At 40.7% G+C, this 59,607-nt stretch overlaps 2 protein-coding genes across 4 annotated transcripts; both read left to right on the forward strand.

The window, feature by feature from the left end:
• The first annotated feature begins 10,108 nt into the window (after nt 1–10,108).
• tasor2 (transcription activation suppressor family member 2) lies at nt 10,109–41,693 on the forward strand. 3 transcript variants are annotated; one of them, XM_026175456.1, is made up of 22 exons: nt 10,109–10,777; nt 11,079–11,227; nt 11,518–11,613; nt 11,704–11,776; nt 13,042–13,133; nt 13,220–13,357; nt 17,673–17,806; nt 17,927–17,943; nt 19,278–19,377; nt 19,486–19,580; nt 19,668–19,774; nt 20,014–20,086; nt 20,193–20,264; nt 20,415–22,511; nt 23,223–23,949; nt 24,097–24,571; nt 30,738–35,816; nt 37,750–37,872; nt 37,951–38,104; nt 38,201–38,306; nt 40,539–40,720; nt 40,924–41,693. In XM_026175456.1, the coding sequence occupies exons 1-22, from the start codon at nt 10,744–10,746 to the stop codon at nt 41,019–41,021; spliced, it is 10,221 nt and encodes a 3,406-aa protein (XP_026031241.1). In that variant the 5' UTR covers nt 10,109–10,743; the 3' UTR covers nt 41,022–41,693. The 3 variants fall into 3 exon arrangements, with proteins under 3 accessions (XP_026031241.1, XP_026031242.1, XP_026031243.1); XM_026175457.1 differs by having other exon boundaries at nt 24,097–24,556; XM_026175458.1 differs by having other exon boundaries at nt 23,655–23,949.
• A 5,714-nt stretch (nt 41,694–47,407) lies between these two features.
• taf3 (TAF3 RNA polymerase II, TATA box binding protein (TBP)-associated facto) lies at nt 47,408–56,578 on the forward strand. Its single transcript, XM_026175459.1, has 7 exons — nt 47,408–47,856; nt 48,212–48,454; nt 48,876–50,710; nt 50,813–50,895; nt 51,727–52,000; nt 54,114–54,220; nt 55,677–56,578. The coding sequence occupies exons 1-7, from the start codon at nt 47,691–47,693 to the stop codon at nt 55,789–55,791; spliced, it is 2,823 nt and encodes a 940-aa protein (XP_026031244.1). The 5' UTR covers nt 47,408–47,690; the 3' UTR covers nt 55,792–56,578.
• The last annotated feature ends 3,029 nt before the right edge of the window (nt 56,579–59,607 follow it).

Raw genomic sequence — 59,607 nt, forward strand, 5'->3', positions numbered from 1 at the left:
ACACTCTTGACCTACTGATCTCCAAAGGCCTGAGCATTTCAAAGGTTACTGTGTCTGATGTGGGCCTGTCTGATCATTACTGTGTTTTCTTTGAAAGTAAAATCTCAGCCCACACAAATATATCAACAACAGTGATCACAAAACGGTGTATAACTGAACACAGTAGTGCAATTTTTAACCAGGTCTTCCCATTAACACCTGACCTGTCCAGAGGGTCAGTCAATGAGCTCGTCAATAGCTTCAATGCTAACATGTTAAATGTAATGGACACTATTGCTCCCATTAAGGTGAAGGTTATCTCTGGAAGGAAAAAGTCTCCATGGAGAAACTCCACACTGGTGAAAAATGAAAAAAGAGAGTGTAGGAAAGCTGAGCGCAGATGGAGAAAAACAAACCTCCAGGTTCATTATGACATTTATAAAGAGAAACTTCACAATTATAATTTACAACTGAGGAATGCAAGGAGGTCCTACTTCTCTGACATCATCACTAAAAACAGCCATAATGCTCGGGTCTTATTTTCTACAGTTGACAGGCTAACAAACCCCCCTGTGTCAGTGGCAGCTGAACTTCATTCGACCATGGCCTGCAATGACTTTGCCAAATTCTTCACTGAAAAAATCCAAAAAATTAGACAAGCAATTGGTACATCAACAGCAGATCCAGGATGTCCACCAAAAAACTGTTTAAACACCATGAAACAGTTTCAACCTATTAACAGCAAAGACCTGGAGGACATCTTAGGTCAACTGAACTCCTCCTCCTGCTGTTTAGATGTCCTGCCAACAAGTTTTTTCAAAAAGGTCTCAAAGACTTTAGAGTCAGACCTGTTACAGATCGTCAACTTTTCTTTATTATCAGGTGTGTTTCCAGAACCACTAAAAACTGCTGTAATCAAACCTATACTGAAAAAGGACAATCTTGACAAGACACAAATGAACAACTACAGGCCGATCTCAAATCTCCCGTTTTTAAGTAAGATCATTGAAAAAGCAGTTTCTCAACAGCTCAGTTACTTCTTAAAACAGAATAATTGCTACGATGCCTTCCAGTCAGGTTTTAGACAGAACCACAGCACTGAAACCGCTCTGACCAAAGTGTTTAATGACATATGTCTGAATACAGACAGTGGAAAAATGTCAGTCTTAGTTTTACTGGATCTCAGTGCAGCATTTGATACAGTTGACCACAACATATTACTCAAACGACTGGAGAACTGGACAGGTCTTTCAGGAACTGTACTAAACTGGTTCAAAACATACGTAGAAAACAGGAAATACTTTGTATCAATAGGTAACTTCACATCTGAGCAGACAAGTATCACATGTGGAGTTCCCCAAGGTTCCATCTTGGGACCCCTTCTGTTTAACATCTACATGCTCCCACTGGCACAGATTATAAACAACAACAAAATAAACTATCACAGCTATGCAGATGACACACAAATATATATCACAATGTCACCAGGAGACCGAGGCCCTGTACAGGCTCTTGGTAAATGCATTGAGGAAATCAATGACTGGTTGTGCCACAATTTTCTCCAGCTAAACAAAAACAAAACTGAGGTAATAGTCTTTGGCGCCAAAGAAAAACGATTACAGGTCACCGGAGAACTTCAATCTATACATCTAAAAACCACAAACCAGGCGAGAAATTTGGGTGTAGTGATGGATGCAGACCTAAACTTAGAAAAACACATTAAGACAATAACAAAGTCAGCTTACTATCACCTCAAGAATATATCAAGGATAAAAGATCTGATGTCTCAACAGGACCTGGAAAAACTAGTCCATGCATTCATCTTTAGTAGGCTTGATTACTGTAACAGCATCTTTACAGGTCTACCTAAAAAATCAGTCAGACAACTACAGCTCATTCAGAACTCTGCTGCTCGAGTCCTCACTAAGACCAAAAAAGTGGACCACATCAGTCCAGCTCTGAGGTCCTTACACTGGCTGCCTGTCCGTCAGAGGATAGACTTTAAAGTTCTGATGCTGGCCTATAAAGCTCTGAATGGTTTAGGACCAAAATACATCAGTGACCTCCTGACCCAGTATGAACCTTCCAGATCCCTCAGGTCATCTGGATCCGGTCTTTTATCAGTTCCCAGAGTCAGAACCAGACACGGAGAAGCTGCATTCAGCTTTTATGCTCCTTATATCTGGAACAAACTCCCAGAAAGCCTCAGATCAGCTGAAACACTCAGTTTATTTAAATCCAGGTTGAAGACTCACCTGTTCTCAGCTGCATTTGAATAAAGCACCAAATCCACACTTTAAGCTTAAATTTCAAAACTTACATTTAACTACTGATTTTATCTCTGATTTTATCTGTTTTGATTTTATATACTGTTGTTTGTTTGTTTGTTTGTTTATTAATTAGTTAGTTAGTTTATTTGCTTGTTTTAATCAATTTTAAATCATGCTTTTTATTTGTTCTTGTTTCTAATGTCTCTGTAAAGCACTTTGAATCACCTTGTTGTTGAATTGTGCTATACAAATAAACTTGCCTTGCCTTGCCTTGCCTTTGTATATTTTATTTATATTTGTCTCTGTATTTACATATGTGTGTGTGTGTGTGTGTGTGTGTGTGTGTGTGTGTGTGTGTGTGTGTGTGTGTGTGTGTGTGTGTGTGTGTGTGTGTGTGTGTGTGTGTGTATATATAACAATTCTGTAACTGTAACTTTGGTCGTTGCTGTGCTTTTTGGAAGTCGAATTTCCCAGAGGAACCCACCCGAGGGATTAATAAAGTTCTATCTTATCTTATCTTATCTTATCTATAAAAGACAGCTACTTCTGCAGCTGCAAACTGGTTAGTGAAGTCTTGTTTTGAAGCCTTTTGATGAGCATTTTTGCCATTTTGTTGTTTTGAAACCCTATGTTATGAAGAAGGGCACATCAGACTGAAATTGCATTGGCTAATGACTTGTCAATCACAAATCATTAGCTCATGACAATATTTTGGACAATATACTTTCTAGCACTTCAAATGGCAAAATTATTCATGTTTTCCCAAAATGAGAGAGTAACATAACCGTGGTTGCCATTAGTTTTTCATGTACTACAAATATTTGGAAGAAAAAAAAACCCCGAAAACTACTAGTCCAGTAATAGTAAAACGTGGAAAAGTTTAACGCAAACCAGAAATGTAAAAGGTTCACCTTCAGAGTAAAAGCTGTTCCTCAGTGTTGCCACCAGTTTGTTTCAAAAGGCACAACTGGTTTGCAACGTGTCCGTAGACACGTCTGTTACTCCCATGCAAACTGGGACAACAGCAATATGCTAACAAGGAGGATTTCTTCCAGCCAGTTGGGAAATACTCATTCTTCCCTCATGAGTGGGTGCTGCCAGAAAGTCACAGATAGAGTGGGTGAAATGTTGTCGCAAGAGCGGAGGTGAGATTGATTTTGAAAGCTTGTGATACTGTGAGGGCTGGAGGGTGTTTTGTTGGTAGGGGAGGTGGATCAAGGAGAGAGGACGGATGGCAGTGGCGTCTGCTGGCAAAATTGGTTGGAGCAATGCCTAAAACCTCTGAGGTGCTTTAACTGTCAAAGGTTTGGAGACCTAGCGAAAAACTGTAAGGAAAAGAGGAGATGTGCTCAGTGTGGTGGAGATCACAAATATGGGAAATGTGGAGATGGAGTTCAACCAAAGTGTTGTAGTTGTGGTGGGAGTCACAGTGTTGCGTATGCTGGATGTGAGAGAATGAAACAAGAAAATCATATTCAAAAAGTGAGGGTGGAGAAGAAGATCTCCTATCCTGAAGCAGTGAGGGTGATGAGAGTGAGTGAACAGGTCAACGTCAACCCAGGACAGGGTGCATCTCGGGATCAAAGAGTTACCCGGATCAACACAAATAGTGTGGTTATTGATAAGATGGCATTGGTTACATTCATTGCAGGAGTGATAAACACCACAGCTGATGTGAGATCTAAGCAGGAGAAAATTCAGCTCATTGTTAAGGCGGCAATTAACCACTTGGGGTTAGTAGGACTGACATGGGAAGAAGTGAGGAACAACCTCAATTATCAGTCAAGTCAGGAAACATGATGTTCTTTTACGTAATCGTGGTACTTATTCTTCAATGGAATGCAAGGAGTCTGTAGGTCAATGGCCAAGAGTTGAAGCATTTCATCAAACTACTTGATGTTAAACCAGATGTCATTTGTGTACAGGAATCTTGGCTTAAATCTTCTTTGGATTTTGTGTTGTATGGTTACAAGATAATAAGAAATGACAGGGACTGTGGTGGAGGGAGAGGGTGTGCAACGTTTGTCAAACAAGACATTCCATATAGACTCCTGGGTAAAGGCAATGATTTGGAGTATGTTGCTATTGACGTTTGGTACAGGAATGAACCAAATCTTATTGTGAATTTCTACAATCCTTGCGCCAGATTGGAGCTGCTGTGTCTTCGTTCAATTGAAGGAAGTGACTGTCGTAGAGTTATTTGGTGTGGGGATTTTAATGCCCATAGCAGAGTATGGGAAGGCACACACACAGATAAAAATGGTAAGGTAATTGAGGAATTGATGGATACATGCAATTTGGTGTGCCTGAATGATGGTAGGGGGACCAGATGTAATGTTGTTAATGGAACAGAGTCAGTTTTGGATTTAACTCTAGTCTCAACTGTCCTTGCAGGAATAAGTCAGTGGACCATCAGAACAGAAACTACCATAGGCAGTGACCATTATCCTGCTTTCTGTGATGTTGGAGGGAAGATACAGGTATCTCTAAGAGAGGTGCATAAGAAGTGGAGTTTTCATAGGGCTGACTGGACAAAATTTCAAAAATTATGTGAGGAAACGATTGACAAGGTTGATGAGTCTGGTAGCGTTGATCAAATGAATGATCAGTTTATTGAAGTACTTATGGTAGCCGCCAAGGCCTCAATCCCAACCAGTAAAGGTAAGGAAAGTAGGACTTAGGTGCCATGGTGGACAGAGGAATGTCGAATTGCTGTAAAGGAAAGAAACAAGGCGTTTAAATTTCTCCAAAGAAACCTTAACAAGCTCTGATTGCATACAGAAAAGCAGTGGCAGTGGTCAGAAGAACAGTGAGACAAGCAAAGCGGAGCAGTTGGAGGTTGTTCTGTTCTAAAATAGGAAGAACCACTCCAGTGGGGGAGGTCTGGGGCATGGTCAGAAGAATGGGAATGGGATTACCCAGTTCTATCTTCAGGCCAACAGAACTTTGTAACAGCTCAGGAAAAAGTGGAGGTTATGGTGAAAACTTTTGCTAAGATTCATAGCTCTGATAACATATCAGTGTTGGGAAAAGACAGAATGTGCCAAACTAAAACACGGTATTTGGAGGATTTAGTAAGAAAGGCACACATAGACAGTAGTTTGGATGCAGTGTTTTCTCGGGAGGAAATGGTGAGAGCACTTCAAAAAACGAAGCCCACAGCCCCGGGAAAGGATCAAAATTGTTATTTAATTTTGAAGAACCTTGGTACGAAAGCGCTTAATAAACTGCTGTGTTTGGTTAACACAGTTTGGATTAAGGGTGAGCTCCCAAGTACTTGGAAGGAGGCTGTTATTGTGCCAATAAGAAAACCTGGGAAGGATCCATCTAAACCAGATAGCTACAGACCAATCGCTCTTACATCAAATGTGTGCAAGTTAATGGAACGTATGATAATGCAAGACTGTCCTTTGAGCTGGAAAGAAAAGGGGCTTTAGCCAATTACCAAAGTGGTTTCAGGACAGCTCGGAACACAACTGATGCTATTATTAGACTTGGGAATGTTGTTAGGAAAGCGCAGGCCAATAAAGAGTCTGTTTTGGCAGTGTTTTTGACATAGAAAAGGCATATGATATGTTGTGGAGGGATGGGCTTTTAATCAAGTTGCATAAGTTGGGTATTGGTGGCAGGACATTCAATTGGATCCAAGACTTTTTATCTGGTACGAAGATCCAAGTGCGAATTGGGTCTACAATTTCTAGTCAGTGCACGGTTGAGAATGGAACGCCACAGGGCAGTGCGATTAGTCCCCTGCTTTTTGTTATAATGATCAATGATGTTTTTTCTGATGTTCCTGAGGGAATTAGGAGGTCTTTGTTTGCTAATGATGGTATGTTATGGAAAAAAAGGAAGAAATATTGAGCACCTAGTGGGCAAGGTTCAGGAGGCTGTTGGTGGTTGAGTGGGGATTTGACTGGGGATTCAGGTTTTCAGTGGAAAAAACAAAAATGATGTTCTTTACCAAAAGAAAAGTGAGTGAGACTTTGACATTGAAACTGTATGACAAGGTAATTGGGAAAGTGAGCTCTTTTAAGTACTTAGGTGTTGTGTTTGATTCAAGACTGATATGAAGGGAGGGAGCATATTAACCAGATTGAAACCAAATGCAAAAAAGTTATTAATGTTATGAGGTGTGTAGCTGGGAGGGGTTGGGGAGCGAGCTCTTCTGCTTTGAAAAGACTTTACCAGGCATTAATTAGATCGGTCTTCGATTATGGGTGTTCAGCAGCTCCTTCTGTGTTGAGATGTTTGGATGTTCTGCAATCGGAAGCCCTTGGAGTGTGCTGTGGAGCTTTTAAAACGTCTCCAGTCAGTGCCCTACAGGTGGAGATGGGAGAAATGCCCCTAGATCTTTAAATTAGATTAGATTAGATAGAACTTTATTAATCCCTCGGGTGGGTTCCTCTGGGAAATTCGATTTCCAAAAAAGCACAGCACCGACAGAAGTTACAGAGTTACAGAATATTATATATATATATATATATATACACACACACACATATATATAAATACAGAGACAATATAAATAAAATATACGAAGGGGATAAATAGAATAAATAGGAATAAAAATAAAAATACAAGTGAATTGCACATTTCAAGTATTGAGTCTATTGCACCGTTGACTATTTACAAAGGTATTGCACAGTGAGGTGAAGAGGCACTACAACTTAGTTGTTCCCCCCTCCTTTGTCCTCCTGTTTCCCCTCCCTCTCCCCTCCAGAGAGGAGTTAAACAGTTTGATGGCGTGTGGGACAAAGGAGTTTTTAAGTCTGTTAGTTCTTGTCTTTGGGAGAAGCAACCTGTCACTGAACAGACTCTTCTGGTTGTTAATGGCCGTGTGCAGAGGATGCCCAGCATTGTTCATAATGTCCAGCATCTTAGGAGGACGCAAATGTCTGTGAATTACTGGGTTCATCTTGGTGGTCATGGTGACGCACATCCCACAAAGGAGGTACTTTTGGAATTCTGGGAGTATGGAAGAAGTCAGAAGGATCATTTTGGAAAGGTGGGGAATCAGTGGGCTAAGGAGTGTCAAGTGTATGAACTTAAAATATGTCCTGCAGGAGTGTTCCCTGTGGTTCCTTCATGGTTACTGGAGACCCCTCCTGTGCACTGGTACTTGCTGGATCTGAAGAGAAAATTGAAAGGAAGAGTCGATCTTGTTTCAGCATTTCATTTTCACAGCTTGAATGAATACCCTGAGTGTATTCATGTGTTCACGGATGATGCTAAAAGTCCAGATACAGGAATTACAGGGTTTGGAATAGCAGTTCCGTCAAAAAATATTGAAATAAACAGACGCACTCCGGATGGACTGGCAGTGTACACGGTTGAAATGGTAGCAATTTTGGTAGCATTGAAATGGGTAGAGTGTTCAAAAATCAGGCAGGTGGTAGTGTGTTCTGACTCGGCAGCTGTTCTTTCAAGTCTACAATCATTTTGTTCGAAGACAAGGCAGGGTATGCTGTATATTATTCTGGAGACTATAAGCAGAATAAGGTGTTGTGGTGGCAATATTCAGTTTCTTTGGGTGCCAGCTCATGTAGGAATCAGTGGAAATGAAAAGGTGGATAGGTTGGCAAAAGGAGCGTTGACTAACTAGGACTGAGATGGAAATTAAAAGCAGCGGATCTGAAGCAAAAGGTATTGTTTGGAGATGATGGGAGAACATCAGACAGGGCTTTGTGGAGTGTGCCAGGAGGAGGAGGAGATGGTAGAGCATGTAATACTGCGGTGCAAGGGTTATGATGTGGAGAGGAAAGTTCTGCAGAATAGATTGAAGGAGCGGGGAATTGAGGAATTTAATCTGTGTGTTGGAGGGTAGTAGGGCACAGGTGAGGGAACTGGTGGGGTTTCTGAAGGATATAGGTGTTTATGAAAGAGTGTAGGGTCTTTTTTTTTTTGGTTTTGTATTGTTTTTTTGGATACAGATTGTAAGTCACTGCTGTCAGACTCCATAATAAAGACTTTAACTGATCAAGCACACACATCCATACATATGCAATAATACTAAGTGCAATAATCCTTTCTGTCATCGTTGTATTTTTACTCAGTTGTATATAGTATTTGTATTTGTATTCTATTTTTATCTTATTGTATATTTATTTTATTTTATTCTACTGTATATAGTATTTTATTTTATTCTATTCTGTACAGTTGTGTACTGTATTTATTCTTATTGTATTCTAATTTTTGCCTCATAACTTTTGCACTGTCCACTTCCTGCTGTGACAAAACAAATTTCCCACGTGTGGGACTAATAAAGGTTATCTTAAGCTGTAAGTCTGACCCATACTCCGGAACAGTAGGAGGCGGTAATGCTCCTTTACGTTGGTTGCCAACCGCCGTTAAACACAAAGAGGAAGAAGTCACAGATAGGCCTCTAGGCCTGTGTGCATACTTGATTGGCGTCGCATCCACTGTCACAAGCCACAACTTCTGCCAGTGTTGCATATCTCAATTTTTGCAACCTGGCATGTTGTGTTGCTGCAACCAAAGGTTGGCTGAAGACACAGCTGTAAAGCCGTATCAGTGTTTAACACTGTTTTTTAATTCTATATCAGAACAGAAGCTCAGAGATTTACAGATTATACAGAGGGAGATGTTGCAATGGTCAGATGTGAGAAGTCAGAATTTCTGAGTTCCCAACCAAAATTTGAACCTGACGTTAACAATCCAACATGGTAGCATGGGCCATAAACAGTAGCAAAACTGTAAAACCAGGCTCTATCCATGCATCAGTGTTTTTAAGTAAAAAGTAATAATATAATGGATTTATATAGCGCTTTTCAAGGCACCCAAAGCACTTTACAATGCCACTATTCATTCACACACTGGTGGAGTCTGCCCCAGGGTAGCCACAGCTGCCCTGGGGCAGACTGACAGAAGCGAGGCTGCCATATCGCGCCATCGGCCCCTCTGGCCAACACCAGTAGGCGGTAGGGTAAAGTGTCTTGCCCAAGGACACAACGACCAGGACAGAGAGCCCGGGGATCAAACCGGCGACCTTCCGGTTACAGATACGCTTCCCAACCCCCTGAGCCACGGTCGCCCATAAGTAAGTATTATGCCATATTTATTGTGATATCTGGAAAAATAAATACTGTTTTTTTCTCTCACTTTTTCTGGAATACGCTAACTCAGGATTGATGCCATTCCCGAGTTCTGACATCTAAGATCCAAGTTATTTGGAATAGTCTAAGTCTTTTTGGAACCACAGCTATCACCCCAGGTGGCCATTAAAAAGAATGCAGGTTCGAAGCACGTCTGCACTGGCTTGACTCTTCAAACTAGGAAGCTGTGTCTTTGTCCAGTATGCAGAAAGGCTATTTCGAGATAAAGGAACATATCAAATATTTGTTTTTGTTCAGCTCACAGTGTTAACTTGCACTGCACATGCTCTTAGCATAATGAGAGGAACAAACAGATGTGCAGAGGAACTAGGCTGTCATGTGTCTCAAAGGGTGAACTATGGACTTAGAGCAATGTCCCACTCCATGTAAAAAAAAAAAAAAAAAAAAAAAAATCACAATGAAGTAGGTACTCAAACCAGGTTATTAGTTAGGTGCTGTAACCTTTGATAGCGATATAGGCGAAGCTGCCCACCATAACATAGCAGTCTATACAGAGAAAACATTTTAAATAGACTCATGCAGAACACGACCCCCCCCCCCTTTATTTTATTTATTTTTACTAAACAGGCAGCTGCACATTTCCACTAGTTTTTATAGCGATTAGTTAAGTTACCGTGAGTTTGCCTGTGCATTTGGTAAACAGGATTTTCCAGGAAACCAAATTTCATGGGAACGTGCTAAAGACGTGTTAGCACTAATCTCCATAACTCCCCCCCGCACCTCCCGTAGTTTATCTAAACCGTGTTACGGTGTTCAATCAGCCATATAACCCATCAAACCAGTTGATAACGAGTTAGCGTTCAAATATAACCCCACGGTGTTAGCTTGTTTGTTGTTATAAATCAGTATTTCTTCGCGAGGAGGAGGGAAAGGGACAGGAAAAAACGGACACGCACACACACAGGAGAAGTGAGCCGCAGGCGCAAACTAGCTTCAGCATTGCTTCAGCAGCTGCCTTGCGAACACAGTTCGGTGTAGACTTTCAAGATGGATGCTTCGCCTCGATAGGTTTCTGTTTCCTTTTTGAAACCGACGACAGTAACGCCGAGTCCCCACGCGAGGAGGCATGTGGAGGACTGAGGGGCTTTCATGAGTAAACAGACGCGTTGTTTATGAAACGATAAACGTGAAGCTACGTGGATATTTTTGCTTCTACGTGCTGTGGACAAACAGCTATTTTCTAACTTCCTGGTTTTCGTGTTAATATGTCTATTGAAACGGCGGCGACAGGAGCTCGAGTGACTTTGAAAGGTTTATCTGACGTGGGATACATGGGATCTAATTACCGAGTTGTGATGTTTGAATCCGGGGAGAGCAGTTTTCAGCGAAAGGAAAAGGGAGGCCGACAGATTTCATAAGCAATGGAAAGTGGGAATGGTGGTGCCTCGAGTAAAGGTGATGAGCCCTTTCCCCCCACCAGCACCACTTATACGACTTTCACTTCAAGATTTAAAAAAAAAAGTCGTGTGGTGGGAGATTTTTCTCCTGCTTTACTCGACACCTGCTAATGTTATGTGTTAAAACTGAAAATAAATGCGTAGATAAGGATATCCAATGGGGACAGCCTGTTCCAGGATTGAGAAACAGCTCGGAGAGTTTTTTTCCCCTTGGTTGAAATCCAATCCGCAGTTGCCTGTAATTTTCCAGTCTCTCGTGGATTTTGCGCTCATGTTTGCATTCTGTCCACTTTCTTTAGGTGTCTTGATACCTGTGCCAGACTCTTCTGACATCTTTAAAAACAGTATCTTGGCTCCACTTCAACGTGCATACTTGTATGATGAGTCGAAGCAGTGTTTCAGATACAAGTCTGCTGTTTTGGTAAAGAATCCAACTTTGGAAGAAAAGGTTAGTCTAAGTCTTTCCCCAGCATTTAAGTAGATTTTTATATAGCCCCAGTATAACCACATTTAAATAACACGTGGTCGTTAAACCCCACCAGATGGTATCTTATACACATGCGGTGGGTTTTGTTTCTCTTTTATACATATAATATTGAAGATTTCCCCTCTTTTGAGCTCATAAGAAATCCCACAAGGGTAAAATTTCTCATGCCTGAAACAGGAACTGCTCTTACATGAAGCACAGCCTTTATTCTGATTTCCTTATTTCTTTTTTTAAAATTTGTTTTGTATCAGTACAATGCCTTCCGAGCAAAAAGGAGAGACGCTGGGTATTCAGACGAGGATCTAGAGGAGTCCTATGGCTTTTTGCTCTTTGACGATGTCAACAAGGTACAGACTGGAGGTCACAGACACAGCTGAGAAAACGCACACAATCAACCGAATCCTCATACCGTGCTCCTTTTTTTTTTTGTTTTAAAGGCTAACGCACTCCGAGAAACCGGTGTGCTCACTGGAAATAGCACATGTACAACTCTGGGAGATCCTTCTAAAGGTATATATATATATATATACATGTATTTTTTATCCTCCACCGTGTCCTTCCCTCCCTCAGTCTGAGCCTGATATCATATGATATCTATGTGTTAAAACTCAACGTTAAAATCTTATTCTAATAAATTCCTTAGCTGTAAACCTATAACAATACTAATAAGCAGGATTTTACCTAGGCCAGATATAAGTTGTCCTTCATGTTTGCAGATCAAGCTAAAGAATAGTCCATGTTGTTTGTCCAGTGCTGCCTTGTTTTGAAAGTGAAAGCAAATTAAAGCCCCGAATGTATACAAATGAAAGTGAAAGAATGTGTGAAACAGAAACTATACATTACATGAGGTTTTCGGGATATTGGTGTTTAAGGAAGACTGGCATTTCTTTCTGTTTTGCACTGCGAGTTGTATTCTTGTTAGCTCTGTTTAGCCTTAAAACTCCCAGTTTAAAATGCTGCTGGGACACCCACGGGGCCCAGTACGGACTGTGATAAAGAGTAGCCGTTATCAAGAGCAAACTTTGGTCAAAGTCAGTTTTTATGGAGCTGTTTTGCAGTGAACTGTAGGAGAAAATGGCACCGGCTTGACACTTTAAAACAACAGCTTCAGTGTGTCACATGTTATCGACTCAGCCAGTGGTTTTTTTTGTTTGTTTTTTTTGCTGCACATCCTGTGCAGACTTGCAGTTGTGCAATAGGTTTTTTTTCATGACCTTTCTCTCATAAATGTTGTAATTCTCGACATGTTTGTTACTTGACATTCCTAATTAAAAAAGTCTAAAAAGTACAAGACGGAACAGACTTCTTAGACTAGTTTGTGGCTGTCTACCTCGCCTTATAACTTGCTCTTGAGTATGTCACTATTTTTCAAGCATTTTCTATGAAGTTTTCTTTTCTTTTCTTTTTCAAAACTGACTCAGTTACTTGTACCATAAGCAGGAAAACGCATGTTATTGCATTTTAACTATGTAACTAGATTTTATTTTATTCTAAACTGATAAATGTTACCGTTATGGTCTGTTGAAATTTAGTGTTTACTGCAGTACCTAAGGTAATTCAGTCAGACTGTTGCTCAATGAGGTGTGTTCTTGGAAGTGTGAGACATTCATTTTCCTAGGTGTGGTTGTATTACTCTGGGAGTGACAGACAGCGACTTCAGAGTTATGACTTCACCATGATAGTTGTCTATGAAGTCCTATTACAAATAATTGAACCTTACTGTGTTTATTTTTGACTGAAAACATATTAAGTTTAAATTTTCTGTGTATTTAAAGGTGTTTACATATCAATGTACTCTGATTGTTTGGATCTGAATCGTTGGTATCATGGGAAATCTGGTTACATCGCCATCATCAGGCTGACAAAGGTACTGAAAAAAGAAATGGATGTTTCTAGAAGGATTGTTCCTGCTGTTATAAACACAAAAATGTTGTTATTCTCTGTTATTAACAGGGTAAAGTTAAAAGGGTTTCAGAAAACTATACCCAGAATTTCACAGCACCCACTGTGGGGTTGGACTGCCATGTGTCCGAACAGTTCCCTTCAGTATCTGCACAAACCAGCTCCTTCCTTGCATTTGAGAGAACCCAGGTAAACAAGTTTCTGTGTATGTGTGTGTGTGTATGTGTGTGTGTGTATGTATATATATATATATATATATATATATATATATATATATATATATATATATATATATATATATATATATATATATATATATACCGTATTTTCACAACCATAAGGCGCACTTAAAAGTCTTAGATTTTCTTCAAAAAGTACGGCGCGCCCTATAGCGCAGTGCGCCCTGTGTGTTGTAAGGAGGACGTAGTAGAGAACACCATGAGAACGCTAAAGGGTGAAGTGTGTGCGTTGACTTTATCGCACATACCTGTATAAAAGAACAGGTATGTGCGTTATGCAGGACATCGTTGTTTTAACAACCCTGAAAGTGGCAAAGAGACACGCTTACGAAGCACAGTTTAAACTGAAGGCCATCAGCTACGCGGAGGAACATGGAAATCGAGCAGCGGCGAGAGAATTTAAGATTAACGAATCGATGGTTCGCAAATGGAGGAAACTAGAAAACAAGCTCCGGCAGGTCAAGAAAACGCAGTTGAGTTTCCGCGGACATAAGGCGAGGTGGCCCGAGTTGGAGGAAAGACTCGAGCGGTGGATCATCGAGCAAAGAACGAGCGGGAGAAGCGTTTCGACGGTCACCATTCGGCTAAAAGCAGTTTCACTTTCACTTTTTATGAAACGGTGCCATTTTTCCATCCGGACCAGGACTACGGTAGCGCAGCAACTTCCAGCGGATTATAAGGAAAAGCTGGCCATCTTCCGCTCCTACTGCAGCAAACACATCGGCGACAAACACATCCAGCGATGGATGACGGATGGAGACCACAGTTTCACCAAGAGTGGAAGGCAGCGCCCGGCGAGTTACGCCACAATTTGCCAATGGATTGTAGATGCTTGGGCTAACATGTCTGCTGGCACTGTTGTTCGAGCTTTCGCAAAAGCCGGCATCATTTCCGAGGAGCCGCACGGCACGGAAAGTGACTCTGACAGTGAAGAAAGTGAACTTGGCATGTTTGATGGAGATTTAGCGCAGCTGTTCAATTCAGACCCAGAGGATGAGGACTTCGATGGGTTTGATTGATGATAAAAATGTGAGTACCAAACTTTGTTTTGCTCCTGCTTTATTTTTAAATACACACACTTGTATGCTTGTGTGTTGTTGATGATGACGATTACTGGTAATAAAAATGTGAGTAAGGTACCGAACTCAGGTTTGCTCCCGCTTTATTTTTAAATACGCATACGGTACTTGTATGCGCCCTATGATCCAGTGCGCCTTATGTGTGTGTTAAATACAGTAATGGCACACATAACTGAGACTGCGCCTTTTAGCACAGTGCGTCTTATGGTCGTGAAAATACTGTGTATATATATATATATATATATATATATATATATATATATATATATATATATATATATATATATATATGAATGAATGAATGAATGAATGAATGAGCAGGGCGATATGGCCAAAAATATTTATCACGATATATATTTGAAAATTTGCGATAACGATATAACTGACGATATAGTTGATGCGAGACAAAATACAACTCCACAACATTACTAGCGCAAAAAGACAACCTTCCATTTATTTTCACTTAAACAAGAAGCTGGTTTTTATGTACATTAAAGCTTTATAAAAATGTAACAGTGCAAATGCAAATTCCTTGCTGAAAGTTTAACCAAAAGGCATTTCCAGTAGAAATGGGCTGACATATCCTGAGCATAACCATGTATAATATCCACTGAAGTTAAAAAGAGGTGCTTTGTAACATTAAACTGCAGTGTGCAGTACGTATTTTTCGGACCATAAGGTGCACGGGATTATAAGGCACATTAAGCGAAACAAAGCAGTCAGATAAATCAAACTTTATTAAACTCATTCTTCTTGCTTCCTCCACTTCTGTACCATTGATTCATTAATGTTGAATTCTCTGGCAGCTGCTCTATTCCCATGTTGTTGCAGTATATGAATGACTAACCTTCTATTGTGGATGGATTATCTCAGTTGTTCTCCTGACTGAAGTTTGGTCCGTTTACAGCATCCTGCCATGCGCTTGCATTTGTCTCTAACTATGAGGAACCTTCACGTTAACTTTTATAAGTGGAAAAGTGTTAGCGTTCGTCCTCCAGCTTCACTGTTTATATTATGCTAACATAGCTGTGTCGCTAGCGATCACGTAGCACATCATTATATACCAGCTAGCCCAACTACAGTAACCCTACAAACGTCACTGCTGTTTAGTTTCCTGTCTTCATTTATGTTGGAAGTGATAGCAGAGCTGTACGTTTGAATTTTTTCAGAAATCTCTCAGTCAGAACATGCTATATCATGCTTAGGTAACTAGCGAAACTAGCGAGCTAACTTCCGCTAGCTTCCTGCTAACTTCTAACTCCGTTAAATGTAATAAATTTTGTTTTCATGGTAAAGCCGCAATGCTGATCGTTTTATTAAAGATGAAAGAATTTAGACAGTTTTTAACTCTCAGTGATGCTGCGGTGTTCGTTTGACCTGAAGCGTACGGAGTTTAGGACCCAGATTACTCCCAGATTTAAGAGCATCTTAGTCCGACAAATACAACAATAACGACGGCCGCTTGCATGTTCTGCAAAAAAATGTGCTTTGTCGTGTATCTGACGGACAAACACCAAACCAGTTCCACATCACTGAAGTTGCACCATTTTTACAAACCAGTTCTGGTTCATCTGTTTCACTCAACAATCGGCCATGTGCGTATGAAAACAAAGGCACTGCGCATGCGCGTTGTACTCATATTCTATCGCGATATTTCATTTTCCTATCGTTGCCTAACATTATACCGGTATTACCGTGAACGGTATAATATGCCCTGATCAATGTAAATAGCTGACCTGACTGGATACCTCCCTGGACTTTTTAGGGGGAGGTAACAATGTTTAAAACGATAACAATAATATTTATATTTATAACAAGGTGCAATAATAATTAATGTGCAATAATAACAGTGTGCAATACACATACACTTATTCTTCTTTTTTATACTAAGTTAATATACTGTGTTGTGTTGTTTGTTACGTTGTGATGTGTCATATCGTGTCGTGTTGTGTTATATGTAGTGCCGACGTAGGACAGTTTTTCCAATTTCATTGTACTACTGTACTATGTATGACTGTGCAATGACAATAAAGAGTTATCTTATCTAATATGGCCCAGATCTATCTATCTATCTATCTATCTATCACACACTGAAGGATATATATTATATTTTAATCAGAATATAGCATCAAGTCAATTAAACTATTGATCTGGGTTGTTAATCAGTTTCAGCTGCTTAGGCGTTAATGAAATCAACCACAGGTGCACTAGAGGGGCAACTACGAGACAATCCGCAAAGAGGAATGGTTTTACACATGAAGGCCACTGATGTTTTTCCCCTCCTCATCTTTTCTGACTTTTTTTTTTTTTGGGTTAGGATAGGTCAATGGCACTACTGGCAGCATGAGGTGATACTTGGATCCCACAGTAGTTGCACAAGTAGTCCAGCTCTTTCAGGATGGCACATCAATACATGCCATTACCATTTGCTTTTTCCTCCAGCACAATCCCAAGAAGGCCCGAATTTTCTCTAGTGGGCCTTGTGCTCACAGTGTTGGTATTCTATGCCAATTGGGCTCACCAATTGGCATTTTCCATAGTGCAGGACAATGCCTGGCCTCGTGCCAAAAGTATGTGGACAGTTTTTGGAGATGAAGGAATTGATACCATTAGGTGGCCCACAGGGTCGCCTGACCTAAGTCTAATAGAACAACATTTCGGAGCATTTTGTTTGGGAGGACATCCTCCAAGATACCACCCATCTTCTCATTAGTAGCATGCCCCAACATTGTCAGGCATGCAAGGGTGTGGGGGTCATACAATGTATAGAGTGTGTTGCATCAGTTTTTCACTTTTGGGGGTGTCTTTGAATTTAGCAGTCTGTTGGTTGATAATTTTCATTTCCATCAAAGGATGTGGCATCCCTTTGTTCCTTACACATTACCCTATCTATATAGATATTCATTTAATGAGTTTGTTTTTTGGGGGGGGGGGTTATGGAGCACATTCAAAAAAAACTTTTCATTTGCTAATTGATTTGCCTGAGGTATATCATTGATAAATGTCAACTTAACAAGTCCTCTGTTATTAGTATTGTAGCATTCCGGTGGTGGGGTGGTTTTGTTGTTGTTGTTTTCTTTTTTTTAACCTTGCTTAGTTACTTCCTTTTATGAATAAGTGCATGTTCAAAAAGAAAAATGAAAGCATACCAGGCTGTTCAAGTACCTTTTTTGTTCTGTCTTGCAGTGTTACATGTATGAGTTGCTAGATGGTGGAAGCAATGCTACAGCACAATCTCCCAGTGCTGCTTGTCCGTTTGCTATTGTATTGTTTTCATATACGGATACCAAAGCAACAATAGCATCACCTCAGGAGAAATGGTATTTTATTATCACATATACATGTTTGTTTTTTAAATCTTCATGTTCTAGTCCGATACCATTCCATGCAATGTGAGATTATTAAAATCATACTGACTTTTTTCTTTTTCTTCTTTTCAGCAAGGAGAAAAAATTATGTAAGTAAAGGCTGGGATTATGATTACACGTAATTTAGATTCTCAAGGAGCTGGAGGGTCACTTTTATGAGGGTTCTGTTTAGTTTTTGTAGAATATGTTTTGTTACATATATTTTACATTTATGTAGTTCACCTACCCCATTTATATCCCCATATAAATCACCTATGAAAACCAACCTTATTTAAGAGCACATTTAAAACAACAGAGTTGACCAAAGTGCTGTACATAAAATAGGAGGGTCACAGAATAAGAACATTAAAAAACTGTAAGATCCAGTGTATACAGACACACTCACAAAAGACCATAAATTAGAGCATAAATGCAATCTCCAAAAGTTGATTCTGTTCATCTGGACGTAGCTTAAATGCAATCGCATCATAAGTTTTGACATTAGGACAAGAAAGGGTACTAGTCTTTAGACCTTGTGATGTTAAAGGGACAAAAGGTGTTAACGCCTTAAAAACATTTAAATGTGTTTTAACATAATGCAGAGAAGATATCAGCAATGATGATTATTTGCTTCCCATCTTTCTGGGAAGGGATTTAAGGTGATTTCCAATTGTACATTAAGAAAGATTATTCAAAAGTGGGAAGCATTCAAGACAATGAGCAGTCATTCCAGTGGTGGACTCTTTCCAGCAAATTCACATCAAGGTCAGGCAATGCAATGGTCAGAGAGACTGCAAAAAAAAGCTAGAGTTACATCGCAGACCCTACAGGCCTCATAGCAAGTTAAATGTTATTAAGGTTGTGACTGTGTAATTAGAAAAAAACAAGTAGAGACTTGTTTGGAAGAGTTACCAGTATAACCTCTTCTCTTTCAAAAGAGCGTGGTAGCATAACAAACTACGAGACTTCTGCAACATTGTCCATGGGACATGGATAAAAATGGAGATGTTTAGCCATAATCAAATGAAAAAACAAACACAGCGTCTCAGTACAAATACCTTATTAGCAATTATCAGGGATGGTGATGGCAGGATTATAATTTTTGAGTCAGCTGTGAGGCCAATTTTCGGACAGCTAAAGCTTAGGTCAATCAACAGGACAATGACTACAAGTACAACAGTAAATCTACAACAAAATGGCGGAAAAACACCTCAACCTAATTACTTAACCTAGATAATATTTCTATTATGAAAACCTTATAATTGACGGAGGGTGTATCTTTTTTGTTATTTTTTATATTTTTTTCATACATGACTAAATACATAATAGATATTTATTGCAATTTTCAAGTGAACGTGCTTTTGTTGTTGTTTTGTTATCATTACTGAAAATTGCATTTTTTTTTCATGCATAACATTTTTGCTGTTGTATTAAATCATTTCAGTTTTTCATTACTTGCCTTGGAGAGGTGAGCTTCAGATCGGCAGGCAGTTATGCAATGTTGGGCTGAGGTCTAAAGCAGGGGCCTTACTACCTGCCAAGCTGTAAGTTCAATGTGCACATAGAAAAGGGAGATTTAATTCTTATTTGGCTTTGAACATTTAGATTTCATTAAGCTATTTTATGTGCTTTCACTTTTTTTTCTGTTGAAGACCACCAGTGGTGAACGTTGACTGGGTGATTTCGATGTTAGATCTACGACAGCTGTTACCAAGGGCTATTTTTGAAACCTGCTTCACTGGTGAAGGTGTGCTGTTGTTATTTTTTTATTTTTAAAGGTAAAATCTTGGGGAAGTAAACATATTAATAAATGTGGCATTTTGCTGTCTTTCAGTCTTTCTGGATGGCTTGTACTGCAGTCTGTATGAGTTGGTTTCTACTGAGGCAGAAGAAACCAACTCACTTGTTCAGCTTCTGTGGGACATCAAAGAGAAAGATCTTGTGAGTTTTTGTTTACTATCAATCTAATATGAAACACTCTTTATGAAACAACTAAAGCAATTAATTGAGCGCTAAACTGTTCACAAACTATTTTATTGTTGATAGACTAAACTGTGAATGATTTCATCGGTGGAAATTTCCAGTGCAATAAAATATTAGGCTCTCTTATATGCAGCTGACAGTATGTGGTTGAGTGTGACTTACCTAACACCCAAAAACCATTACTTATTTACACATAGGCTCTCGTTGTTTTGCTGCGAGATGGTGGATTTTTTATCCTGTTGCACTCGTCCCATTTTCTCTCATATGATGGTAAGACTTAAAATGGTTTAAGTATACTGTTTTGTCAGTTGCATAACAAAATTTTGTCTTTGTTTAGAAAGCTACATATCATGCACAAATTTCTTTTCTTCCCTAGATGCTTGGTCCTGCGCAAGTGAAGTCCTGCAGGGCTTGTTTGTGTTTCCAGATCCTCGAGTTGTAATGAGAGGTCATTGTAACATTTATTAAACACTGAATATAAATGTATTAAATCATTCTAAATTTTGTAACTAGCATTTATTAGAGCTTAATTTGCCATTAAGGCAGTTTAATTACAAGAGCAGATACTAAACAAATATTCTGGCTTGATTTCTCACAGATACCAAATTTGGACAGAAGAACCCTTCTATGACATCAGAAATCCTCCGGATTCTGCCTGTACTAAGCTATGCTGAGGGTGAAGCTGAGAAAACGCCCATCGACCCAAGTGAAGAACTGTGTGAAGTCTTGGCTCAGCATATGCAGAGTTACACTGCACTGATAAATCCTGGTCTGACGTCAAGTCCTTCTCGGGAAGTCAGCATGTTTCCATTTCAGTATGATGTGCCGGATACCCACCTGTATTCGTCCCCTGAATGGACTGATGGGGCAATGCAGAGCTTCAGGTCATATCTGAGCAGACCAACCTCCTTCCAACTGCCAGTATCTAGAGCTTCAGAAATTCTTGCAGCTGGACAAGAGGAGCGGAGGAGAGAAGATCTTGATGATGATGTCTATATCTGTATATCGTCTCCTGAGGAGGCACCTCAGGAGTTGACAGACCCTGTTAATACAGTGTTCGAAGACACATTATCAGACCTGAAATCTTCTGAAAATGTTGAGACATCTGTAGACAATGTTACAACAAGTACCGGAGCACAAGATGATTTAGCATTTGTGCCTCATAATGTGGTTCCAAATGATTTGCAACTGGGAGCTTCTTCCAAAGACAATGAAAAATCCAGTGACCTCAGTGAACTGAACAAAACTGATGATGTGGTGGCAAATAATCTCACTCCTCCTACATCAGATGACCTTCCTGCAGAGCTGATTGTCAGCATCACTTCTGCAGAACAAAGTGTCAGCAATGAGACTCTAAATCTAAGAGCAAAATTACAAGCAGCAGAAGTAAACTCTCTCTGTGATGAGACTGGCTATACTCAAAAGCTTTTGAATATACCTCAGGTCACTAGTTTCACAGAAACAAAACTTAAACTACACACAGGAGGTTCTGGGGGATTGAAAAAAGCATCTAAAGCTTCTGTTGTGCCGTCTACTTTACAGACAGTCAAAACACCAGTGGAGAATGACAATGTAAACAGTCTGAAGGATGAACACACCAAGGAAATACCAGATCACCCACAGCTGAGTAATCCTTCAAATTGGAGGAAATTACAACGGCGTAAGCGCAAATGTGGAAAACTATCTCCAAAAAATAGAAAACTAAGATCAGCTATGGTTGCTTTACCCATAGCAGAAGAGAAAAAAACAGATCCTGAGCATTGCCCTTTAAGAAGGAAAACCGAGCGCTGGGACCTTAAACCAATCATCAGTGAATGTGGAAAGATTTTGGTGCCTCACGGCTCTACAGACTTTGTTGATCAAATTAAATCTTTGAAGGATAAGCTCCAGTCTAACAAAAATGAAGAGTGCTCTGAAAAAATGTTGCTTGATGCCCCAGTGAATGCTGATGACGTGGTCAAATCGGATCCAGAGTCTTGCACTGCTCCAGAGACAGCAGTGGAAGACATGCAGGCTGCTAACATAGTGGAGGGTGGGAATGATCTTCAGAACGTCACTGTTAGTGATGTTAATCCTGAGAAGAAAATTTCAAGGGAGTCAAATTATGGTAATAGTTCATTGCCTTTGAATCCAGAAAGTAATTCCTCAAATAATGAACCCACAGACAGTGTTTCGTCACAAGCAGTTCAGGAAAAACACTCTGAGAACCTCTCCCCTGAAAAGTGCCCAACTAAGAGTGAATTTCTGTTGAGGAAACTAAAATCAGTACTTTTAAGAGGAAAGAGGAAAACGGATCTTGTGACAGAGGACACAGCTCCAAATACTCCTCGGGACACTGAGCCTTGTCTCAAGAAGAGCAAAGGAGCGGACACTGAGTCTGAGGCGCTGACATGTAATGATAAAAATACCCCAACCACCAATGCTGTGGTCACGGAAGTTCAAAAGGTGCAGCCAGTTGACCCTTTGTTTGCGTTTGCCCTTGGCCTGACCCCTAAAGTGATACCGGAGAACTTGAAAAAAACAGAGGATCAGGACTCCAAGCAAAAGACGGACACAGCAAAGACACAAGAACAAATGATTCAGGACAAGCAACCTCAAATCTTGCATAGGGCTTCATCAATTTTTACAAGACGGGGCAGGATAAAAACACTCAAAAAGCACCAAAGCATCTCTGCAGAATGTATCAAAAAGAAATGTAAGTTATGTTTTTGTAATTATAAAGTGTGGAACGCTTGTTTTTTGTCTGATATGTGCAATCTCTTCTGTCATGTACAGGACAAACTAACCCCTTTCCTGACTCTGTCATTCCCATAACTGTCCTCTGCATGCTACTTCTGCACTTTGCAAAGCCTTTGCTAACTTGTGAGCTGTTTTCACACATACACAGCAACCTTGAACTTTTGTCACAATTACCTAGTTTAAATGTATGTGAGAACACAAATGCTTAATGTAACGAAACATGAAACAATCTTTAACCTGCCAGGTGCCTAATGCGATATCTGTATATAATAATACGGGGAATTTAAAGCTAGGAAGTGGTCACCCTGTGTTTTATCTCTTATACATTGTACTTGGGCACCTCAGTGTATAAACCACAGTAGTGAGAATGCAGTTGATGCGAATGTTTCCTCCTTTGTGCTTCGTTTAATTGAGGAATTGTGTGAAAACAGCTAGTTTGCTTTTGCTCCTTTTTGCTTGTGCTGCATTTTTGCTAGCCCTATCAATCTCCAGAGGGTTGACATTATTGGCTAAATAAACCAACACCTTTGTTCTAAACAATGGCATACTTAATATGTTGGTGACAAATTCGTAATGATAATAGACTGGTATATTTCAAATGCTTTCAATGTGCTACATTTTATTTTCATGCTGTTTCTCTTGTTTCTTCTCTGTTTTGTCTTCACAGGGTGGTTGCACTTTCAAACTCCAGCTTGTTTTGCCAGTGAAAAACTCAAAAACAAAGACTGTACTAGCGATAATTCTGTCAGGAAGACTGAAAAAATGAACAGGGCTTACTCACCTGCAGATGCTTTGAACTTACTTGCTGACTTGGCACTCAGTGCCAATAATGACCAGGCCCCTCCACAACCAAACCCATCATTTGAGAGAAAACCTGAGACAAGTTTGAAGAAGTCTGACCTTAAAAAAGACCTTACCAGTGCTGAACAAGAGTCAGTTCTTCATGCTCTGCTTAGACAGCCTGCTGATAGATCCACTCAGCCACATGAGTCTCCTGCACCAAGCCACCTTGTAGTAAACGGTGAACTCGTTGGTTTGGTATCTAAAGAACATGCTTACTCATTGCCCCCATCTTCCTCTCTACTATTGGGTTTGCCAGGTACATCCCTTGTAAGTGATTCTTCAAGACTTCTGCACCATGACCAGACAATGTATGGATTTCAAACACTACAGCCCTCTGTTGGTCAAGAAGACAGAAGTGAATACGACAGGACACCAGAATATCTGAAAAAGCGCATGGCTTGCAGACAAAAGTTCAGATACTCCCGTACTTTTGTTAATATGGAAGGATGTATAAAGATCACAAGACACTGGCAAGAAAACTATGACTTTAATCTGGACAGCAAGTTTACAAGCGATCCAAAAGACAAAACTATTGTTCGAGCTTTGCATGGGTATGTACACAGTTATTTATCCAGTAATATGTCAGCATAAAGTTAAACATGTTGACAAAAGTTATTCTTGTTTATTTTGATAGCGCTGACATTTACTTCAGATGTCGTTATGTAGCTAACCTTTGTACAATTTGATATCTTCAACAGGCCATGGGATTTCTCCATTCAAGACACTAATGAAGAGGTGCGGCTAATTGTCCACATGTGGATAGGCTTGTTTTACAGTCGGTCAACACCACGCCTTTTTCACGTTGAGTCAAATTTTGCGTACTCCTGCTCAGAAGAGAATGATTCATTGGGAATGACGAGTGCAGTTGTATCTGGCTTAACTATATTTGAGCATAAAGACACTGCTGCTTCTTGCCCAAGTGTACCAGACACTTCAGACCCTTTGTTGTCAAATGCTTTGGACCTCAGCCAAAAGGATGACACCATATTGAATCAAGATTCTGTGGTTTTGGATTTGTCACTGAAAAATTCCAGCACCTGTCTACAGTCAGTCACTTCACATCCACAAATCCACAAAAAAGGGTCGCTTGATTCCAGTGAACAGAAAGAACCCAGTGAAACACTGAATTCTTTAAAGCCACTGGGAGAGCTTCATGAGGCAAGTACATTTCAGGTTTGGTTCTAACATTACTATTACTTCAAACATACAATATGAATAATATATGAATTAATTTCTTTTAAAATTAAATGGTTTTCCAGTTTCAGCTACACCTCAGAAATTTTAGGTCTAGACAGCTAGGATGTTTGGATTAGGGATCTGTGTGACTAGTCAACTAGCTGATTAATTGTCACTATTGTCACTAATCAGTATCAGGCTTACTAGTCATTTAGTCTAATTGTTAGAATTTTAATTAATGCCCAGTGCCAGTAAATTGTGTCCTAAATGTTATGAGGCTATTTGTCATCAAATGGCGCATTGTTGTTGAGAAAAGCCATAAATCTGTCTACGTCTTTTGGATGGCCTGGGAAAGACTCTAATCATTTAGTCTAAATTTGTCCTCCTATGTTGCTGAATTCAAAATACAACCAAATGTATAGATCATGAAGTGGTATTTGTGTTCAGTCTCTTGGGAAGCTTCCACATATCTTTACACTCATAAAGCTCAAATACCTGGATGATGCGAAACAAGGACATTTCAGCTCTTACCTTGGAGCAACAAAGAAAAAGGCTAACAGTATCTGCTGTTAGAGCAGGGCGATATGGCCAAAAATATTTATCACGATATATATTTGAAAATTTGCGATAACGATATAACTGACGATATAATTGATGCGAGACAAAATACAACTCCACAACATTACTAGCGCAAAAAGACAACCTTTTATTTATTTTCACTTAAACAAGAAGCTGGTTTTTATGTACATTAAAGCTTTATAAAAATGTAACAGTGCAAATGCAAATTCCTTGCTGAAAGTTTAACCAAAAGGCATTTCCAGTAGAAATGGGCTGACATATCCTGAGCATAACCATGTATAATATCCACTGAAGTTAAAAAGAGGTGCTTTGCAACATTAAACTGCAGTGTGCAGTACGTATTTTTCGGACCATAAGGTGCACGGGATTATAAGGCACATTAAGCGAAACAAAGCAGTCAGATAAATCAAACTTTATTACCGTATTTTCACGACCATAAGACGCACTGTACTAAAAGGCGCAGTCTGTTATGTGTGCCATTACTGTATTTAACACACACATAAGGCCCACTGGATTATAGGGCGCATACAAGTACCGTATGCGTATTTAAAAATAAAGCGGGAGCAAACCTGAGTTCGGTACCTTACTCACATTTCTATTACCGGTAATCGTCATCATCAACAACACACAAGCATACAAGTGTGCATATTTAAAAATAAAGCAGGAGCAAAACAAAGTTTGGTACTCACATTTTTATCATCAATCAAACCCATCGAAGTCCTCATCCTCTGTGTCTGAATTGAACAGCTGCGCTAAATCTCCATCAAACATGCCAAGTTCACTTTCTTCACTGTCAGAGTCACTTTCCGTGCCGTGCGGCTCCTCGGAAATGATGCCGGCTTTTGCGAAAGCTCGAACAACAGTGCCAGCAGACATGTTAGCCCAAGCATCTACAATCCATTGGCAAATTGTGGCGTAACTCGCCCGGCGCTGCCTTCCACTCTTGGTGAAACTGTGGTCTCCATCGGTCATCCATCGCTCCCAGGCCGCTCGCAGCCTTACTTTGAACGGGCGGTTCACACCGATGTCCAGCGGTTGGAGTTCCTTTGTCAGGCCTCCCGGAATGACAGCAAGCTCACAGTTAATTTGTTTCACTAGTTTTTTCACATCGGCTGTGAGATGGGCACGCATAGAGCCACAGATTAAGAGCGATGGTGATGCGTGGAAAAAACCACCTGGTCTCCTTACATACACCTCCCTCAGCCACTCTTTCATCATTTCCTCATCCATCCAGCCCTTTTCATTTGCCTTAATGATGATTCCTGCTGGAAACTTCTCTTTAGGCAAAGTCTTTCGCTTAAAAATCACCATAGGCGGCAGGTTCTGTCCATTAGCATGGCAGCCAAGCACAACAGTAAAAGAAGACTTTTCATACCCCGTTGTGCGTATCGCTACCGTGCTGGTCCCCTTCTTCTCCACAGTGTGACTCACCGGGATGTCAAAAGTGAGCGGGACCTCGTCCATGTTTGTGATGTGGCTGGGCTGGATGTTTTTGTCGCCGATGTGTTTGCTGCAGTAGGAGCGGAAGATGGCCAGCTTTTCCTTATAATCTGCTGGAAGTTGCTGCGCTACCGTAGTCCTGGTCCGGATGGAAAAATGGCACCGTTTCATAAAACGAAAGCACCAAGACGGACCTCCTTGGAAATGTTCAATGTTCATCTCTTCAGCTAGTGAAACTGCTTTTAGCCGAATGGTGACCGTCGAAACGCTTCTCCCGCTCGTTCTTTGCTCGATGATCCACCGCTCGAGTCTTTCCTCCAACTCGGGCCACCTCGCCTTATGTCCGCGGAAACTCAGCTGCGTTTTCTTGACCTGCCGGAGCTTGTTTTCTAGCTTCCTCCATTTGCAAACCATCTATTCGTTAATCTTAAATTCTCTCGCCGCTGCTCGATTTCCATGTTCCTCCGCATAGCTGATGGCCTTCAGTTTAAACTGTGCTTCATAAGCGTGTCTCTTTGCCATTTTCAGGGTTGTTAAAACAACGATGTTCCACATAATGCACATACCTGTCCTTTTATACAGGTATGTGCGATTGTCCGGTATATACGATCAACGCCCACACTTCACCCTTTAGCGTTCTCATGGTGTTCTCTACTACGTCCTCCTTACAACACACAGGGCGCACTGCGCTATAGGGCACGCCGTACTTTTTGAAGAAAATCTAAGACTTTTAAGTGCGCCTTATGGTCGTGAAAATACGGTAAACTCATTCTTCTTGCTTCCTCCACTTCTGTACCATTGATTCATTAATGTTGAATTCTCTGGCAGCTGCTCTATTCCTGGGTGTGGGTCCCAATCAGCCAGAGTTTCGGGTGTGTTCATTGTGAAACCTGGCCCCACCTTATCATGAGAATTCCTGAGGTCAGATGGCCCAGGATGTGAGTGGGCGTTAAGGCGTCTGGGAAGGGATCTCAAAACTGGATTATAGATGGCAGAGAGTTGGTGTCGTAAACCCCCGCCTCTGTTCAAAGATGGTCGCTCACAGTGGACATAGATGGCTTCTTTCACTCCTCTTTCAAACCATCTGTCCTCTCTGTCCAAAATGTGAACATTGGCATCCTCGAAAGAGTGTCCTTTATCCTTAAGATGCAGATGGACTGCTGAGTCTTGTCCTGTGGAGGTGGCTCTTCTGTGTTGTGCCATGCCACCTCCACAGGACAAGAGATGGAACAAGAGCAGGTGAGACAGACATGTTAGTCAAATGGTCGTTTACCAAAAGTATCACCGTATCATAGGTACTCATGTATCTCGTACCTAGTGTTTCTTTTTAGGTTTGTTATTTTTCAAATTCTATATTTATTAAGTTATGCAGGCTTGTTTGCACAACAAGGCTAAATAATTATATAAACTTTTCTCAATCTAAATAGTGTACTTTGGTAGAATTAAAAAAAACAAGTGTAGTGCAGGTACAGTGGGGCAAAAAAGTATTTAGTCAGCCACCGATTGTGCAAGTTCCCCCACCTAAAATGATGACAGAGGTCAGTAATTTGCACCAGAGGTACACTTCAACTGTGAGAGACAGAATGTGAATAAAAAATCCATGAATTCACATGGTAGGATTTGTAAAGAATTTATTCGTAAATCAGGGTGGAAAATAAGTATTTGGTCAATGACAAAAATACAACTCAATACTTTGTAACATAACCTTTGTTGGCAATAACAGAGGTCAAACGTTTACTATAGGTCTTTACCAGGTTTGCACACACAGTAGCTGGTATTTTGGCCCATTCCTCCATGCAGATCTTCTCGAGAGCAGTGATGTTTTGGGGCTGTCGCCGAGCAACACGGACTTTCAACTCCCGCCACAGATTTTCTATGGGGTTGAGGTCTGGAGACTGGCTAGGCCACTCCAGGACTTTCAAATGCTTCTTACAGAGCCACTCCTTTGTTGCCCGGGCGGTGTGTTTTGGATCATTGTCATGTTGGAAGACCCAGCCTCGTTTCATCTTCAAAGTTCTCACTGATGGAAGGAGGTTTTGGCTCAAAATCTCACGATACATGGCCCCATTCATTCTGTCCTTAACACGGGTCAGTCGTCCTGTCCCCTTGGCAGAAAAACAGCCCCATAGCATGATGTTTCCACCCCCATGCTTCACAGTAGGTATGGTGTTCTTGGGATGCAACTCAGTATTCTTCTTCCTCCAAACACGACGAGTTGAGTTTATACCAAAAAGTTCTACTTTGGTTTCATCTGACCACATGACATTCTCCCAATCCTCTGCTGTATCATCCATGTGCTCTCTGGCAAACTTCAGACGGGCCTGGACATGCACTGGCTTCAGCAGCGGAACACGTCTGGCACTGCGGGATTTGATTCCCTGCCGTTGTAGTGTGTTACTGATGGTGACCTTTGTTACTTTGGTCCTAGCTCTCTGCAGGTCATTCACCAGGTCCCCCCGTGTGGTTCTGGGATCTTTGCTCACCGTTCTCATGATCATTTTGACCCCACGGGATGAGATCTTGCGTGGAGCCCCAGATCGAGGGAGATTATCAGTGGTCTTGTATGTCTTCCATTTTCTGATGATTGCTCCCACAGTTGATTTTTTCACACCAAGCTGCTTGCCTATTGTAGATTCACTCTTCCCAGTCTGGTGCAGGTCTACAATACTTTTCCTGGTGTCCTTCGAAAGCTCTTTGGTCTTGGCCATGGCGGAGTTTGGAGTCTGACTGTTTGAGGCTGTGGACAGGTGTCTTTTATACAGATGATGAGTTCAAACAGGTGCCATTCATACAGGTAACGAGTGGGGGACAGAAAAGCTTCTTACAGAAGACGTTACAGGTCTGTGAGAGCCAGAGATTTTCCTTGTTTGAGGTGACCAAATACTTATTTTCCACCCTGATTTACGAATAAATTCTTTACAAATCCTACCATGTGAATTCATGGATTCTTTTTTCATATTCTGTCTCTCACAGTTGAAGTGTACCTCTGGTGCAAATTACTGACCTCTGTCATCATTTTAAGTGGGGGAACTTGCACAATCGGTGGCTGACTAAATACTTTTTTGCCCCACTGTATATGATGATTTTTAGTGCTACTTTCATCTAGTTCTGATTGTGGTTCTGTCTTGGTTAAATCCCAAGTAGTCCTGATTTTGAACTGTTGTAGTCCTGTTTTAATTCTGGATCAGTTCTGGGTCTGGTTGAATTGGGGTTTAGTCCTCGTGTCTTGATACAGCCCTGACCTTGTTCTGCCTTGCTGCTTAATTAAAAAACTAGTTTAAGGTGTCCTGCACATGTGATATATATTTTTCCCTATATGAAGTCATTCTTTCTTTGAACAAAACTCAAAACAGAGCCTATTAATCTTTCAGTCATTTCTACCCCCCCCCCCCCCCCCCCCCCCCCCCCCCCCCCCCCCCCCCCCCCCAAAAAAAAAAGTAAAAAAAATCCCACATGCATACTACCCTTTTGGGCTAAGCCCCAGGTGTTTCAAATGTCTGGCTCCGCCTCTGGTTAAATGTAATAAATTTTGTTTTCATGGATGCCTGGAAGTTAAACTTCATAGTTACACCTGGTATAGCAGCAATGCTGATCGTTTTATTAAAGATGAAAGAATTTAGACAGTTTTTAACTCTCAGTGATGCTGCAGTGTTTGTTTGACCTGAAGCATACGGAGTTTAGGACCCAGATTACTCCCAGATTTAAGAGCATCTTAGTCCGACAAATACGACAATAACGACGGCCGCTTGCATGTTCTGCAAAAAAATGTGCTTTGTCGTGTATCTGACGGACAAACATCAAACCAGTTCCACATCGCTGAAGTTGCACCATTTTTACAAACCAATTCTGGTTCATCTGTTTCACTCAACAATCGGCCATGTGCGTATGAAAACAAAGGCACTGCCTATGCGCGTTGTACTCATATTCTATCGCGATATTTCATTTTCCTATCGTTGCCTAACATTATACTGGTATTACCGTGAACGGTATAATATGGCCCAGCCCTATCTGCTGTTTTGTATAAAATGTTTTGACATTAAATACAAACCACTCAGTCTGAAATGTTCAATTAACATATTGCATGAATTAAATTGATATTTTAGTGTGATTTGTTTATATTTTCTGTTAACTCTTTCTTTTTCAGCCTTCTGAAAACATGGTTCATTCCAAAACGATTGTGACTGACGTGAAAAATTTCATAAAGCCTCATGAAGCTAAGCAGACCAGTCCTCACAGTAAAACTATCTGCCTGGAGAAGATTGATTTTCCATCTATTAGAGGTGATGGAATAGCCATTCCTCTTCAAAAAGTGGCACAAAGTGCATCTGTCAAGGTCACCACTGCTGTGGCACAATTTGGAATTGGTCAAGTGTTACTTGGATGTGGTGAAGAGGGGAAAAATATGCAAGAGAGCACTAAAAATCTAGGAGCTAAAGAGATGGACTTGGTGAAACAAGGTGCAATGGATTCCTTTTCATTTGTGAAACCTGAAAAAGGAGACCTCAATATGGAAGTAGAAGGTGTGGTTCAGACAGATGAGCATGAAAAAAACAAATTGAAAAAACTGGCAATGTGTGAAAGGAAGGAACACCCAAGCCAAGAAGGTAATGCAGAGCCATCTCAAAAGGTTAGTCATGCAGGTGATGATTCTGGAAAGAAATCAGATATTATTGCCTGCAATGGAAATTGTGTAGAAAGTGAGAAGCTATTATCAAAGGAGGAGCATAAAGGAGTCTCACAAGAACATCGCGGACATTTTAAAGGGTTTCTGGCCTGTGACCTAAAGCATAAGGCTAAAGTGATGAAAGAATATGGTCACTCTAAAGAAAATGGACTATATGAGAAAGAAAACTGCATGTCTGCTGGAAAGGATTTGACTGATCAGCCATTACCTGTAATGTGTAATGGTCCAGACTTGGTAAACAACAACTACATTACACGCAGTAATCATCAAGCAGAAATGAACGAGCAACCACCAGTAGTAAGCAACACCAACAATGTCTGCCATGGCTTACCTCCGATGCTTTGTGCAGATGGTATTGCACTGGCAGATGGCTATTTCATTTCAGAAAATAATTCTCACACTCCTTTGGGAATTAAATCCAAATACAGGAAGCCTGCAACTAAGAAAATCTCCCCCCAAAAAAATTATTTGAGAGATGAGGCATTTCAATCAGCAGTATTACTTGTATCTGATGGAAGCTCGCCTATGCCTCTGGTAAAAGACAGTTTTGAAATGGAGAGCCAAAACAAAGAAATAACAGACTGCAACAATGTTCAAAGTAATAATGATCAAGAAGATCAGAAAATTAAGTCAACAGAGGAAGAGGTAAAGGATGACAAAGAGCAATTTCAGTGCCAGGTTCATTCACCGCTGTGTGAGGCTCCAAAAGCATCTGATGGACAAGTGGCATTTACTGAAGAAGCAGATTTCAGGACTAATAAAACAAATGAGGGTCTGAACAAAGGTTGCATTGCATTTGAAAGTCCTTTTACTGGAATGAACCCTTCAGAAAAGGTTATAGTACTGGTAAAGGATGACAGTGCAAGTCACAAAAACACATTTGGTCAAAGTAACAATGATCATGAAGATCAGAAAACTAAGTCAACAGAGGAAGAGGTAAAGGATGAGGAAGAGCAATTTCAACACCAGGTTCATTCACCTCTGTGTGAGGTTCCAAACGCAAGTGAGGTAAAAGTGGCATTTACTGAAGAAACAGATTTCAGGACAGATGAAACAAATGAGGGATGGAACAAAAGCTGCATCTCAGATGAAAGTCCTTTTACTGAAATAGATCATTTAGAAAAGGTAGGGCCAGTGGATGAAAACTTACAAAAAACATTTGAACCTCAGCCTCATTCACCCCAGTGTAAGTTTCCAAAACGATGTGAGACAGAAGTGGCATTTACTAAGGAAGAAAGCCTCACAGAAGAAGAATTCATAACAAACAAAGAAAATGAGGGATTGGGTAAAGGTTGCACTGGAATTAAAAATTATTTTATTGGAATACATGCGTCAGAAAAGGTTGGAGTACAGGTTAATGATGACAGTGCAATAAGCAAAATAACATTTGGTCAAAGTAACAGGGATTGTGAAGACCAGGAAACGATGTCAACAGAGGACGTAGTAAAGAATGACAAAGAGCAGTTTCAGCACCAGCCTCATTTACCCAAATGTGAGTCTCCAAAATTATGTGAGGCACAAGTGGCATTTACTGAAGAAGCAGATTTTAGGACTAATGAAACAAATGAGGAACTAGACAAAAGTTCCATTGCTATTGATATTCCTTTTACTGGAAGAGACCCTTCAGAAAGGGTAACAGTACAAGTAAAGGATGACAGTGCAATTCACAAAAACACATTTGGTCAAAGTAACAATGATCATGAAGATCAGGAAACTGTGTCAACAGAGGAAGTTAAGGATCTCAAACAACAATTTCAACACGAGGTTCATTCACCTCCTTGTGAGGTTCGAAAAATATGTGAGGCACAAGTGGCATCTACTAAGGAAACAGACCTCAGAACAAATGAGGGATTGACCAAAAGTTGCACTGGGGTTGAAATTCCTTTTATTGGACTAGATAGATCAGAAGAACTTATAGTACAGGTAAAGGATAACACAGCAACATTTCAACGCCAACTCCGGTGGAAGATTCCAAAAATGTGTGAGGCAAACATGGCATTTGCAGAAAAAACAGATGTTGGAAGAGACAAAAAAAATGATAGACTGGACAAACGTTGCACTGAGGATGAAATTCCTTGTATTGGAATGGATGCCTCAGGAAAGGATGCAGTACTGGCAAAAGTTGATAATGCAACTGGCAAAGAACAATTTCAATGCCAGCCTCAGTCACTTCTGTCTGAAGTTCCAAAAATATTTGAGGCACAAGTTACATTCACTAAAGAAATGGATCTCAGAGCAGAGTGCAAAACAAATGAGAGATTGGATAAAAATTGCAGTGGTGTTGAAATTCCTCTTATTGGAATAGATTCCTCAGAAAAGATTAGTGTACATCTACATGGCTCACACCCCCAAGGCAAGTCTGGAGAAGTGGTACAAGGCCAGGAAGAAATTCCATTCATCAGTGACTCTAGCTACTCTAAAGCTGCACTGACCAGTGAGATATGTAGTACATCTCAAGCATGTAGTCAAAAAGAAGAACCTTGCAAAATGTTACTTCTTGATATAAATGAAAGTTACGGGCCAGTAGACTTTGGTATGGAGTCAGATGACCGATGCCCTACTCCAACTATAGATGAAAAACCATATGAGTACCCATCTTGTTCTAGCCCAGGCAAAAGCAATTCTGCATTAAGTAGTAGTATAACTGGCAAAAACTTGAATCGTGAATGCCTCAACACAAGCTCAGCACCTGTAAATGGTGAGCTGCCTTGTGAGAAAAAACTTTGTCACAGTTCCATTGTTAAGACTGATTCCAGCCTTCACCAGATTCTCCATCCTGATCTTGAAGCAAGGACTCTAAGAGTTCTGCAAAGTATAGACAAATTCCTGTCCAAATCAAACCACATTGACAAGTCCTGTCAGATCGAAACACCTAAAATGAAAGAATCTGTTGCTCAATCCCCTGAACCTAGTAGCAAATGTACCCCAAGTTCTTTAGCCTTTGACCAACCTACAGTTGACTTTAAGGATAAGAAAATAGGCAATGAAAAGTCAGCTCTTGTGTCATCTTCTACCTCACAGGATCTGCACATAGAATCATCAGATAACTTACTTGTATCACCTTTTAAAAGTAAATTGGAAGAAGTGCTTGGTGTCAAGTTGAATATAAAGAAAACTGACTCGGTTCCTCAGGAATATTTTGAAAGAGTCGGTATACAAGAAACCTTGATAGGGCAGGATGGCCAGTTCCCCAGAAATTGTCCATCCGAGTTGTTCCAAGTCATTAAACCAAGTTTAGACCAAGAGAGACCTAAACCAACACTGCAGTCGAATGTAAATCAGGAATCCCGTGCATACAATCATTGTCCTGTCTTGGCTGTCAAACCATCGAAGAATGATGAATGTCAAGCAGATTACTTCTTAGTAGATACACAAATTGAAAATTCTCTCAAAAACAACCCACCTAAAACCCCTAGACTGGAATATAGCAAGCCAACATCTGTGCTCTCAGAAAAGAGGACAAATGCAAAATCTAAAGGATGTTCTGAAAGACTAAATGATAACCAGGATGCCAGTCAACTTTCCTTCAAAACTACTTGGCTTCCAGTTGTTGGTAATAGTAGATCAAATTCATTTCCCTCATATCAGTACCAGAGAAAGGATATTTCAAAATTCGACATGAATCTGTCATTGCCACCACCTATGGAGTCTTTTGAATCTGCAAAAAGTTCCTCAAAACGTGTTGATGAAATTCAAGGTTTCTTAACAAATGGTTTAGCTCAGAAAGTTGAGCAAACTGTTAGAAAAAATATTGAGATGGATCTCAAAGACCCCTCCAGTGCAGCAGCTTCATTTATAGATCAAATAAATAGCGACAACATAGATAAAAGTCTGGTCTTGGGGCCTCAAAGCTCACTTGTATGCACAGTCTATAACAATAGTCAGAAGAGATCTTATTCGTTTCTGGAACAAGTTTCTCGGAGGTGCATTCAAGATGATCTCACTCAGGCGTCAGTTGAACAAGAATCCCTCATTTTCTCAGAACAAATGAAACAGGCTTTGAAAAAGAGTGAGAGGAGACCCACCCACCAAGAAGACAGTCATGACAAAATAAGGCTGTCTTGCACTAGTCCTTTGACTATCAACTTCTCTAATCTAGACGAGCAAGAGGATTCACTGGATCACTTGGGAACCTCTCTTATTGGACAAAAAATTAAGGTAGACCTGTCCAACAGGAAGGATGCAACTGACAAAAATGAAGAAAAGATGATTTGTCCTGGAGAACTTTCTGAAGGCAAAGATAACACTGTGGAACATGACTGGGTTTCTGATGTGACTGTGGAATGTGCCAGACTATATGAAGCAAAAATGCAAGATGTTTGTGCTTTCAAAAAAGTCTCAGCTAAAGCCAAACACTTCCGAAGGAGTTGCACTAAGACTGAACCAAGTAACCATTTTGACTTCTGTGAACAAATGAAGAAAGAAATGGATAAAACGTTCCGGACTAATCTAAATTCAGTTGTGAAGAAGTCCTGTAGAACAAAGTATAGGTTCTACATGCTAGCAACGTCAGAAGATGTCTTCTTTGAACAAACCAAGGTAAAACACTTTTTTTAAAATAGTGTTCTCAGCCATATAATGTTTATAAGCTATATCTCAGACATGTCTGATCAAATTCAATTACACAAGATGCTTGTATATGAAAGGTACAAGAAAAAAGTTAGTCATTGGTCAGAAATAGATATTGAATACAATAGTCAAGACAGATGTTGGTGTAAAGTACTGGGCCTACTCCCTCAGTATAATCAGTTTATATGATTTCCATTAGTATGTTCAGTGTTTTTCACATATTTCCTTCAGACTATGGCTGAATACCACCCTAACCCATTTAAACTAAACAGAACCACCAAAAGGATTGTTTTGAACCTGGCTTGGAACAGTAGCAGCAATGGCAAAGAAATCCTCTCTTACAGAACTTTTTTTGTAAATATATTTTATTAGTATTGGAAATAATTTGGAGTCATTCATTACAGATTATAATGGTCAAACATATTTTAGAACCCATTAAGACGTCGGTCACAGAGGCTTACAGACCACTTGGGGGATGACTTATAAAGCCCTGTCACGGGGGGGTGACTATTCCCTGACTGGTTTTAAGTGGTTGCTGGCTGTTGCTCTGAAATTGATTGCTAAACCCCAGTGGGATTTACTTACCTGGATGATTGAGCATGCATCAAGACATCTGAACCAAAACCACTTGCAAATGCTTCTGGTGTAGCAGGTTGCCTGTGGTATGTGTGGAACTTGCTAAACGGTTGTGAAACTGTGAAGTGTGAAGCAAACAGACAACAGAAACAGGTTGCCTTCAAAGTAAAAGTTGGGCCTTTTGAAATGTCTTGGGTTTTAGCATTAAGGTTTCCTGTTTGTGTCAGACTTTTTCAAGTTTTAGTACTTCTCAGTGGTTAGTTAGCAAATGTTTGCTGACAAGTCAACATCTTCCGTGAAGACTTCAGGCAACTTTGGCATTCTGCTAACAGCCAAATCAGTCACAAGAGTTTGAGAGTTTCTGGTGTAGCACTGTATGTCTTTTGCAAGAAATTTAGCCTAGCAACAGCTGTAACCACTCACCAACCTATCAGGGAATAAACATAGTGACCGGAGGCAGATATCTTCTCTTCACCGTATCTTCCTCTCTCTCATTCAGCATCTACACTGATCCACCCCAGTATATAGCCCCTTACCTATTCTGGACTGAAACCCATCCAATTTGGATTTTGCTCTTTATTTGCTAGGATTTGTTTTCACAGACTCTGGACTCAGTTCAGCTAAGGTTTTCCCCATTGCACCAACATCAAACTGCCGGCCTCTCAAACATTCATTATGCATGCACTCTGCTCCACTCTGCCTAATATCTCATCACTGTTTTACCCTACCTTGTCTTTAATCTAACTATAGTCCCCATAGTACTCCCCATAGTACTCATATAGTACTCATCTAGCCATCTCATGTAGCTGTCTCTGATTTATGAAACGCATGCCTTCATATCAAAAAGTATGTACCCTCCATACAGTGATTGTTGACTGCAGCATATTACATTGTTTTCTTTGAACATCAACATTGTGTTGATTGGGTAAATAACTATTGATGGTTCCAGGTATGAATGGTGGTAATTTTTTTTCTTTAAATCCCCAAATTTATTATATGAGGAATAAGTCAATTTAGAAAAAGTAATGAAATAAGAGATTGTGGGGTTTGTAACTGAGTTACATGATTTTAAAATGCCAAATGGTTCAAAATGAACCCTCTGGTGGTTCTAGTGCATAAGGTAAGGGTCAGATTCAAATGTAACAAAATATCTATACAACTTAAAATGAATTGTTGTTTATTTCTCACAAGCTTGTGCTTATAGTAGCCATTATTGAGGTGTGACAGTAAAGGATCTAAGCTGTTTTTCATAACCCTTGTACATATAAAATATAAACTTGCCATATATTTTATAACTTCTCACTGAGTAATAATTTTATTTCAATAGGCACAGTTAGAGGCAGAGGGCCACACTCCTGTACAGCCATCTGAATTCTTCCCTGGTGATGATTGTTCTTCATCTTTGATCATCATCCTCAAGAATGAAGACATTGCTGAGCATATTTGTGAGGTAATGGTTCTATTGGTGTAAAAAATCACAACAAAACTTAAATAAAAGTTATTAAAGACTCAACTTTCTGCTTTTCAGGTCCCACACTTGCTTGAGCTGAAGAAGTCACGGCATGTGCAGTTTGCTGGAATTGATGAACCAGATGATGTTTTGAATCTCACACATCAGGAACTCTTCATGCAGGGTGGTTTTATAATGTTTGACAGAACAGCGCTGGATGCTCTCAGCCTTTGTATGTGCACTTTTATTGGGCACTAGTTTTCTGTGTTTGGAGTATTTTCATTATTATTAATTTAACTAATTGCTTGAACCTTGAATGAATTTGTAGGTAACATGAAAAAGGTGTCTGAAATCTTGCTAGAGCTAAGCAAAATGGGAAAATGGAAATGGATGTTGCATTACAGAGACAGCCGTCGATTAAAGGAAAATGCAAGGTAAGGACCAGCCCACAAAGAATAACTAAATAAAACTTTCCAGTTTGGTATATCTCAGTTGCACAAGATGAATTTCTTTCTTTTTCACTCTTTGTTTAAAATTTAAGATATTATTTATTTATATAGTCCTTCTAAAAAAAGATAAAATGCAATAATGCACCACAAAATGGCATAAAACATGAAATTAATGAAGAAACATGAGAACAAACAAAAATGGGCACATAGAAGTAGTACTAGTAATATAACACAAACCAGTGAACTAATAGAATTACGGACTCTACCAGAGACCTGGGTGCTTGAGGGTTCTGCACAGTATCTTTGCTATTCCTAGGACTGTACTCTTCTGGACAGAGATCCTGGGTGTTGTTCCTGGAATCTGCTGGAGCAACTTCCCCAGCTTGGGGGTCAATGGACTGAGTTCTCGAATTATTACTGGGACCACTGTTGTGTTCACCTTCTACATCAGGGGTCCGCAACTAAAATAGCAGGAGGTCTACTACAATGGTCTTTGATCATTGGTCAATGGGCTTTGATCATCCAGCAGGGCAAAATGATCAATAAACTGACCTCACAACCCATTTTTCAGTCAGTGGGCTAGTTTCAGTCATTATGCAAAGTACTGTTCATAAGGTTGGGAAAACCTGCAATCACCTGAGACAGAAGAAGTCACTTGGATAAATAAAAACACTGTGTCCAGATAAACAGAATCAACTTTTTGGTACAACATTAAGGTGTAACCACCAAAAAAAAAACCCTCAATATTCAGGAAAATTAAGAACTGCTTTAAACTGTGCAGTAAATATGTTTCACAAACTCAACACAATGCAACTTTAAAAAGACTGGAAGTCAAACAGGCTCTTAACTAGGTCAATCTCAACCACCCTAGGGGGCATGTTCCACTTTGACCTTTTTGATACTTGGCACAGATATTCCTGTATACTATGCCGACCACTTGGTCCCATGTATGCCCTACCTGCTAGCATCTTGCACCTTGCTGTTATGTGCTGGATTTTCTGAAGGGAGTCTTTATACAGCTTGCACATGGGGTTTTACCTGGTGTGGTAGACACCAACCTCTATGGATCTCTATGAGCTTGTTCCAGTGCTGCCACGATTAGTTACTCTGTGCTGTTACTTCTATCTGCTGTTAATACATACATGCAGGGGCCTGTCCTTCCATTATGGTTCTTCTCCTGGCTCCTCTTCTTTCTCAGGTTTGTGCTGCCTGAGGTATTCAACAAGCACACGATTACTTGTGGCTATCTTCCTGATGTACTCATGGATGTTTGTCGTCTCATCCTGGACAGTGGTTCTGACACTCTCTAGCCCTTGGCCTCCTTCCTTTCACTTAGTGTATAGTCTCATTGTGCAACTCTCAATTCATGGTAAGGAGCTTTCTTGTATTGATTCCAGTGACTTCTATTGCCTCCTTTTGCCAGCTTATTATCCCCGCAGGGTATTTGATCACCGGCAGGGCATAGGTGTTAATTGCCTGGCTCTTGTTCATCCCATTCAGCTGACTCCTCAGGACTTGCCTTACTCTCTGCAGTATTTGGTGGTTTGAGCCTTCCTAGCGGCCTCTTTGTGGTTCCCATTAGCCTCGATGATCTCTGTCTGGTCAATGTTTTGTCTCATCTAGATGTTCAATACGCTGGTGTTGATTGTCACTTGATCTGTGAAATTCTAATGTTACCTTGGCCAGTAGTCCATTTCTCGCCAGCATCCTGGGTCCCCAATGCTGGTGCATCGGCTCCCCTGGATGCAGTAGCTTCAACGTGTGACATTGATCGGTTTGGATCCATATGGTTTCATGCCTCATTTCTCCAGTCACCTGGTTGTGGTCGCTTCAGCAGGCGACTACCCTCCTTTTTTTGCACCCAGGCTTGGGACCGTCCTTGGTGGACTTAGATGCACTAGTTTGCCACAGCCAGTAACAGTTCAAGTTTATGAGTTACTGAGCTTACTATATTCCACAGAGCGCTACAGTCGTGAGCCATGCCAGTTGTTTTGATGGCATGCAAAGGGCCAACAACATATTTGGTTGGGATGCAGAATGAAACTGTGCTTTTCAATTTATTTATTTATTTATTTTTAAATACAAGGAAACTGAGACCATATTTCATCAGACAGAATTTGCTCATTTGTATTTTTTTTTTCCTCAGCCATTTGCAACATCTGTTTTCATTTGGAGTCTTAACTTCCTGAACATCAAATTTGTTCCTCTCAAATCCAGGTTGAGTGCAGAGTCAAAGGAAAAGAAACACTTTCTGTACTGGGGCCAGGAGGCTGGAATCCTGGAGGTTTTGCCTTACCATGACTGTGACCAGATGTCAAAAGATCAGCCTGATTATCTCACATGTTTGGTCCGCCAGCAGGTTCAGAAAATATCATCTCGCTTCCTTGTTTTTATAACTGGTGAGACATGAATATACTAATACTTATGTTCACTGTGACATTCACCGAGTGCTGTTGCATTATATGCTTGTTTTGAAGTTGTATTCCGGAGGATTTTATAAATATAGTATTCATTAAGATGCTAAAATGGCCTCAAAAAATGTCCAGGTTAAATGGACAGAAGTCCATTTGTAAAGGAATAACGTAGTGTTCTCTTTTTACAGATACAGCAACAGACGGCGCCTTTGAGAGTAATGGGATCTTGGCAATGACTACGGAGTCTTTCTTAACAAAGCCTTTAAGTGAAATGTTTACAGTGTGACCTAAAAAAAAGTTAGCTGGACGAACTGATGTTTTGCCCATTAAAGGATGTACTCATAAACTCACTCAATGTGAAGAGAACCCAGTAATACACCAGTAATTGCTATTTTACGTGTATTACATTGTTATTCTTCAGTCCCACCAGTTTTTTTCTTCTTTGTTTTTGTATGCAACAATAATTATTGATTATTTTTTTCCCACATTGTTCAAATGTAAACCTAGTTCTCATTCAGTTTATGGATAGAGGTGGCAGTAGTGCCAGTATACCAGCAGCTGTGCTGTGTGTTGATTTTGTATCATATTTTTATTGTAAAGTGTATTGTAAACCTGGTTAACAAGTGAGTTTTACATTGTGACTATTTTATCTTTTTCCTCACACTTCTGGCCTTATACATTTGCAGCACAATCAGCATAGTGTTTGTTTGTTGGGAGTATAACAGTTTGTTGATGGCTTCAGGCAAAAAAGTTGACCAGCTGTTGTTATGCTCTGGGGCTTCAGATGAAGCTAAATTAGGATGTTTTCAAGTGCTATGTTACATATTTATAGTATACACATGTACAGCAGTTTAATGTTATTAGTTAATGCTAAGTAAATTATCTTTAGTTTTGGTTGTATTCTGTACAGCAAACTGACTGAAAATAAAGAGATTTCATCCACAAATCAACTAACATAGTTGATGGTCCTGAGTACCGTATTTTCACGACCATAAGACGCACTGTGCTAAAAGGCGCAGTCTCAGTTATGTGTGCCATTACTGTATTTAACACACACATAAGGCGCACTGGATCATAGGGCGCATACAAGTACCGTATGCGTATTTAAAAATAAAGCGGGAGCAAACCTGAGTTCGGTACCTTACTCACATTTTTATTACCAGTAATCGTCATCATCAACAACACACAAGCATACAAGTGTGCGTATTTAAAAATAAAGCAGGAGCAAAACAAAGTTTGGTACTCACATTTTTATCATCAATCAAACCCATCGAAGTCCTCATCCTCTGTGTCTGAATTGAACAGCTGCGCTAAATCTTCATCAAACATGCCAGGTTCACTTTCTTCACTGTCAGAGTCACTTTCCGTGCCGTGCGGCTCCTCGGAAATGATGCCGGCTTTTGCGAAAGCTCGAACAACAGTGCCAGCAGACATGTTAGCCCAAGCATCTACAATCCATTGGCAAATTGTGGCGTAACTCGCCCGGCGCTGGTTTCCACTCTTGGTTAAATTGTGGTCTCCATCGGTCATCCATCGCTGGATGTGTTTGTCGCCGATGTGTTTGCTGCAGTAGGAGCGGAAGATGGCCAGCTTTTCCTTATAATCCGCTGGAAGTTGCTGCGCTACCGTAGTCCTGGTCCGGATGGAAAAATGGCACCGTTTCATAAAAAGTGAAAGTGAAACTGCTTTTAGCCGAATGGTGACCGTCAAAACGCTTCTCCCGCTCGTTCTTTGCTCGATGATCGCCTTATGTCCGCGGAAACTCAGCTGCGTCTTCTTGACCTGCCGGAGCTTGTTTTCCAGCTTCCTCCACTTGCGAACCATCGATTCATTAATCTTAAATTCTCTCGCCGCTGCTCGATTTCCATGTTCCCCCCGCGTAGCTGATGGCCTTCAGTTTAAACTGTGCTTCGTAAGCGTGTCTCTTTGCCATTTTCAGGGTTGTTAAAACAACGATGTCCTGCATAACGCACATACCTGTTCTTTTATACAGGTATGTGCAATAAAGTCAACGCACACACTTCACCCTTTAGCGTTCTCATGGTGTTCTCTACTACGTCCTCCTTACAACACACAGGGCGCACTGCGCTATAGGGCGCGCCGCACTTTTTGAAGAAAATCTAAGACTTTTAAGTGCGCCTTATGGTCGTGAAAATACGGTACCTACGCTACATTGTGTTTCCCACAGCAATAAGACCCTCGGCACTGTGCTCATGTTGAGGAAGAGTTTGGCCTCTATTTTCCTGTAAACAGAGTCATCTCAAATGAGCAAATGCACTGTCTGTACTAAACATGAATAAAAAATATTTAGTTTTCTAATGAAAATCAACCATTGAACGAATTGCTTTAAAATGTTGGTTTCCCATCTCCACCTTATCATTTCAAACTGTTCCATACATAGTGCAATTTCTTCTATTGTGGATTTTCTACTGCCTTGTTTTCTGTTCAGCCTTGTTCCCAAAAATTAAAACTGACATGAGAGAAAACTGGAAGGTTTGGGTTTATTAATATGTTCTTGATTTGGAAATGTAAGAGTACATGGATGGAGGTATGACTGTTAAACTGAGAGAGGGCCAAACCTAAGGGAAGGGTCTTAAAACAGACAGTAGTGACGGTTGAGGTTGAGTGGTTTCAACAATTTGAAACCTGAGGTTTCAAATTGTTGAATTAAGCGGATGTTGAACAGATCAATCAAAGACTGCACATTTGGTGAAGCAACAACATCAAATTTGTTGAAATATGATTAATTTGCTTGGCTGCTTATCCAGGTGGAGTTCCACAGGCACTGGAGCCTGTTCCAGCCTGAAATACATCAAAACAATCCACCCATTTTCTCTGTTCTCTCCAGCCTTTCCCAGCTGTTAAAAGGTGCTTTGTCCTATGATGAAACCAGGTGCATGGTATTGGCATGGCAGACCCTCCCCAATTCACTACTATTCAACAGGTCTCCCAGCAGGGTGGAAACTGGGAAGCCTGACCTGTCTGGATCACCTTTTTGTAGGAAAACACAATGCGCAAGAGTAAATATAATTATATAATGATAACAGCATGATCATATGCAGTGAAAGGACTCACAATTATAGATGCGAAACAGAATGTATTAAAGTTCTGGAAAGTTGGTCTCCCTTCATATCCCTCATAGTGTCTTAGACCAAAAACTTTTCAAAAGATAACTTTACACAGTGTGTAAGAGGTTATTTTTTTACTGCTGCTACTCAATGAGAGAATATTATTTTTCAAAGTTATGTTGTAACCAGATGATTGCATGCTCTTAGGTCAGTTATTGAGCAGTTGAATTTTGTGCTTTAATGTTGTTATGAGAAGCCAAGCTCCCTAAAGCATAATTAAGGAGAACAGTGGCCTGTCAACAATTAACATTATTCAGTCTTGCAGAACTTATAGCCAGTTTTCAAATGATTTCTATTGGTACAGAACATTTGGGATTGACAAGCGATTAACCAGGCCATAAACACAACAGGAAGGTGTTCACAGTAACAAGTCCCAGAGCTGGTTTCCTGTAGTCTTCTTTATCCCCAGAAGTATTCTTCCCCTTATTTTTTCTTTTGCAAACAGAGAAGGCCCTCTGCTGGCTATTTAAAAAAAATGAGCTGGGTTTAAGGGACTACTGCATTTGCTTCACTTTTCAGAACCAGAAGTTACATAAATGTAGTCTTGGGAGGTTGAAAAGGGGAGCTTTTTGAAGACATTTCACCTCTCATACAAGAGGTTATTCAGTTCTATAAACAAAAGTAGAGAGTCTTAGGGTTTTAACCTCTACTCTGTCTGGAAATACTGTCTTGGTAATACACTGCTTTTTTGATGCAATACAGTGTGCAACAGTTTTATCTAATCTGTCACTGGTACTGCTCCAGTGGTGTCCAGTTCACCTATGCATAAACTACAAGATCCTCTTTCACACTTTCAGTCTTTTATAACCTTGACCTTCCATATTTGTCTGATGTTCTCCATAATTGCTCTCCCCCCAATACACTCAGCTCATCTTCAGCTTCTCTTTTGTCTGTTCCATCTACTTGCCTGACTACCATGGGACTTAAAGCCTTTAGTTACTGCCCCAAAACTCTGCATTTCCACCAGACCTCTAGACCATAGTGTATAGCTGGGCATACACTGTGCGATTTTTTGGCCCATTTTGAGATGATTTTTCAGTCGTGCAACCGTTTTGGGGATCGGCCTGAGTTTTACCTTAATCGTGCATTGTGCATCGTATGGTATATATGGGGTAACGAGAAGCGATTAACACCTCACGACCAACTCCCGATCAGCAGTCGTATGGTCGCAAGAAAATCAAACCTGTTTTAAATCCTGATCACCCCTCGTGAGGGTATCAACGCAACCTCTCACACTGAGTAGCATGGCAGTGCAGTGTGTGATCTGGACACAAGCGATGGAGGCCAAACTTGTAGAACTTTGGCAAGCTCATCCGAGCCTTTTCGATGTGGCTTCACAAAATTAAAACAATCACAACAACTGTGAAAACACTTGGATGGACATTGCTGCTCAATTGCAGCTGCCTGGTCAATGTTTTTCATTAGCAATTTAGCAAAGTTGATGGTGGTGTGTGTGTGTGTGTCTGTGTGAGTGAAAGACAGAGAGGGAGAGAGAGGGAGATCAAAAGACAGATTTTGTGTTATAAGCTTAATGTTATCACTTCACTTAATGGACGCACAGTGTGAGCACTCAGGTCACATCAGAGCATTGGGCCGTATAGTGTGAGACCATGCATCGTGACCTACAAACTTCTAACCCCTGCAATTCAATCATACAGTCTGAGCAGGAGCTGAATAATGCGACTGAAAAAAATCGCACAGTGTATGCCCAGCTTAAGCTATCCAATGAAATGAAGCAAACAATGTCTAGATGCATGCTCAACTATCTAGGTAAGAAAATCCCAAGTAAGGAAGTCGTTTGCTCCAGGCAATCCAGGAGTAAAGGACAACTGCTGCTTAAATGAAAACCTTTAGTGATCCCCAATGTCAGGAGCATCCGAACAGATGAGAAACATTTTCTTTAAACACAATGTCTCTGTGCCATTCAAACCCCAAAAAGTACTACGGCAAAAAAGTTGCTTCACGTCAAGGATTGGATCCCCCAGAACAGACAAAGTAATATAGTGTACATAGTGAAGAGCCACAGTGAAGTGAACCAAACAACCAGATGGCACAACACAAACCAGCTACCTGAACAGGCCAGGACTTTTTACACCTATAGATCAGTGGCAACTCTTTCTAGGCTGAGATGTACACTGGCAACACTGGTCTTGAGTGGGGAGACAAGCAGGCCATTCATGTAAAAAGGGAGTGACTACGGGAACAGATCAGAGGTACAATTTTTCACGATCTTACACCCTTTCTCCGACTCTCTGTGAATGGTACTCAAGGCCATTGATCAGTGGTGATAACCATTTGCATATGAATGATCATCAAACTGACCTCACAACCATCATTAATCACTGGGGCTAGCTTCAGTCATTATGCAAATGTAATGTTAAAAGGTTTGGGAAATCTGCAGTCAGCTGAGACTTAAGACATTCCTTGGAGGAGTGACAAAGCGTTTCTCCCTCTGAAAACACAAAGTCGAGGTGAAGAGAATCAACTTTCTGGAATCCAATCAAATAACCATTCACAAAGGTAGGTAAGTGACTCTCAGGACAGGACAGTCAAGGGCTAAATACCGAAGACTCTCCAACGGTTAAGAAGAAGCTTCTTGAATAAAATGGCGAAACGTCTTTGAGAAGCTAGAGAAGTCCAGTTGACTTATTTCCAGCATTCAAGACTTCTGGATTGACTGAGAACCTCCACAGACACATTTGACATTTCCAGCATTCGCCACAACTAATAAGCTTCACCATCACCAAATCTACAACCAGTTTTGAGACCCATGATAGAATTTGGGACTTTGGATTAAACAGCCAACTACAGCACCATTTTCACAGAACCAAGAAAGATTTTTTTTCAAGAATGATCCTTAAGGGATCCAGTAACTTAGGAGAATCATTGTAGAGGTGCACTGAAGCTTTTCTGGTGGGCACATGGTGACCAGACACATTGACACTGGCTTTCCTTTGATGTGACTGTCAGTTTGTTACACGAGTCTGGAAATATATGGACATGAAGTGAAATTCGACTGGTTAATAAAGGTCTACAGCTGCAAGGCGGTGATCATTTTTAATAATCCAGCACCACCCAGTGTGGGGAATTAAACCTGCAGGCAAACCACGCTCTATTTCTCACACAAACTCATATGGTAAAGTTTACGGTAGCTTTCCAAATTTAAGAGTCATCTAGAATTAGCTTTAGTCTGATAAAACGAATTTTAAAAAGCCACCCTGCCAATTTGGATTTTTTTCTCAGACACTGGGTATATTTTTCTTGAAATATTCTACTTTTTACTTGGGCCGGGAGTGAGAAACAGTTACTTCGGCGTCACTCGGCGGTGAGAAGCTAAAAGCGAAACTGACTGCTGGCGTGCCCTCAAAGTTGTGAATGTTCCTGCAGCGTCAAAAAACGCGCATAGCTCAGTTTAGTTGAGTCATGGCTCTAATTTAAAGCCACGTTTCATCTACGGTATCCAGTTTACATTCACTAGCCAAACTAGTAACCAGCCCCAGCCTGAGTAAAATGTAGCTTCCTGTAAAACCCACAGAGCTCCTGCGCCTGTGCAGACAGTCGACGATCCGCTCGAACTCCGCAGAGCCGTGTAGGCGGAGGCTCACTGGCGCGCATGCGCGGACTAGATTCCGGGGATGGGTCTATCGATGGAAACAAGATGGCGACTCTGGCAAAAGCGCCAATATATTTACTGAAGTAGATGTCCATATTTAACCGTGGTAGTGGGTTTTCCCAAGCCCTTCGGGGCATTCCGCGAAACATGACGAGCGGGAGCATGTTTTCCAAGAGGAATTGACCGGGATTAATATCGTAACAAAGTCAGCGAGATGTGCGAGAGCTATGCCCGCTCGCTGCTGCGTGTCTCGGTGGCGCAGATCTGCCAGGCTCTGGGCTGGGATGCGGTTCAGCTCACTGCGTGTGATCTGCTGTCCGATGTGCTGCATCGGTACATCCAGCAGTTGGCTCGGGTCTGTCATCGATACTCTGAGTTGTGTAAGTGCTTTGTTTGGTTCTCTTATTACTTTTTTAGCCTGTAAACTCAAAGTAGTCGATCACGTTGTTGTTAACTGACTCTGCAGCTGGCGCCCCCTAGCAAGCAGTTAATATGTCAGAAAGTACAGTAGGAACACAGCAAAGCGACTTCCCCTGTATTGTTATTATTGGGGCTATGCTGCTTTGCATCTGTTTTCAGTGTTAAAAGTAGCCGATCTCACGAGTATTGGTTACTTAACTGCTGTATAATCTATAAAATAACGTCGCGTGCCGACTGTAAACCTGTTGAGCATCACTTCTTGTGTGTGCAGAGTGAGTGCTGTGGTTTAATGACAACATTTTTGATCCATTTCAGATGGAAGAACAGATCCAGTCCTGGACGATGTCAGCCAGGCTTTCAGACTGCTAGGAGTGAGTCTGAGTGAACTGGAGGACTATGTCAACAACCTAGAGCCTGTGCCCTTCAGCCACCAAACACCGCTCTACCCTGTTAGCAAAAACAATGTCCTGCAGTTTCCCCAACCTGGAGTTCGAGATGCAGAGGAAAGGAAAGATTACATTCCAGAGTATATGCCACCTCTGGTCTCCTTACAAGAAGGTCAGTATAATAACTTGTATAGTATTAGCTATATGACCATTACTTTTTAGTGTGCACAGGCTGAAAGTTGATAGCAAAGTGGAATCAAGTCCTCTCTAAATCCTATGCAAATAATATAGCATTATAATTAAGTTTATTGCAGGGTTGTTACATTAGACTGTGATGTAACACAGCAGATTCGTAAAATAATCTTTTACGAATCATCTTTTTACTTTGTAGACATTTTATTGTGTTGTAAATTTTATTTTAAGTTGCTAAAAATAAGTGTAAATGCATCAATTCACACAAAGTGAAATACTTTTTTAAATACCCAAATATATTTAAAGTCAAAAGTTCAAACTAAAATCACACGTTTATGTTGTAAATGTCATGTTGTGATTGTCAAAGTTCTTAGTTCTGTTTTTTATCTTCTTTACTCTAGAAGAAGAGGAGGAAGAGGTCCCCCCTGATATGGGTACTTCAGCTGAAGCTATGCAGGTGGCACTGGAAGAGGATGAGGAGGAAATAGATGAAGATGAAACAGTCAACGATGAAAATCATCCACTAAAGAGGCACCTGGATAGTCCTGATGCAGCTATGGGCATGATGCCTACCTCCAAGAGGCCTCGGATGTACCCTGGCCTCAGCCCAGAGTGGGGTCTTGAGCCCAGGGAGCCTCTTACGTCTCTCAACCCTCAACGTGTTAGTCCAGGCATTCTACCTTCTCATGACAGCCTGGACCCCCTGTCACCTGAAATGCCATCTGGTACCCTGCCTTCTTTTAGACCTCAGCCCGTAATACCAAAACACTCTGATCAGAAGGCCCTCACTGCTCCAGCAAGAAAGCCTAAGGTGTCTTCCCCTGGCAGACAAAGGACTAAGTCTCCTAAAGGGGTTATTCCTGTTCCGGTGGTTGGCAGTCCCATAAATTCACCAAAACCATCTAAGGAAAAGAAAAAGTCTCCAGGCAAGACAAAGAGTCCTAAAAGTCCCAAGAGCCCTAAAATGGCCTCAGCTAAAGCCCCCCAACCTCAGAGCAAACCAGATGTTATGCAAAAGTTACCGTTGTCCACACCGAGTGAGAGCATGGGCAAAGACAATATTCATTTGCGTCAGAACATAGAAGAAAGGGAGCTAACTGCAGGCCCTTTCAAGAAATTAGAGCCAGATAATAGAGCAATTGAGGATTCGATTGACGCTGTGATAGCTAGAGCATGTGCTGAACGGAAACCCGATCCATTCGCGTTCTCCTCGGGCTCTGATTCGGATAGCAATGGATTCTCCAGTCCCAGGAGACTGACTATTATGGAGCCGTCTACACCTAAAGGCCCAATTGGTGCCGGCATCTTGTTAAAAGACACGTCAACACCACTTCACCCTCTGCCACACATAGGCCTGGGGAATTGGACGATGGATGATTCAATCAACGAGGTGATTCGAAAGGCCAACCAGGGGGGGCCATCTGCCCCCGCTGTACCCCAACCGGCAGCAGATTACGTGTCATCCGGATCGGCTTCACCACCTACCCCTGAACCACTCCTCAAGGTGTTTGAGGAGAAAAATAAGATTGTGTCATCAGTAGATGTCAAGAAGAAGCTAAAGAAGGAGCTTAAAACTAAGATGAAGAAGAAGGAGAAAGACAAGCCGAAAGATAAAGACAGGGAAAAAGATAAGAGTAAGCTAAAAGAGAAGAATAAGGACAAGAACAGGGATAAAAACAAGGAGTTTTCTAAAGATGGGAAGATGCCCTGGAAGGAGTTTGGGGTAAAGGACGAGGAACTTTTTGTTCCACGAGACTTCCCCCTGGCTGAGGGCTCAATCAAGATGAAGTCAAGAGATGGGGACAGCTCTAAAAAGGAGAAGGAGAAACATAAAGACAAAAAGAAGGATAAAGAAAAAAGTAAAAAGGACAAGGATAAGAAGGACAAGGGGAAAGATAAGAGCAAGGACGACAAGCAGAAACAATCTACATTATCCCCCTTTGGTCTGGGTGATGTCCCGCCACTGTTTAGCCCGCATACCTGTCTGCGCGTGCCCTCAATGCTGCCTCCTTTGGCCCCAATCCTCCAGGAGAAGGAAATAAAAACCAAGGAGAAGGACAAAAAGAAAGACAAGAAAGAGAAGAAGAAAAAGAAGGACAAGGAGAAAGACAAGGAGCGGGAAAAGGCCAAAGAAAAAGAAAGGGAAAAAGAGGATAAGAGGAAGGAAAAGGAGAGGGAAAAGGAGAAACGAGAAAAGGAAAAAGAGAAAGAGAAGGAGAGAATTCGACTGGAAAAGGTCAGTTTGTATTTACGTCTAGCATACCTTTTGTTTATTGTTTTTTGATTTTTCTGTATGTTGGCGCCACAAATATTTCTATTATCCTTTGTGTCTCTTTAGGTCAAAATAGACACTCCAGCACCTTTACCGTCTCCGGTCATTCCCAGACTGACGCTCAGGGTGGGAGCAGGTCAAGACAAAATGTAAGTACTGATTAAAGCTTTCTAGTGCTACCTCTGATAATGTGTTTTTATGTCACACAAAGAGTCTTTACAGTTGACGGCCGGTATTCATGGGGGTTAGGGTCCACAACTGCCCGTGAATAGCTGAAATCCATGAATACTTCAAATCCTTTCTAAAAACGTTTATAACTGCCAATTTTATTAGTTAAAACACCAAGTATACCTTAAACTATCATCCTAAAACACTTCATTTCAAAGTCATCTTACAACGAGTCTTTTATGAAGGTCTCAGGCATTTCGCAGCCGCTTCCGTGTCTGGCGATGCAGATTTCCCCATGCAGAGAAATATACTCTTTTTTTTTTTTTTTTCATTCATAAAAAATGTATTTAGTCACGAAAATAATTGAATAATAATAATAATAAATGAGAAATATTTTAAATACGCTCTACAGAAAAAAATCCATGAATAGGTAAATTCTCTGGGAATATTTGGGAGTTACTTTCCGCAAAACAATCTGTGCAAACTGAACCGCGGATAGGCCTGTGTTGACTGTACTTCTTGACCTATGAAATCTTACTTTTTCTGGCCTCAGTGCTTTTTGGTACTGCCTGAAAGGTATCTGTTAAAGATCTATTCATGTTTTTTGTCCATTGTCTCATTTTTGATTATATAAATTCTGTTTGATGAAGTTTTATCAGCTGGGTGGGTGGGCCGCTGTGCTCACAGCTGCAGCTGTTTACCTTTGATGATCACATTGAGTTAATTAATTTAGTTCTACCTTAAAGAAGACTCTTATAAAAAGAGACAGTATGAACAGAAGACATCTCTAACTTGTAACTCTCTATCAACAGTGTCATCAGCAAAGTGGTTCCAAATTCAGAGCCCAGCACGCCAGCACCCAAGACCCCTGCTACCAAGTCAGGACCTGGCAATCGCCCTCGGACACCGCCGCCACCACCAATGCTGCCGCCAGTCATACCCACGCTTCCACCAGCTCCCTCGCCCCTTCCACCTGCTCCACCCCCATCATCGTCTTTAATTTCCCCGCCCCCTATACTCCCTCCTGCCGCCTCCGTCAAAACACCGGTCCGCAGCGTGGTAACTGAGACCGTCAGTACTTACGTGGTAAGTGCCCAGGATAAAAATATTTGTGCATTTAAGAGCTTTAGCTTCACCAGTCTTTGTTTAGTGTCCATGACATGCACATTAACAAGAACAGTCTGAAATTACATACCTGAATATCAGGCTGCAAAATCTATATATGAATTGAATCCCTGGATCCAGCTCATGAAAGTTTCTTAACCCTTGTGTGGTGTTCATATTTTTGTTACTCAGCCAGTGTTCATGGGTCTGGTGGACCCGCTAGAGTTTTGGCTTTTGAAATTAACACTATCAAACAATTTTATGTTAAATTACTGAACAGATGTTTACTTCATCCCAATTACAAACCATATGAACAGCAAACATGGTTAATTTTTTCCCTTTACCTTTGTTAGAGCATATTTATGAATTAATGTGCTTCTCGTTTTTTGTTTTTCTATAAAATGTTATAAAAAAATCAGTTATAATCAAGTGGAGTGAGTGGAAAGACACAACACATTTACACGTGAAGCAATATGTTTCACAACTAAATGGGATCAGCTGCTCATCAATGGTGACATTAGGCCCAGGGTTGTAAAACAGGGGGAGGTGGTGCACACACTTATCCCACACTGTCCTGATGGCAGCTAGCTTGTCTCTCTGCCGTCGAGCTGGTCTGTCATCTCGGTTATCAAAACGGATAATCCTGGAAATTTTGTGGAAGTTTTCCAGAGACACTGATGCACGGAAAGGTTCGTGCCGGTTTCTGCATCCCACAGGGATTCTGTCGATTCCCCTTTGGACCTGAAAACTCCTGCAAGGATAAGAACCCCAAAGTAGGCCTTTGGGGTTCTTAGATGAATTTGGTCCATCTCCTTCCACCTCTCTCCAAAAACACACCTTCCTTCTAGATTACTGCAATCCAGAATAATTTTCTGGATGGAATCTGGGATGAAAAGCTCAAATGAAGACTTGATGTCCTGCACATGAGTAACTGTCAGCCGTGTTGGCCCTGGCTTATCACAGTAACAGCTCTGCATTTCTTGGGCAAGAAGACCATCCAATTTCACCAGTTATTGACATCCATATTTCTTCACTTGCTGACTGGTGGGCTTGTTCTGGTCCTGGAGCTGGCTGCAGATGGGGTACTCGTCTTCGTTTTGTTACTAAATGGTGCTCAACCTCATCCTCTTCTTCAAAGTCACTGTCAGACTCTGAATTTTCAGAAATGTGAAATATTCTGAAACCTCTTTGTCAACATCATCATCCGAAGCCCCTCTTCCAAAATCAATTGGATGGCCCTCGCAGCAGATAATCTTTTGCCATCTTGATCAGTTGTGATAAAGAACCACACTGGCAAAGTCTTATTTATAGTATTATGCCCCTAATTAGCAGGAGGGACAGGGAATGAGAAAATAAAATTTGGATCCCTCAAGAAAGAGGGTAAAATGTGTGGGAATGTAAGAGCAGACAACAATGTTGCAACTTTGTGCGGGAGCAGGAGGGGAAGAAAACACTATCAGCAGCACCAGAAAGGAGCAAGACAGAGTGTGGGAACACAGGACCTTCACTTTCAACACTTTTATTAGACTTGGGTCCAGTGGACCCGAACACCTTGTATGTAATGTAAATGTGTGGGGGGAGGTACAGTATGAGGTCATTGAAAATTAGTTCGGATTTATGTTCTTCACAGAAAATAAGCCAAAGCCAATGAATTTCAGGTTGAAAAAATAATTAATTGTTTCATTTTTCTTTTGAAAAAAAGTGAAAACGGGTCTCACAGACCCGAACACCATACAAGGGTTAAGAGTATAAAGATGTTGCTCCTGTTTTGGTTTTTGTTTTTTCAGTTTGATCTTGAAATATTAAAGAGGGCTTTAAAAATATTTTATGGACTCCACAAGCTCTAAAAGCTCTTCTAATGTTACCTAAGCACCGTCTGTTGTTTTCATGAATCTGTCTTTTTGATGAACCCCACTAACCAGACACACATCCTCCTTGGCAAAGGTAGTTACACTCAAGATAAAACAGACTGTTGGGTTATTCAGCGTTTTGGGGGGATTTTTTTCATTATCTGTTTGTGTCATAACTATATTTTTTTTTCATTTGATTGCCTTTGACATGTCACTAAAGTTTTCTCCTGTGTGTAACAATCAAGATTCGAGATGAGTGGGGAAACCAGATCTGGATTTGCCCTGGATGTAACAAACCTGATGATGGCAGTCCCATGATAGGATGTGATGGCTGTGACGACTGGTATCACTGGTAAGAGCTTTACAACCCTGTATTTTCATGACAAGGATGGGTGCTTGTACTAATTCTTAATCTGCTCTTCCACTTCTGGGTTCTTATTTGCATTTTTAATGCATTTATATGTAATTCACTCTTGTCACTTTGGTTAATCTGGGGAAATGTGGTTTCTGGGCGTCCGTAATGGGACCTTTTGATAAAAAAATATCAGCACAGCCCCATTAAAAATCTGTCAAATACTGTGTATGATTTACAGCAGCTGATTAAAGGTATTTGTATGACTGAGACATAGTGTGTTTGGGATCGTAAAAAACAGAAAAAGTTGTTGCTGCTGTTGAATCATTCGTCCTGCTGCTAACATTCCTCAGAGGTTATGATCCATGTTGACACGATAGCATAACACAGTTGCCTCAGATTTGTCTCCCAACAGATTTATCTCCCCACCACATCCCAATGGTGCTCTATTAGATTTAGATCTGGTGTCTGTGGAGGTCATTTGAGTACAGTGAACTCACTGTCATATTCAAGAAACCAGTTTGAGATGATTTGAGCTTTGTGACATGACACGTTATCCTGCTGGAAGCTAAAAGCCGTCTGGCCATTCTCCTCAGATCTCGAGCACCAGAGAACTCCCACTCATATTTTCTTCTTTTTTTTTGGACCACTCTCTGTAAACCCTAGAGATGCTTGTGTAGGAAAATCCCAGTAGATCTACATTTTCTGAAATACTCAGACCAGCTCATCAGTCACCAAAAAACACGCCACATTCAAAGCCACTAAAATCAGCATTCGGGTGCTCCATTTGAACTTCAGCAGGTCATCTTAACAATGTCTACATGCCTTAATGCAATGAGTCGCAGCTACCTGATTGGCCGATTAGAAATTTGTGCTAATGAGTAGTTGAATAGGTAGTTGAATGCGTATGTAATTAATGGGCCTGGGTCCACATTACAGTAGGGGGAAAGTTGTTTCTGTGTTTGTATCATCTGTTTTTGATTTGTGAAAATCCAGGAAATTGTGCTAAATGCTAACGGTACATTTATAATCATACAAAATAACAGAAGCACTGTATCTTTCATGTCAACTGATAATTCGAGATCAATTTTTTTCAGACATATGAAACACATAATCAGTCTGAATATGTTTGTCAGTGAGCTGCTGATTTTTTTTTGTAATTTAAATGCATCTTTTATTATCAAAAAGTACAACAATGACTGAATGACCTGATTTCCAGTAATGAATGGCATCCCCTCACATCTCCTTGGGAAGTCTGTAGGTGGTTGAATTTATTAAATGCCAGAAACCTGACAGGATGAGGCCTAAATAAACAATATGTGTGTTCCTTTTAATTTGACATCAGTGTCAAACATAATGTCTTCTAACCAAATGGGGCTAAAGCCTCATAGGAATATGACTGCATTCTCACCATTTCCTCACTAACCTCAACTCTCTTCTTCTGTAATGTCCTTAGGCTTTGTGTTGGGGTCGTCACAGCGCCCCCTGAGGACCAGCAGTGGTTCTGCGTTAAATGTTCCAGCAAGAAGAAAGATAAAAAACACAAGAAAAGGAAACACAAACCGCATTGAGACTATGCAAAAGCACATTTTGGACTGTTTTGGACTAAAGCCATCAATGAACACTCATGGCACTGCTGTAAAATTTAAAAAAAAAGCTAAAGAAAGCTAAAATTATGGCTGATGCAAACTTCTGAGGATTTTTTTAAAGATGTCAGCCACGATTCATTGTGAGTTGGTAAGAGGATAAAAAAAAAAAGGATTCAACCAGCACATAATCAGCCTTAGTTCTCATGTGGTCCCCCCCTTTTTTTTGCCTATAAATTGTTTATTTGTTGCTTTTGGTTGTCCAATCTTGGAGATCTTGTCTGTGTAAGGAGACCATGGCAGTTTCTGTCAAATCAGAGTTAAAATTTCTCAACAAAGTGGAAGAAAGAAGAACAGCTGTTGTCTTTTTTTCTGTTTTCCCTCATGTTGCCAAGAAATGGCATGACCTTTGTGTCAAGCCTTTCTTCCAATTTTCTGCAGTATCACTGAAATGTCATGTATATAAATGATTGCATCAGGCATGTATAAATGTGTAAATACCAACTTCCAAGCCAAGTGCATTTTGTTCTTAGGATTATTGACTCAAAAATCCATTTTCAGATATTGCTTTTTAAATCTACTGATTTTTCTGTAATTTCTGTACATTTTTTTTAAATTTAAAGTTTGTATTTTTATTTCCCCCCCCCCCTTTCCCTTCATATGGAGTAGTCCTGGAGTTATACTGTAGCTGTGCTTGTAATGTAATTAATTTCACTGAGATTTGAATATTAAAGATGAATGGTCTGTGTACTCACAGACTTTAACATGTCAATCTCATTACCATCAAAACTTTACCCAACTCACCTGTCCAACCCATCCATGCATCCTTGATTTTTTTTTTTTTTGTTCGACGAGTGCACGCTTTCAATTGTTTTGGGGTTGTTTTTTTTGCATTGGCTTTATAAGAAATAGATTGGAAATATTTTATCAAACCCAGTTTCGTATGTTGAATTTTGTCCGTGTTAATTCACTAATCCAGGATCCTCCCTTGCAGCTGTGTTACTGTTACCGTTACACTGAACACTGAAGGTCACCTGAGCGATTTTGTGTGGATCAGTTTGTCTGCTACAAATGGGGATATTTGTAGACTTGCTGCCTTTCCTCGAATGACCACACGGTGTCAATCTTCGTGCACAGAAACCGGCGCCCTGCTCATAAGGCGTGGACGACGAGACAGCCTCGTGCAAACCGTGTTCCACCACATCATAAATGTAAAAAAGCTATAACTGCTCTCTTAGGTAATGCATTTGGGATCTTCTCAAACATGCCTTGAAAGGAAATCATCTCTAAAAGCACTGTCCCTTGTAAGACACCCTATAAATGACAGTAACATTTACAGCCATTCAGAAGCTATTAAGGTGGGTTTCTGTAGGGGGGGGGGGCAGGTAGTAAAACATCCTTTGCAGAATTATCATTGGATGGTAATTTTAGAACGTGGGCTCTGCTTGTCTTGTGTCACTTTTTCCATTCTTTGAAATTAAACGGTGCAATGAAGCCTCTGAAGGAGGAGGAAACATATGTAGCAGAAGCGGATTACCAGTCATCAATGACTTTATATACTGAGATGTGAAACATCTTCATACGTATCTGCTGTAATGTGCTTCTGCATCATATATTTCTGGGAACAAGCAATACCAGTGCTGTCCTTGGCATTTTGGTGCACAGGTCATATTTTACAGAAAAGTAATAGTATATGAAAACCTTTGAAAGGGCGTAGAGAAATTCTGAGGTCTGAGTTCAGTGAGTTTTAAAAAAAATTTATTCAGCATTGTGCTGGCAGTTGGCTAATGAAGGCTGTGTTTTTGAGGTGGATACCCCAGCATTTCTGTTTAGCATCTGCGATTTATTCATAGACTGAATATTTCAGTTCAGTCCTAATTTAAGTGAAGAAGAAAGTGCTACACACATTAGAAGAGCATCTCTGAACACACAACAAGTAAAAACTTGAAGCACGTGATCTACAGCAGCACAAGACCACATTGGGTCCCACTCCTGTCAGCTAAAAACAGGAAACTGAGGCTACAATTCACACAGACCATGAGCATTGGTCATCTAGTCTGATGACTCTCAACTTCTGCTGCAAACATGAAACTATGGATCCATCCCACCTTGTATCAATGGTTGAGGCTGATGGTGGTGTAATAGAGAGGGGGATGTTTTTTTAGTACACCCATCACTCCTTAGTTCCCACTGAACATTGTTTAAATGCTTACCTGACAACTGTTGCTGACCATATCCATCCCTTTATGACCAAAATGTACCCATCTGCAGATTGCTCATTCCTGCAAATTATTCCTGCAAATGAAGCTTTGTACACTGTACTCAAACAGCGTATAAATCTTTAAATCCTTGATGTTTTGTCCTCCTACTTATCCACTCCTTTCTCTTTCTTGTTTACTCCCAAATTTGGAAATCTACTCAACATCTTCCGATAACATAGAATGAAAGAGGAAGTGGAAAAAATGATGCGTGACAGAAGAAAAGGGAAGTAAAATTACTTCTGTCCATGCAAAATAAGCTGACATTTCAATGTGGTATGGCGTTTTTAATCACACCAGGCGCGTCCAGTCATGCAGGTCATTGTGGGAGGAGAACTGATGTGTGCTAAATCTGTAAAATCAAAGTAGTCAAACTGAAAAAAAAATAAAAAGTGATTGTTGAGATGGAAAAATCAAAAGATCAGACTGTATATGAATAGGAATTTCATTAACAGTGTCTGCCTTCAGCCTGTTGGTGCTAAAACGTCAACTCCACTCAGGTTTTGAGTGTCTCTTTCCCTCATCAAGATGGTGTCAGGTCTCTTGCTGTCAGTGCCTGTTGCTAGCATCTGTTGGATCATAAATTTTATTGCCCAGTGCCTGCAAACACAGAATTTTGCTATTAAAAAAAGGCCTAAATCTCTATTTCTTATTATTAGATATTAAAATTTTTAACCGTGGTGAATAGGTAACAAACAAGTTATGATGCCGGGGGGGGGAAGCTGTGCCCGCTTGTAACCGTTTGAAAATTTGAGTGTCAAGTGTGACTTTAAAGTCATGCTGCCAGCGTGTGGTGTTTGCACTCGAGCAGTGTTCACCGAGCTGTGACAGTTTCAGTTTTAACCTGCAAAAACACAGACAGAATTTGTCTGTGCAAATGGTCCCGAGGGAGGCCAAAAGTGGCAAAAGAAGAAGAAAAAAAAATGAAAGTTGAGGTTGCTTTCACTGTTCAGGCCACCTGCAGTGCTTTCACCATGTGCTGTTATTCAACTTAGTACATGTCAGGCATGAATGCATTTTGTTTTTCAGCCGCAAAATGCACTGAAACCCAATAACGCTCCCTTTCAGAGCAATACTCCTTGTTTCATATATCATTCCCATGCCATATTACTACACCTCTGTCACCTCTTTTCAGTTGTCAGCGATTAGCACGCAGGCGTTATCGTACTGTACGCTTACTGTAGGTGTTCATAGCAGAGCAGCAAGAAAATCTTTCAGTTATCCTCGTGCTCGGCGGCTCTGACTAGTCACGCTAAGCAGCATGGCATCATAAAGGCCTGGATTTCAGCACAAGTGTTTAAAATATTCAGCAGAAGGAGCGGGGCTGAGATGAAGAGGATTTCGTGCCACGATCAGAAGAAGCAGAGAGCCCGTTCATGCTGCTGTACTCGACTGTGATATCAGCACACACTGGCATGACCCTGTTTCAGATGACTTTCCTACTTAATGTCATATTACCCAAGCGGGACACAACACCTACGGGAGGGGAAGACCTAGATTGAGTTCCTCCTGGGTTTTGGTGAAAAGAATATTGCAGTAAATT

Source organism: Astatotilapia calliptera, chromosome 7, assembly GCF_900246225.1.
Source record: "Astatotilapia calliptera chromosome 7, fAstCal1.2, whole genome shotgun sequence".
Taxonomy (NCBI): Eukaryota; Metazoa; Chordata; class Actinopteri; order Cichliformes; family Cichlidae; genus Astatotilapia; species Astatotilapia calliptera.

Coding starts and splice junctions, on each gene's coding strand:
- tasor2 (XM_026175456.1), top strand. CDS start 10,744: ATGGAAAGTGGGAATGGTGGTGCCTCGAGTAAAG. Junction 23,950..24,096: donor ATTGTTCGAGCTTTGCATGG/GTATGTACACAG, acceptor TATCTTCAACAG/GCCATGGGATTTCTCCATTC. Junction 35,817..37,749: donor TCTTCTTTGAACAAACCAAG/GTAAAACACTTT, acceptor TTATTTCAATAG/GCACAGTTAGAGGCAGAGGG.
- taf3 (XM_026175459.1), top strand. CDS start 47,691: ATGTGCGAGAGCTATGCCCGCTCGCTGCTGCGTGTCTCGGTGGCGCAG. Junction 48,455..48,875: donor TCTGGTCTCCTTACAAGAAG/GTCAGTATAATA, acceptor TCTTTACTCTAG/AAGAAGAGGAGGAAGAGGTC. Junction 50,896..51,726: donor GGAGCAGGTCAAGACAAAAT/GTAAGTACTGAT, acceptor CTCTATCAACAG/TGTCATCAGCAAAGTGGTTC.